General features: G+C 45.5%; 2 protein-coding genes and 1 long non-coding RNA gene across 3 annotated transcripts; 2 read left to right on the top strand and 1 right to left on the bottom strand.

The window, feature by feature from the left end:
• Positions 1-42,252: 42,252 nt before the first annotated feature.
• Positions 42,253-56,205, top strand: LOC149361379 (uncharacterized). The gene is made up of 6 exons (XM_089569504.1): positions 42,253-42,525; positions 43,410-43,488; positions 44,055-44,129; positions 48,816-48,946; positions 54,542-54,650; positions 55,921-56,205. The coding sequence occupies exons 1-6, from the start codon at positions 42,510-42,512 to the stop codon at positions 55,928-55,930; spliced, it is 420 nt and encodes a 139-aa protein (XP_089425630.1). The 5' UTR covers positions 42,253-42,509; the 3' UTR covers positions 55,931-56,205.
• Positions 56,206-61,293: 5,088 nt separating this feature from the next.
• Positions 61,294-65,294, top strand: LOC149361378 (uncharacterized). The gene is made up of 3 exons (XR_016288205.1): positions 61,294-61,327; positions 63,428-63,619; positions 65,224-65,294. It is a non-coding gene; the product is annotated as an uncharacterized LOC149361378 (long non-coding RNA).
• A 33-nt stretch (positions 65,295-65,327) lies between these two features.
• LOC149361377 (uncharacterized) lies at positions 65,328-70,145 on the bottom strand. Its single transcript, XM_089568055.1, has 4 exons — positions 69,546-70,145; positions 68,171-68,358; positions 67,120-67,489; positions 65,328-65,354 (listed from the first exon to the last, which is right to left on the bottom strand). The coding sequence occupies exons 1-4, from the start codon at positions 70,143-70,145 to the stop codon at positions 65,328-65,330; spliced, it is 1,185 nt and encodes a 394-aa protein (XP_089424181.1).
• Between the last annotated feature and the right edge of the window lie 1,631 nt (positions 70,146-71,776).

Here is a 71,776-nt window from a genome sequence, read left to right as displayed (position 1 = left end):
ATGCAGTGTAATCTTGACTGCTGCCCATTTGATTCTGAGAAGCTTGCTGGATAAAAAAGTTGTTAAAAGTATCAGCTAAGCCAGTGTCACAAATACGCTTTCCCTCATGCTGAAAGTTATCAGGAAGATCAGGGTTAGATGGCCGTAATAAGGAATTTAATTTCCTCCAGATAAGATCCGATCTTTGTTCAGTTGAGCTCCAAAATATATTTGTAAAATAAGCTTCTCGAGCGATCTTCAGTTTTGATGTAAGATTATTTCTGTACTTCTTGAATTGGCTAAACAAATTTGCATCTTTAGTTTTTACAAACTGTGCGTACAACCTATTTTTATGTTTTATCATTTGGAGCAACTCAGACGTTACCCAAGGTTTCCTAGCCCTAGATGGCGCGTTTACTTTTTTTAGTGGGAAGTGCGCGTCATATACAGTTTTAAATGATGTGATGAAATTGTAGTAAGCAGTATCGCTACTATCCGCCTCAAAAACATTATTCGAAGTCTGTTGGCTAATAGCATGACAAAAGGAATCAAGGTTTTTGTTAGTTATAGACAGTGTATAAATTATTCGCTTTTTCCTTTTATTAACACGCACGGGCTTGTTAACTAGCATAAAGATTCCAAGGTGATCACTAATATCTGTGTAAACAACGTCTGCGGTTATTAAGTTAGTGTCAATATTTGTAATGAAGACATCTAATAGAGACGTACTTTCTAAAGTCACTCGTGTGGGCTTTGTTATTAAGCTAAAGAATCCATTCACTGCAATTAAAGAATGGAGTTATTTTTGTGATTGTGAAGTTGAAAGCATATTTATGTTGATGTCACCACCTAAAACCATATCTATAGATTCGTATGATGCATAGCTAAAGATATTTCCGAGAAATGCTAAGAAATGACTCATGCCGCCAGACGGTGGCCTGTACATGACAAAAAAAGTTGGTTTGAGCTTCGCAGAGTGAGCACTTCGTAATCAGGAGTTGTTGCCGTGTATTTCTCGACCATTTCACACGATATTGTATCTTTAAGTAGAAGCGCGACGCCGCCTCCTCTTTTATCGTTTCGGTTTTGATAAAAGCACTGATATCCAGTACGGTGATACACATTCGATGCTGAAGTGTACCATGTTTCAGTCAACATTATTGCTGTGAGTGGAACTTCGAGAGTATCCAGTAGAATAGTTAATTCATCTTCTTTGTTTATTAAGGATCTAATGTTTAAGTGGAAAAAACACAAAGCAGTAGTTTGAGGTTTAACCAAATGCGTAACCTCATGTGGCTCATAACCCATGTCACGGAACTAGTACTTAGGTTGGATGCCAGCAGGTACAACTACGCAATTTTGCGCAGATCATCCTGGTGGGTGATCGCAATGACATTTGACGTGTCAGTTTTGTGCACATATATTTTGCCATTCCGAGCCCATCCATACTTCCACTTCAGTTCTTTCTTTTTAGCATTTGCTGCACCAAACAAACAGTTTTTTCATTGAAGGACTCAAGTGCTCATTGATGAAGATTTGTGTCTTCGGTTCAAGTTCAATGTCCTCTGACGTTATCCTCTGCTTTCGAGCTTTCTCAAGGAAGGCATCACGAACGGATCTGCGGGCAAATTGCAACACTATGTTTGGAGCATCTGCATTTCCCGCAGTTCGAACGCGGTGGCAAACCTCAATGTCTCCCCTTTCAAGTGGAAACTCAACCGCTCTAGCTATCCTATCGGCAATCTCTGTGATGTCTTCATTCTGCTTCATTGGTACACCCTTCAATTCAACGTTGTGACATCGCGTGTGTTGCTCGTTTTGTAAAAGTCTTACTTCATGAGCTTTCAGCTCCGCTCGTAAAGCGTCGGGTTCCTCCTGTAGTTCGTTTACGGATGCCTTCAGTTCCTCATTCTCTGTCTCAACGTGGTTCACAGACGTTTTCATTTCTTCGTAGTTGTCATTTATAAATGCTAGGCTAGCTTTTATCTCGCGTATCTCCTTTCTTAAGTCCCGTTCGAGACTTTCGCGTAGTTCACGGAACTCTTGTTTAAGTTCTCGTTTCAGCTCATCAAACAGTTTAATAAGTTCTTTCGACATTGCCACTTATGAAGAAGAAAGAAAAAAACATGCAGTTTGAAATCGCGCTACAGCAAGAACAGCCCCAGTGAAAACAAGCGCAATCAACAGATCACAGTGTGTAGCAGCAGCAGTCACAGCGAAGGTGAAATCAATGCCACTAGTAGTGAAACATTTCACTAACCTGTGAAAGTATACGTAGGCGCTTAGAAAAACAGTGCGATCGCCGTGACTGCTGCTGCCAAGTGAGGCAGCGATGGGGTCTCCTTGGGCTTTTAAGTTCTTCAGCCAGGAATCCACGCAGGCGCAGTGCTCGCTGCCGACGAATGCTGGCGAAGCACGCTGCTACAGGTGATGGTCGTCGTTTCCAGCGGCTGCCAAGATCACACCACTCGTTGATATGTGCTGCGTTGATATGTACGGACAGCAACCTGTGAAAGTATACGTAGGCGCTTAGAAAAACAGTGCGATCGCCGTGACTGCTGCTGCCAAGTGAGGCAGCGATCAAATTCAATCCTGATGACAATGCAAATTCAATCCTGATGACGGCAGCTGCTTTCCGTTGGGAGGCGACGCATAAGGCTCCCATGTGCTATGTGGCGTCATTCCACTTTAAATACCCCATGAGTCGAGAAGCCCTCCACTATGGCATCCCTCAGTGCTGATATCAGTTTGGGATGTTAAACCTCATAAACAACACTAACCCACCTGCCCATCCCATCGTGATACTGTCCCGACTCGAGCCCCAGGGAGCCTTGAAGGTACACATAGGCGAGAACCCCAGAATAAGGTCAGCTTCTAGCTACAATAACAGAGGCTAGCACCAGAGCGCCTCTCAAGCCAACAACCGCTTCGTCGTCGTCGTCCCGAGGCCTTATGCAAAATTACTGCCATCTATCGGATCTTCAGCGAACTGCGCTACTCGACGCCATGTTCAATGGTTGAGTGTGTAGACTGCGCTTACGGCTGTTGCCGTCGCGTTAGCTGCGTCCGCTTTGTGCTGTGATTTCCGTGTATTTGTTCACATTCCAAGCAAAAAGTCACGGAATAATAGACGATTGACTTGTCCACGCTGCCTACATTGCAATTGTACTTTGTGAAGCGATACTGCAGTGCCAAAACATCTTGGAGAACAGTGGTATCAGCGTAGCTCGTTGTTGCTCAGGGGCATTCCTTGATCATCATCATCATCAGCCTGACTATACCCACTGCAGGGCGAAGGCCTCTCGCATATTTCTCCAGTTTACTCGGTCCTGTGCTCGCTGCATCCACCTGACCCCTGCAAACCTCTTAACCTCATCTGCCCACCTAACTTCCTGCTGCCCCCTGCTACGCTTTCCTTCCATTCGAATCCAGTTTGTTACCTTAAGTGACCATCGGTTATCCTCTCTTCGCACTACATGTCCCGCCCATGCCCATTTCTTCTTCTTGATCTCCACTAGAATGTCAGTAACTTGAGTTCCCTATCAGAGAATCCAACAGGTTCTAGGTCTGTTGGCAATCAGTAAATTTGGAACCTGCTGGTGTGGGGCCTACTGGTGTTGGGCCTATTGGTGTTGGGTGTATTGCTGTCGGGCCTATTGATGTTGCACCTAATGGTGGTGACCTACTGGAATCAGCCAACTAGCATTGGCCTGTTGTTGTCGGCCTACTGGTATTGGCCTGTTTTTGTGCATGCCTGAAGGCCTGTTGGCCCGTGAGCATGAAGCTCACGCAGACACGTGACCATGGCAGCTTCACGTTGTTTGAACACACAATCCTGCTGGTATCTTTGGACAAGCTTAAAACGATTATCGGAAGACTTAAAAAGTAGAACTTGGACAAACTGGAATAAAAATTATTTCTGTATGCTGCAAATAAATGGTGCAATAACTTTTTAAACAAAATATGTGTCTCTAGATAACATTCACAAAAAATTTCACAGAACACCTTTATTATGTTGCACACTATTTGTGCTGTACGTCACCCAGCTTCTGAGCGAGGTGCTTGCGCACCGCTTTCAGGCGTTTTGATCACTCCTCTTGGCTTGTGTCCCCCATGTAGAGGCGGAACAAAGCTGCAGAAAGAATAAATATTAAGGGCAATGTATGTATTGATGGGCATTACAGAAAGATTTGCACAAGCAACTCTCAAAAGGAGAAGTAAAGCAAAGAAGCCCAATGCAGTCAAGGACTGCAGTTTCAAAAGCTGCATATAGTGCATTCTATATACCCAAATGAAGAAAGTGCTTTGTGACAAAGGGTCAACCCAGTCTGGAACACAATAGCCACTGGTGGTTTATACAAGTTCATTGTAGCACTTTGCCTTTGGCAACATACATTTTACACAATAAACTGACAAAATAGTGGCAGCATAAAAGCACCATCATGTTACTCTGCAAGGTAGAAACGTTTTTCTGAGATGATTCGATGTGGTCAAAAGCTGTTAGGTAGTTAGTGCAGACTGCGACATATTCATGAGAAGGACTACCTGTAGTTTGCTTAGTGGTTAGGCTCTCAGATACCGAGCCTGGGTATTCACGCTCGAACCCAGCCGCGGCCACCCAATTTCGATGAAGGCAAAATGCAAAAGGCGTCCATGTGCTGGACGATGTCAGTAAAGGTTTAACCCTTCTGGCGATGTAAAACTATTCTAGAACACTCTACTACAGCATTCCTCATAGGCTGAGTAACCTTGGGACGTTAAATTCCACACACCACAACAAATTTATGAGAAACCTTCTTAAAATATATGAACTCAATCCCAAACTGCTGAGGTACATCCAGCTAGGCCAACTTCAATTTCTCCTCCGTATCTCTGTAAGCTCAGCCACGGACAAACATTTAATGCTTCAATAATAACTATGGGCAGAATACAATGAATTCTTAGTTAAGAGCACAAGAACAAGTTTAAGTAATACAGCTTGCTGCAGAACCAGCTTCATTAACTGCTGTGGTATGGCGAAGTGTTCTGCATTGAAAAGAATGCACACATGGTAACTTTAAATGTGAGTGAGCTGCCATTAATTACAGAACACAGCTCTGGATCTGTGAACTATAAGCAGTGTTGTCCGGTGGTGAAAATTCCTTGAACAATTGGTCTGTTATGACTTCTTAAATTTGTTTAATTGCAATTTTATTAACATACTTTGCACGTACATGATGATGCAAATGATGATGCATTTAATGTGGCCAGTTCCAGCAAACAGCTTCCTACTTGTCTAGTGTTTGTAAATAACCTGTGGACAAGTTGTATCTTGAAGTGCAGTCATTGAAACATTTTTCCCTCTGTACCAAAACTCACAGCCGACAAGGTATGATGACAAGTTTAGGTTCCAAATTGTTGTTATGTGGCCATTTACTAACTGAGCAACGCTAGACACAAAGGAAAAGAGTCACCAAAGGGTCAACGCACCTTTCAGAGAAGTCAGCTTCTGCGGCGTCAATGCAGGCTTTGGCTCTGTTTTGCCCAGAGGCAGGCTTTTGTTTGAGAGAGTTCCAGTAACACTCCTGTTTTTTAAGTCTTCTCTACTCCAGTACACCTGAGCTGCCATCCGGCAGAACATTGAGTCGGATGGCGCCTGGAAGAGCCTAGTCCACACCTGTGGCTCCACCCAGGCACCGCTTCCAGCGTAGATCAGCAAAATATGTGCACACAACTGTTAATACTTTCCTACGGCCTATTTTTTGAGACCTCTTTCTGTGCTCTGAGGCTATAAATACCATGACAGAGGAGCTCTCAGTAGCACCATCAAGCATTACTTAGTACTCTAGCACATGATGGCGAGTTACGGTCACTTGACAATGACGCAAAACAAAAACTGTCATGCTATTTAGCACTTTTTGTTTAGTCCCCTCAAAGCCAAAATGAAAGGCTGGACAACTGTTTTCTCCTGAGTCTCAGGGTATGGAGCACAAAAATGCAGAAGTCATGAATATCACAATAGTATCTATATGAAAGCAGTTCAACCACACCTTATGAGTTTTTAGAGTGCTGCATTGTCACTTTTTTCAAGCGTCACATTAGTGCATTGCCCACATAAGACTTAAAACTCCAATAACTACACCAGCGCGTAATATGACAAAACATTGCTCCAAATTCCATACTCCACGAAAGCTTGAGCTGTCAATCAGAAAAAAGCTACTACGGGTTCTTTAGAAAAATAGTGTTCCAGTTTAGACATGAATGCAAAAGCGACTGCCTAAATCTGTCTTTGAGCAATATAGTTAAGGAGAATGTGGATTCTACATCTGGCCCCAAAATATTCAAAGCTAACACACCACTGATGATAACACGGGCTTATGCAACATGCTCAATACATTGGACATTGTTAGCAGTTTAAGCATGATCCATGCACCTGTGTTGTGAACAGGCTTACCAGCTGCACAAATAAAGTGCCTGGCAGCAGGTTAAAAATGCAGGAGAGGCTTTTGTAAATTTACTGCTCACATGAAACACCGGTTCAGTATGACAAATTAACTATACTTGCAAGCACTCAATTAGCAGCTTGAAGTCTTCTGCCACATCGAAAAGCAGCAATTAATATGCTTGTGCTACAGGTTATTCCCTTAGAGATGCTATCTTCCTGACCTATGCAATCTTAAAACTAAACAAGAAATTAAGCAGACTCAATATGTTATTGAGTAGGCTTAATTTAACACAGGGTCGGATATACGGCGCTCTCTTGGGGCAGCGGTCACATTTTAGCCATGTATTTTTTTGCCTTTTGTTAAAAAAATGGTGTTCTGCATGGCTTCTTTATGTGAAATTTACCAATGCCCCACCACCTCCCTTCATAAATGCTCCCCTGAGGCTCATTTAAAATGAATACTGTAGCTGTCTGCATACCTGTTCGCATCTATCTATAATAATTCAAAAAGCCCACTTTAGACCGTAAGAAATTTGTCGTCCCACTTACACAGACAAGATATTTTATATTTTAAAGCACAGTCCTTTCAGTAAAACTGGGAGCCATGGAAGACCATCTGCACCAGATGTTTACATGTTTGCTTGTAAAAAAGGAAGGTATTTACTTTTCCATCATCCCTTGTAGAGCCCACTTGTATGTCAGCTTCAGTGACAGGGCAGTCGCCATGGGCTTCCTCTCCTGCACCAAGAGAAAGATTGACTTTTTTGTTTGCACCATGCTATCCAAATCTCTGCTACAGTTGCAAGCAGTACCAGCGTGTCGTGAAGAGGAACTCCTGACGTTGGATACTGTTTGCAAACGAAATCTGCCTTGCCTACTCAGCGACACTGAGGCCGCAGGAAGGATAATTCCTTGGTTCGCAGGCTGCAGTACTAGTACACACTTTAGCAGAAAAGTTGCGATCTGAGTCAGCTGGTGCACTCTATTGAACAAACAACCCAGGCAAACGCTGAAGGACAGAGAAGGGACGAGGCGCACACTGCAACTGGAACTAACAACAGTGTTCTAATGAAGCACATCCATCTCCCAAGAAAACTAGCTGCACAGTTGTTAGTTTCAGTCGCAGTGTGCACCTTGTGTCTTCCCTGTCCTTCGTCCTGTGACTGAGTTATTTGTTCAATACAATGCTAACCTTCCTGCTTCAGTCTAGCAACTTCTATGACATACTCAGGCTTCCTGTTTATGATCAAAAGCCTAGCTATGCGCACGGAAAAATCAGACCTTCTTCACTGATTTCTAATCAGCTCAGTCCTGTGACAGCCGCAGCTAGCCTATTTTAGAACATTTCTTTTGGTGCCGGCCCTGCATGGTTTACTACTGCATGTGGGCACACTGCATCTTCCAAATAACCGCACTGTAGAATGCTTACACCTTGTTTATTCCACTGCACTGCAGCTATAATGCACGAACGAGGAACAATATTCAGCACTTATACATGTTAGTTTCATTTTTTTTGTAGTCTTCCTAAATTAGAAGCAAACAAATATCTATGAGGAATATGTTAAAGGGACGCACAGCAAAAATTTAAGTTCACCTGTATCAGTACGGTAGCGTGTTCAAAACAAACTGAAAACAAAGCTTTCATAAGCTAGAACCTAGAAACGAAATACAGGTGCAGCCATCACTGGGCGATCTCATAAATGAAGCATGTGCATCAGCATCAATTTTATTGAGCGCATCTCAGAGGATATGCTAGACCATCATTAACTTCAAAACGGTGGCAACCTGTCCTTTTCAACAAGGACTTCAAAAGTTTGAATCAGCCAGTGGAAAGATTTCCAATCTGATTTTACCAGTAATAATTATGTCCTTTGCTGCCAAATTAACATCAACATACGAGTGAAGAGGCTAAGATTCAATTTTCACTGAAAACAATGCAATTGTTCTCTATACCCACTGGAAACCTGGTACTCAGCACGAAGGGCTACATAAAACACTAGAGATCATTTCTTTAATGCAGCTCATCAGCTTATAATGGCCTAGATAGAAGCGAAACAAGCTCTTTCTTCTGAGCTCCCAACAAAAATACGGCAGATTACTGTTTCATAATGCACTAAGGTTTTACTTAGCCACTTAGCAATGCGTGTCCACCATCAAATAGCCTCCTTTCTAACTTTTGTTGACATAAGCAGTGCCGAACTGTGGGCTGGCATGTCATTAATGTGCGCTACCAAAGTCATGCATATGCCAGCCTGTTGTTTTAATGTGCAGTGAAAATGAGAGGTAAGAAAATAAGGAAGCTTCCGCTAGCCAAGATATTGAATGACTGAATAGGCAGAGCATGCGCTGATATATATTCTGAACGCGATGATCACATGCAGAAACAAAAATTTGCAATAAATGAAAAAAACCTGGGCCGCCTCAAAAAAAAAGATTTTAAATTCTTTTTTAAAGCTTAAAGATCTCCCATTGAGTTAAAAGGCACATGATACACCGAGGGTTCTTTGCAGGCCAGCTGCCTATCATCATCCTGTCTTTTTGCAAACTTATAGCCAGCGAGTTGACTGGAAATTTGAGGAAGCAATCACGACAGCAACAAGCATCCCTCCACACAGCTATGATGGATTTCAGAAGTTTAGAAACTTCTGAAATCCTATCCCCACCGTCTTCACAACACATTTACGAGTGTGTGTCTGTGTGGGGGAAACAAAAAATTTTTTCACACTACATATGATTATGTAGATGGATCTGAAAGTATGCTCTGCATCAAGACATAACAGCTCCAAAGAAGCCAACTTTTCAAGAGGATTTACCAGCATCGAAGAGCTTGGAAGTAAGGCTGCGCTGCAGTTCCATATTCAGACTACGGAGCTGTCCAACTTCGTCCTTAAGAGCTTCAAATTCAGCTGTAGCTGGCTGGTCACCCCTGGCTTGCTTCAATGGAGCAAGTTAAATCTCCAAGGCCTCTGTTTTGCGCTTCAGCTCGTTGTGCAATCCAACAGGAACCATGTCGACGGCTCCAATCACCACTGCCTCCTCAATCAACTGCAGCTCCTGTTGGCGCTGCACATCAAGCCGTAGCTTTTTTGCTGACTTTGTCACCTGCAACTGCATAGGCGCGATTAAAATTTTCTGCTGAACTGTTGAGCACACCAAAATATGCAATCTATCAGGATTAATTCTGACAGCAGCATGCCACAGCATAACGGGGAAAGCTGTGCAATGCACTAGTACAGGGGGGAGGATGAGGGGGGGCGGGGCAAACTGTAGGTCGCGAGCCACATGTGGCTCTTCACAGGTCCAAGTGCAGGTCGCAATTCTCCGATATCTGCAATTTGCAACTTCCGGCGCAAGAGCTCAACTTCAAAAATTCTTTTCTCACCTTGAACAAAAATTACCTCGATTAAAATGTAACAAATGAAAGGCAATAAATTGTTCTATGTAACCTGTCATTGTTTGTATTTTTACTTGGATCACCTCAGAGTGAAATTAAGCAGTGTTTTTGGCTCAAAATGTCCTTTTTTGCAACCTTAGTATTTTTCTTACTTCGATGTACGCAGTTTCATAACCTGTAACATTGGTTATAAGTTCTAGACATCTAGAGAAGCCAAACGGCTATTTCTGAATTTGCAGAGCAAGTTGGTATAAAAAACAGCAGAAATGGTGCATTTTCATATTTTCTATAATTAAAACAAACATTTGTGCCGTAAAAACCAGTACGCTCTGATTTATGTCGAGAGCCGGAATCTGCGCAAATGTCACTGAAAAAATTGTGGAGTGTTTTCTAAAAATTTGTTTTTCATTAACCTTTTCTCTTAATTGGTTTGTTCACAGAAGGTTGTGGCAAGTACTACACCAGAGTGGCCAAATCCTGCTCTGGTGAGGAAGTGCGTTGTCGGTTCTGGTCACCGAGATCAGGCCGCACTTCAGGCCTGGTTATGCAGTTCCATCGACAGGCAGAGTTTTTTTTTTGGGTGGGGGAAGGGGGGGGGGGAGAGATGGGAGAGGCCTTTGCCCGGCAGTGCGCGTAGACAGGCTGATGATGATGATTTAAATAATAAATGTTATTATTTTCCAAATGTTAATATTATAGTAGGATACAACTAAAAAAACAGCAGTTGCTAACACTGGACCGCAGTCTCCGCTTTCCAATCGGAACAGTAAACCAAATCAGCCTGACTTTTGTAAACGGAACAGTAAACGAAATAAGCTTCAATGTTTGACTTTATCAAACAATCCACATATCAAAATTCAAAAGCTCATAATTTTTTTCGTGTGATAAGCTTTTGTTTATTTACCCAGAAACGTTTAAGCAGCGGACTACTTTTTTGTCGTGGAGGAATTCTGTGCGCGGAGGCTAAATATATGCGCGGAGCTTCACTGCAGACTTAAGTTCTATCCGACTACCAGTGTTTTATTAAAGCCTTCTCTAAATGTTCAAACTGCACTGACCTCACAAATAAATTTTTTCAACGAAAATGTTTCAGGCTTTGATTAGGCACATTGACATAACTTTCCATGAATATTTTTGAACAAACTGGAGATGGCTGTGTGCAACGTCTGGGGTGTTTGGCATGGAATGACCCAGTAGAAGAGTCACTGTGTTCGGTCACTCAGAGTCAACCCCTAAGAAGGCTGCTAGCCTGGTGCACAAAGGTCAGCTGACCTTGCAAGCTGATCCAAGTTGAGCCAGGAACCACATGGAAGAGGGTGTGGGGAGAGGAGCATACTAAATGTCAGCACGGCATCCTATAGGCAGTGCATTTAACATGGAGCAGTCCCTGAATATAGATTAGCTGTCCGTTCATCTTCGTGTGTACACCTTCTTCCCATGTCCATATTTTTTAACACTGCTTTCAATAAATGTAACTCACCTGCCCGACAACCTACTTAGGATCAATTATTTTACAGCTTGAAATAGAAGTGGATATCTGGAGGCAATGATCTGTCTTCAAGGCCAGTCACAAGCCCCACCTTGTGAGCTGTTCATCAAGTAGACACACACTTTTACAGTGCAAAACTGCACATTTGAAAGTAATATTACCAGCCTTTAAAAGCTATAACTTTACCTTTCCTTTTGTCCTTTTCTTCCCTTCGGGTGGTATAAGAGGTCTTCGGTGTCGTTTTTCATTGTAGATGTCCGTTTCCTCCTTTGATTCTGCACAGCACATAGAAAGTTAGAATCACTACACATTGATAAAAGGTTAAGAACGTATCATGGAGCTGCACTGGATATTATTTTGAATTTTTCCACTGTGATATGCACACAACCTTTACAAAATGTTCAATTTTCTTTTATTGTAATGGAACAAACCTGCATCCGCGAATTCTGTGTACAAGTTCCTCTCCGTCTACTGCAAATATACTGTATGCAGCTCATCAGATGATGATGATTGTAGATCTTACTGGTTTAAAGGCAGCTTTGTCCAAAGTGCACCATGGCACAAGGAGTTTTCATCTACTCAAGGTGCAATTAGAGACATATTTTTCGAGCAGTTTACCGCACATATGCCAAACACCAGGCCAAGGGAAACCTTGTACACACTGCATCATCTCTGAGTACCTGGGGGCACATCTATGGGGATCGAACCCAAACCCGCTTGCACGCAAGGTGGATGCTCAAACCAAGAGGGCACAGCTGCGGTACTTCACGCTGCATTCATATGTCCTTTGTTGAGCAAAAATTACTTGAAGACACATTAATTAATGTCTCAAGCAGTAAAAGCCAGATTACAATTTCTAAGCCTATACACACTTCATTTTAGTGTTTGAGGTTGAGGACATATCCCCTCCTTTTCTCCTGCCTTGAGGGCAATAACTCTGCATGGTAATAAATTATAAAACACTAAAAACAGAGAAACACATGCTCTGCTGAGCCACTATAGCAACATGTACCCCTAGTGTTTTGAGTTGTTTTGCCTTAAGGAGGGCATCCCTGCTGAAAAAACTTATATGATGCAATAACCTCTTAGAGGCTTCATCATAGAATATCATGCAATCTGAATGATATATCATACAATTTGTATGATATTCTATGACATCTTTATGATGGCTGTATGATTTTATAGAAATGTATGACATTTCTATGATAATGTTCTATGATTTTTAGGATAGGTCTATGATATTTGCACGATAAACTGTATGAGTTTATTGCAACATAGAACTTTTTTCAGCAGGGATGGCAGTTAAAACTATTACCATTTGTTATAAAATATACCTTAATTTAACATATATATGTGTATACATACATACCACATAAAACTTTGTATGCTGATTTCACATTTCGATTTTACGCTCCGCTAGCTGCAACAGTTACTGAGTCATTAAAACTAATACCCTCATATAGTCCTCCCCGGGACATAAATAGTTAAGAAGGAACTGTACAAGTGTATAATCAGTAGAACACAAAGCCTTGTTGTGTGCAATAAAGCCATTTTTTTCTTATACATGAAGCCCAATACTCACTAAAATAAAATTAAAAACACGAGCAGAAAACCGCGGAATACACGAGGCACCGCGACCCGCGGAACCGGCGGCACCGGCACCGGGAGGCGCCGGCGGGGTATCAGAAGCGCAATTCGCTGACAATGTTAGAGAATTACGCATGAAAAAACAAGTCATTTTATGAACTTCGCAACCTTTCGTTATAATTATTCGCTAGAAGACAGGTGAAGATACGAGAATTACAAAAAAAAAAATGAGAAATCGAAACTTTAGAGCACATGTTTACCATTCGCCGCTTCCCGCGACCTCAACTTGCGCGCTTTGCGTGGTTTACTTGTCATGCCTCAAAATATTTTCACGAGCCCTTGACGAAGCGAGAAATATCTATAATATGGCCAATGGATCCCCGAAAGTGCTCCATTTTGAGCTCTCAAGACGGTTGTGTCGTTGCGTAGAGCAGCGTGCACAGATGTGGAAGTGATGCATACTTAGGGCACGCGCTTGTATATACACCTTCCTAACACCGCAAAAAGTTGTTCAGCCGCAGAAAAAAAATACAGTGGATGGCCTTTTGGCGACTTACCTGTCATGTGTATGATTTTGGCATCGTAGTAACCGCCAGCGGTGAAGTCATCGCCGCACCAGTAGACGCTGTAGTTTTTTCCAGGATCGAAATCCGCGACGTTCTTTGGTTCAAGTGACTGAACTTTAGTGTGTTCAACAACAGCAGTTGTATGATCACACACGTACTCACAGTAGACGAACATTTCGGGAACAATTAACATGAACCGCAAATGCGCACTAAGTTTGCAACGCGACGCGCATTTATTTGGCAATGGACGCATCTCAACTACGTGGCCAAAACTATAAGGCGTGCATAGGCTTTCATGCTTCATGCGCAGCAAAATATAGTGCCACCATACAAGTACTTTTCTCACGTAAAACGTGCTGTTACAATTTATAGCTGTACTCGTATATACATGCGTGCTTTTATGTACGAAAAGGCAAAATGTCCAAGCAACTATGCTCAAATAGTTTAGCATTTTTTATTTCGACTTAGAAATTCATACGAAGTACATGCAGAATTCAGAGTCGCCATTTTAGCGATTTTCCCGCTAAATTAAGTGACTTTTGTTGCCTCTTAGCGGGAAAGAAGTTCGTCTAGCGGCTAGCAGATTTTTTAGCGGATTTTGAAGCTTTATTTCGTAGGTCTTATTGTTTTAGCGGATTTCAGGTTGCGTACGTGAGGTGGATCTGAACGAAATGAGCAATTCTCTTCATGGGATTGAGTAAAAAAATAGCGGCCGGCGGGTTATGTACGAGGAAGGGAATTTATCAGTGGTGCCGGCCGCTGGCTCGTTTGTATGGCCAGTTGGCGTGGGCCGTTGTATGGCACACCTCGAAGAAGCCCACGGAGAGATTCGTAGCTTGCACCTCTCCGCACCTGGCTGCTGTAGGGTTTCAACTGATCCTATGCATGACACCATGCATCGACCCTGCGAGGCGCGGTGAAAGGCGCCTAGGCGCCTCGGTCACTTTTGCTACCCCAGTCAAAAAAAAACCTGTGGAACCAAATGGATTTCCAACTGGTTCCAAATGGTTCCAATTGGACTAGCTGAGCTTCCAACTGGTTCCAATTGGAATGGTGCTTTAATTGGATGGTCCAATTGGACTATCCAACTGGAACATGGTCCAATTAGACTATCCATTTGGACGATTTGGGTTTCCAATTGGTGGGCCCAATTGGTCTTATATACGCATTACATCCAATTGAACCGCCCAACTGCACCCAATTTATCCATGAATGTTTGCATTTTTGACGAACAAGGTAGAACCAATATGGTTCCTATAATAAGAGCTATCAGCAGCTTAACCTACTAAATTGTACTCATAATCTGCACCGCCACTGCAGCTGATATTAAATTAAATAACTGCGCTGAGTGGGCAAGCGCCACTGGCCCCAGCATGAGAGCCTCACAAATGGGGTATATAAGTTAGAGCAGAAGTATGTTCTCTGGATGTACATATTGAGCTAATATATGCTACTAGTGCCTGAATGTTGCTTGCGTGTGATGTATTTGTGCCTGTTGAATTTGATTTCCATAAAAACATGTTAATCTCAATTCTGTAGAACAATGTTGATTGGCAATAGGCACGACATCTCCCTACAGTCCTGGTAAATGAGTTTTCCTTTTGCATATTATAATATGTTCAGTTGTAGAAACATTTGTCCAAGATTTTAGAGCATATTATTCACAAACATTTAGCTACCTCTCTCAATAATCATAACATATTTTGTGAATATTTTCTGGGTGAAATAACTGCCTGGCCTAATGGGTCCAATTGGCTAGTCCAGTTGGGCCCAATTGGTGGGGTGTCCAAAAGCACCACTGGAACCAATTGGTTCCATTTGGGAAATCTAATTGGAATAAAGCAGTCTGCTTGGTATATGTCGGCATTCACTGTGGCGCTGCGGCAGGAAATAACCTATCCCAAACGGTGCGCACGAGCATGGGAGATATCATGGCAAAAACGCCGAAAGTGAAGTACGCTCAAACGTTTCGAGACGAATGGCTTAAAGACCCGGGTCTGAGCAGCTGGCTCCTCTGCAAAAAAACACCCAATGGATTGAAGGTTGCTGAATGTAAGTTTTGCAGGTGCCAATTCGGATCCGAGTACAACGAACTGAAGGCTCACAAAGATACAAAAAAGCACCAGAATGATATTAGCATATTCGACCCGTCAGCAGATTACATTCCCAAAAAGAACTGAAAGCAATGCCGTGAGCAGAGAGGAGGGCAGGGCCGCGTCGTTCATAGCTGAACAATGCAGCACTGCCGACCATCTGGCAGAATTCATCAAGAAATCATTCCCAGACAGTGCGGCTGCCAGAGACTCCCGAATGAAGAGCACAAAATGCGCTGCAGTGGTTAAAATGTTCTGTACCCGCACTTTAAAGACGACCTTTCATCAGACATTTGCAACAGCAAATACAGAATCATTGTTGACGAATCAACTGACATATCAGTAACAAAATATTTGTCAATGTATGTCATTGCACAGTGAAGCATTGTCGTCACTTGTAACAACATTCCAGTCCCTATTCGTGCAAGGAACATGCGATGCGCGAGGCAATGCAAAATTTTTTGAATGTGTTCGCTGAAGCGCCCGGTAATAAACCTATGAAGAATGGCCCTTGTGGAGTACATTTTATAGGGGTTATCGCGGACTGTGTATTTGAGGAGAACAGGATTACCTTACAGCCTACTTATGTTTGGTTTTCTTTACTCACGCCTTTAAACAAAATTGCTGGCAGGAACGATGCAGTACAAGCTGCCCTGGACGTTGCCAACTAATGTTGCTCAAAAAATAATTTGACTGAACGCTTGAAGAAAATGCTCTTTCCTCCTAGCCACAGTTGCGGGATAAAATATGCCACCTTTTCCTTGACCTCATGTTCATGGCTGGTTGTGATACGCGCACAAGCAGACGCCGCTTCAAACGGAGATGCGCATTCTGGTTTGGTTTAGTTTGGTTTATGGGGTTTAACGTCCCAAAGCGACTAGGCTATGAGAGACGCCGTAGTGAAGGGCTCCAGAAATTTGGACCACCAGGGAACCAGAGGTTCTCTAACGTACACTGATATCGCACAGTACGCGGGCTTCTATTATATCGCCTCCATCGAAATTCGTGCGGTTTCGTTTTTGCTTAAGGAATCCTTTTTTTTTTATCACAGTTCTAACTCTGCATCGCTACATTTGCTTGCATTTTCTAAGCCAAGGAAAGACGCAGTGCAAGTATTTTTACATCTTGCATCGCAGTACATATTAGCGGATATTTTGCTGTTTTCCAAAAATGTTTAGCGGATTATTAGCGGATTTTTTTAACACATTTTGGTGGAATGATCGGAAATAGAGGTGGCAACACTGCACATGGTGGCGGCATGGTGGCGGGAAGATCGCTTTTGCAGCAGAGGGAGCCAGGTAGTGACAGTACAGTATGTTAGAGGCGTGACGGGCGTAGCGGCTGCTGAAGATTCAACGAGCGGGAGCGGTTTTCGGCACCGGGCGTATTAGCAACCAACTTCGCGATGTCACAGAAGTGACGAATGCGCTACAGGCAATACTTGCAACCGGGTTCAAACGGAAAAATTTCCAAACAAACCCTCTGCAACATCCGGAACAGACGCAAAAGGTGTGCCGTTAAGGTATGTATAGATTATGTGCGCGCTCGTGCATGCGTGCGCGTGCGTGCGTGTGTGCGCGAGCATGAGTGTGTGTGCGTCTGCACGCCTGCGTGCGTGCGTGCGTGCGCGCTCGCGCGCGCGTGTGTAAGTGTGTGCGTGTGTATGCAGTGTAAGTTAGCGCCTGCAATTAAATAAGGCGCGCACAGACAGTTGAAATCGGGAACAGCGAGCATCTACTGGGTCACTGAATACTAGAGCGCGCAAAATTTTCCACACAAACTCTGCGACATGCAGAACAGATCGACTCAAAAAGTCTACCTAGCGTATGTGCGCATGCGTTTATCTCAGCGTTGAATTAATGATTGAGAAGACACTTTGAAAGGGAGCAGCAAAACGATAGAGTTAGCCTATTGAAGTTTCCTTAGAAATGTCGCGGAGACCGCTGTGCGGTAGCTAAAGGTATGTCTTATCTGTAGATCTCCAGCGGCGAATTCTTTTCTGTCCGCGTTTCATTTGATGGCTACTGTAAAAAGGTAGATGAAGAATCGCAGGGTAGCAGACATTCATTAACCCATGCCAACAGCTTATAGTATTGTTTTTTCCTTTCCTATATTTTAGGATGACGCACCACTCATCATGAATGATAATTCCAGGGCTTTGCAGAGTGGCATTTACTGCTCAGACCGGCAAGATGGGGACATTCAAGGAAGCAGTCTCAGTCACGATTCTCCACATGTTATGGGTTCGGTAAGAAATTCTTGCAAGCTAGTTTATTCATATGTAGGAAAGTTGTTTCTTCATAAACAGGACAAGGACCAGGCAGCAAAAAAGGAAAAGCAACACCACAAGGCACAAAGTTCAAACTGCTTTTTTTTTGTGGATCAAGTGAAATGACAGGTTATATAAGCAAGGAAACCCAAAATTCTACGATGTTTACCACTCTGTCATGCTCCAAGAGTCACTAGAGCACATTGAAGTCTCAAAACAAATAGAAAGAAAAAGAATCCCCAAAAACAGGAAACCAACTACAGCACAATGTAATTGCTAAGCACAATGTTTGTTTGCCTGTGGTTATCTGCTGTCTCACTACATAATATATTCAACTTAACAGACCACCAGTAAAGGAAAAAAAGACTGTGTACAAGACATGAGCCATGTGCTACTGATGATGTCATTTACGGCTGCTTTATTATTAGTGTATTACCACATCAGTGGCCTTGAAAAATTCTAGGGAGTCTCGGTCTCTCTCTGCTTAAAAATGTTAACCGGTAGCTGTTAGCTTCAGTGACGGAGCAAAAGGGAGGTAAGAGGTGGTGATTTTGGCCTGAAAGTTGTCGGCCCGCATCAAAAATTTGCTGAATACTTCCTTGAGATCCTGATAAAGAGGATGAATATTGATAATTTAGCCTTCGTTAGGCTCTTTCTGTGGTCAGTATGTGAAGCTATCGCCACTATGTTTGCTGTTTTATTTTTTTCCACATGCGCGAATGTGACAGGCATCATGCTTGTCCGAAATTTAACTTGCCACCTCTCTGTGAAGATTCTGGCACAGCTTGTGGTCACTGTTGTATATTATTTGAATGTTACTCACAGAAAATTGCCTTGCATAGGCGCCAGCGGTGTCCTAAAGGTTTGCAGTGCACTTTTGCTTGTCTTAGTCATTTTGGCAGCCTAGCTTTCTTTCGCATCAGTTAACAGAAGAATGGAAAGTTCTCTTGCACCCCCTTTGTTGTACGTTGGGACAGGCTTGCAAACCATAGGCAGTGGCTGGTTAGGACTCGCTGTCTATCCTAATTTCACCTTTGTATGGGCCCTGCACTGCTAGAAAGTCACAATTACCTGAGTAGCTTAGGTGGTAGGTTAAATAAAGCATGTGTTTACTGAGCTCAATAGATTGTAGTAGTTACATGGGCAGAATAAGGACTGTTCTTGAGCTAAACATGCCCTCACTTGTGATAATGAACATTTATATTTATTAATGCATTGACATTAAGGGCCCTGTTTAGCAAAAAATTTGTCGTTAGTGTTGTCGACATTGTGAGCGGAAAATCACGAGCATGCCTCTGGCCGGAGGCAATCAGATTGGTGACATGGCACGGCGCTGATTGGTAGGCAGTTTGCTTGATGTCTGCAGGCTACATGATATGTCGGTGTTGGAAGGAGCTGCCAACTCTGGAAGCTCTTGTCAGATGCGAGTTGAACCTGGGACCCTTAGATCCCAAGTCAGACATGTTACCCCTAGGCCAGGAAGCCGTGTTCGTACAGCTTGGTTAAGGCGGGGCTTTATAGCTATGCCGGGCCTTTTGCATGATATGGTATCCTTTTTTTTCTTTTCTTTACAAAAATTTCCCGTATGTAAAAATTGAACTGCTTCTTTTTCTTGAAATTGAAAAGATTTATTTGAGTAGTTGATGACTGTATGCTAATGAATATGTTTTAGATAATGGCAGCACAAATTAAGGGATTAGTGATAAAGCTAGCAGCAAAGTGCATGCACGTTAACACCGATCCGCAAGGGGTGCCGCAGACTTGAGGCATTAACGCTATCGCGTCATGCCCTTAAAGGTGGTGCTCAAGTGTCCCCCCAATTTTTTGGTTGTGTTGTCATAGTTGCTTTTTAAACACTTGTAATGGGCATCATTACCTGCAAGAATGCACGTGAGGTTGCCTGTAGTAACAGTTCGCATTCACTTTTCTTTTTTATCTTGCAAGCCAACTGTTGGTTGTGTTTGGCTTGTAATTTCTGCTTCTTTTATATTTTTAGGATGACGCTGCACTAAATGTGAGTGGTCCTCCCAGAGCTTTACAAAGTGCCGATTCATGCTCACACCTACAAAATGAGGATTTGCAAGGCAGAAGCCCCAGTCAGGATTCTCCAGATGCTGTGGGTTCATTGTAACCTAACAGCGGAGACGATGGAGCACATAACGCCGGCTGTGCTAATGAGAACATCGGTCCATGCTCTGAGAGGGAGACCAGCATACCCGAAACTGGTGCATGTTCACAACCAGAGCCCCCCAAATCTGGAGGCAGTGAAGAAGACGTACCTCCTGCCGCGAACAGGAGTGAGGACAATAATGAAGAAAGTGAAGTTGATGATCCTGATGCGGAGAGATTAACCTATGACTTCCAGGAACAGTTTGAAAGATTGTCTGCTGAGACTCTGCCGCACCAAACAACAACGAAAGCAGAAGCATTCTTGTTGGTTTTAGCTTATGTTGTATATGCAGGTCTAACATGGGCACAAGTAAAAGGTCTGCTAATTTTAATTAATGCTTTGTTTGGGTCAGAAGTTGTACCAGGCACCACTTATTTCTTCAGGAAGCTGTGGGAAAATCAAAAGGAAGCACTGAAGCTACACTTTTTTTGTTCGGCATGCTATGATTACCTTGGGACTTTGTTGAGCCTTGGAAAAAAACAGCTGTTAAATGTAAGTCATGTGGCTTCGAAAAGATAGTGCAGACTTTAATCAACACTTGAAGCTTTTTTTTGATGTTTGACTTGAAACAGCAAATCCTTGACTTAGTGAAGCAAACAAGTAGGCCTCTTTTTGGAAAAGGCCGCCGCGGTGGCTCAGTTGTTATGGTGCTCGGCTGCTGACCCGAAAGACGCGGGTTCGATCCCGGCCGCGGCGGCTGGAATTTCTTTGGAGGAGAAATTCTAGAGGCCCGTGTACTGTGCGATGTCAGTGCACGTTAAGGAACCCCAGGTGGTCCAAATTTCCGGAGCCCTCCACTACGGCGTCTCTCATAGGCTTAGTTGCTTTGGGACGTTAAAACCCCATAAGCCCATAAACCCATCTTTTTGGAAATCTCCAGCAAATAGCGACAAGATGACACAAACCAGGAACTTATGCCGACATCACGGATGGTGACCTGTACAGGAGCACAAGAAACCACTTGAACATGACTTGGTCTGATCTCACGCTCACTTTCAACACGGATGGGGCACCAGTGTTTGAATCTAGCAAGCCCTCAATATGGCCAATCCATTTTGTAATTAACGAACTTCCATTTCAACTGAAATGGCAGAATGTGACCATTTCAGCATTATGGTTTTCAAAAACTCACCCCCCAATGCACCTTTTTATGAAGAGATTTGTTGAAGAGGTTTGCAGTATTGGGAAGCTGACATGGTACCATGCTGGGACAGCTGTAAAGTCTGCAGTTCATGCTGTCATCTGTTGTGTGGACTCCCCAGCCAGAGCGGTCCTATTAAACATGAAACAATTCCACGGGTATTTTTGCTGCAGTTGGTGCTGGGAAAAAGGCACAGCTATTGGCGGTGAATGTGGTCGTATTTTTTTTAATCAAAAACATTTCTTTTGTAATAAATATAATTTTTAAATGTGCCTGGGCAGCTCAAGTGGCTAAGCAGTGTTCAAGGCTGAACACTCAGTTCATACTAATGCCTGCTGCTTTATAGGGGGAGAGGCGTGTTGTGGTGTTGGGCTAGCCTTTGCTTTCTATCTGATCTTGTCAACATAACTTGCTTGAAATATGCTTGGGAAGCGTGCCCATGTGTACCTGTTTCTAATTCTTTCTTCAACTGTTTTTGTTATCAAAAATTTCCACTTTGGGCCCTATTGTTCGCTTCAGATCGGTTTGAGCCTGTCAGTGCCAAGCAGGTGCCGGATATCGCTCGTTCTACTTCATTTTCTTATTTTGTGTTGGCTGGAGCCACTATTATAGGGACGAGTCACTGCAGGAACCCAGTGGGAAGAAATATGAAAAATTCAATCAAGTAAAAATAACTTGCAATCTGTCGTAATTTGCAATAGAAGCAGTGTTAAAATATCCTGGGCTTGCTGAAGCACTGCATTCTTTTGTTTGGCAAATGCCAGAAGTAGTCTTGAGAGGTAACAATACACCAACATTGAAGCACAGTTAACTGTTACTCAACTAACTGTTACTCAACTAGTAATTTCCATTCACGAAGTGGCATCCTCACTTGATAGGGGCGAGCAAATTGACATGGTATTTCTTGACTTCAGTAAAGTGTTTGACCGCGTCTCACACAGCAAACTAATCTTAAAGGTCCAGAACACTGGTCTTCCTCTACCGATTGTGAAATGGATTCAAGCCTACCTTAATAACCGAAAACAGTTCGTCCACGTCAATGGCTGCTCATCTGGAATTCTACCGGTTGGCTCTGGGGTCCCCCAGGGAAGTGTCCTTGGCCCTATTTTATTCCTCATATACATTAATGACATCGTTGCCTCAGTTGACACCGCATCCGTTAGTATAAGGCTGTTTTCAGATAACTGTGTCCTATTCAAAACTATCCGTTGAACCAATGACCAAATAATTTTGAACAATAACCTTAATGCTGTGAACCAGTGGTGTAATCTTTGGTCTATGGAATTAAACAGAGAAAAATCTGTCCTTCTTCGGGTAAGTAACAAGAAATTTCCGGCTCAGTTTTTGTACAAAATCAACGAATATCCATTAGTTCAGGTCAACGAGTGTAAATACTTTGGTGTTACGATAACTAACAACTTGAACTAGACCAGCCACATTAATAAAATCTGTACATCAGCCCTTAGGAAACTAGGGTTTCTTCGTTTCAAATCAAGGCCGGCCCCTTCCAATGTTAAGCTGCTTGCATACAATACCCTTATCAGACCTCAGCTGGAATATGGCTGTACAGTATGGGCCCTCACTTGAAAAAAGACGTAAATAAACTAGGAATGGTACAGAGAAAGGCAGTTCGTTTCATATTCAATTCATACCGCAGATTAGATTCACCATCGTCTCTAATGAGTGCTAACAACATTTTGACCTTAGAAAGCAGAAGAAAGATTTCCAGGCTGCGGTTTCTGTATCGGCTCTGCAATCACCAACTTGGTATCAACGCGTGACTGTTCATTCATCCACGTGAGGGTCGTCAAACTCGGCACACCCATCTTTACAGCCTGGAACCAATCTTTGCGCGTACTAACAGGTTTAAGAACTCTTTTTTTCCACCACTGTCTCACAATGGAATGCACTCCCAATAGAAGTTTTTTCCGCGCATGATGTAAATGTTTTCGAAGAACAAGTACGAAAAGCTCTGGGTTGATGTTACTCTTCGCTTTTGCTGATTCATTTTTTCTTTCTTTTTCTGTGTTTGCACTGCATGCTGCGCGTTTGATTGCTTTGACTGCTTTGACCTTTTGATTGCTTATGATTGCTTGTGTTGCTTTTTTGTGATTGCTTGCTAATGGTGGCGCTCAATTGCGTTTACTTATGACCTGTATTGCCCTCCTGCTTGGTCTTCAATGTCTGGGGTATGTTTTAAATAAGTAATAAATAACAAGAACCTGCAAAAGATAGGAGTCATTTATGTCAATGATGGCGTGGTGTGGATTCTTGGACTCGGTCAAATTTCTAACACATACCAGGTCGGACTAAGTGAAACTAGAGTTGTCCATAGGGCACTGCACATTATACTGCATGGTTTGGTTGCTAGCCTATTAGCTGCTCAGGTAACTGCTTCATGGATTGGGAATTTCCCTAAACAATCGTGATGGCAAATGGTTTTGTAGACCTGCTCAGCTTGCCTCGAACAAGTGTGGATACGCAGCTGGATGGCAGGTGTAGAGCATCCTTTTGGCCAAAATGGCGTCATTCGAGTAGGAACTTAATCATTGCTAAGTTTGTGCCAATAGCATGCATGATATGATACTGTTGATTGGAAATAAAATACAGTGTAGGCTTTTCATCTTGATGCGATGACTAGAAATGTAATATAATGGCATTCTGTTCTTAAAGTACTCTTTAATTCGCTATTTGTTACCAATTAATGCTGCCCAATGTTGCTACGGTAGTTGCCAGAAAAACCATGATATCTCAAGTACAATGAGCAGAGTGAAATAGATTGATAGCAACCTGCTCATGTAGAATCTGTGCCTGGACAGAGCTAAAGCTCTGGCTGGATAAGTGAAGCATGGTGCCTCTTGCAAATTTTACAGGTGAAGTGCAAGCAAACGTTTATATCTGGTGAATGTAGATGCAACCTGCCCTGGGAAATATGTGTGCTCAGAAAAAAAGAATAGATAGCAAGCCGAATGAAAAATCGAACATGAAGGACAGCGTTGTATTTATTGCGACTTTCAATGGGAATTATCCGTGGATTTTTTGTTATTGAAAATTGCTTTTTGTGAAGCAACCACATTAAACACTGCATACTATTCTATGTGCAGCAAGAAAAAGGAGTTAATTCCCATCCAATTTTTCACTACAATTTTTAAAGAGCCTGTTAACAGGTGTTTTAGAGAGAAGAATTTTTAACCAATGTTGAGCAGCAAGCAGCTGTCCGATATTTATAATCCGTTGCAGTAGTAACAACTTACCAGGCTTCAGAAGAGAACAGTGTGACTCATTACATGGTGGATTATCGCCATCATGTATAGCTGCTTCCCATAACAGCAGGTTGATTGGGAAGGCAGGATCCCCAGTTTTTTTTTATTGAAGTGTCTAAAGATACATCCAAGGTACCCGGCCGATTCTCATTGAAGGTACGGCGGACATCACTGCAAGTGCATACCTAAGTCACGTCTAACGCATGTCCGCATTCTGGTTGCTATCCTCACAAGTAGCTCAGCCACTAAGCTTTCACAACTTTCGAGGAGGTGCAAAGAGAAGTTCACTCATGCTGACATCATGGCATTCCCATAGTCATTCAGATCGCCGTCTTCACTCCTGATTGTGCAAAGCAAGCACCGCTGTCATTCGCACATATTGCATGCAAGTGACTGTGGCAGCCAACGAGACGTCAGCAGAGATACACATATTGCCTCGCTGCTTTTTAGTAAACAAAAGAACAATGCACACAAGGGGGCAGTTTCAATTATTTATTATGCCGTAAACTGATGTAGTGAAAGAAAAATGTATTCCAAGCTGCCTAAGCAGCCACCGTAATGACAAATATGAATATGTTTTTGTCCAGGAACAGTGAAGTTTCCCTGTCAAGGTCAGGTGGCTGCTGAGAGGACGCATGCAGGTGTGCTTAATCCGATGCTTCGGTCACCGCTGGAGAAGACTGCAATCTTTGGCATGAAAGGCCCATCTTGTCTTATGAAGCTCAAGGGTCTGGACCTTGTCTAGGGACTACCACCAGACTACATGCATTGTGTGCTGGAGGGTGTGACCAAGCAGCTGACTGAGCTGTGGCTTTCAGCCACGGGATCAGCCTTCTATATTGGCAGGCACATTAACATCTTGGATTCGAGGCTACGGTACATAAAACCTCCAATAACATTTGCAAGGATGCCACGGCCACTTTCAGAACGTGCATTCTGGAAGGCTACAGAGTGGCGGTACTGGCTACTATTTTATAGCTTGCCATGTCTTTCAGGGTTTCTTGTGCATACATATGTGTCTCATTTTGCCCTTCTCGTGAAAGCAGTTTTCTTGCTATTGAAGGATGTGGTCAATGAAAGCGATATTAGTGATGCAGAAAAGCTACTCTTCCAATTTGCTACACAAGTCACAAAACTCTATGGAGAGGCAGCAGCAACGTTTAACGTTCATCAGCTGCTTCACTTACCAATGTGAAGAAGAAGATGGACCCCTTCGCTGGACGCCGATAAAGAAGAAGCGGTTGTGTGATTGCCATCGCGCAGATCGTGTTGGTCTTGGTCGCCCCGCTCCGACGCCGACCTCGACGCCGTCCCCGAAGTCCTTCTTCTACATTTGGTGGAGGTGCTGCCTGGTCTCCTTGCCTCACGTATGCCAAGACGAGCTCGTATGGCTGAAGACGGACACCCCCCAGCCGCCCCGATGACCCAGCCGGTTGTCTGCTCTGGCTCCTTGCGCCAGCGCGACCCTGCGCTCTTTAGCGGCACCGACGACACCGACTGCGACGACTGGCTCGCGTCTTACGAGCGAGTGAGTTCCTACAATAAGTGGGATGACGTCACTAAGTTAACAAATGTCATCTTTTATTTGACCGGAGTTGCCAACTTGTGGTATCGAAACCACGAAGCAGATATCACGACGTGGGATACATTCAAGGCTAACCTTACCACCGTGTTTGGTCGTCCTGTTGTACGCAAGTTCCGCGCCGAACAACGCCTGCACGATCGATCACAGCGGTTCGGCGAAACATTCACAAGTTACATTGAAGATGTGGTCCATCTCTGCCGTCGCGTCAACGCACAGATGTCCGAAAAAGACAAGATCAAGCACATCCTGAAGGGCATCGAACATGACGCCTTTCAAATGTTAACGTCCCGGGATTTGACTACTGTTGCCCAAGTTCTCAACCTTTGCCAGAGCTACGATGAGTTGCGCAAGCAGCGCCTCATCACTCCACCACCTTCCGGGCCTGTGGAACCACTTTCTGGTCTCTCCTCTACATCTGGGAGCTCCACGCTGCTGCAGCAGCTCAAAGACTTCATCCGGGAGGAAGTTGCTCGCCAGATATCTTTACTTCCGGCGAACTGCGAGCTGTCCCAAAATTTGGCGCCCCTTCAAAAGGTCATTGCCGACCGCGTGGCAGAGGCCCTTCCCTCTGTCGCTCCACCAGCTCCCATGCCTCCGCACGCACCAGCCGTTGAGCCCCTCGCATACGCCGACGTCCCTGCCGCTTCACCAATGACGCCCGCTCCTGTCGCACCGCTGACGTACGCTGCCGTCGCTGCCAGACCACGGCCAGCTAGCTACCCTTTGGTCTACGCTACGTCTCCAGGACCTGTACAGGAATTTCTTCCGGCGCCACAGCCTTTTATTCCACCTCCTCCGCAGCGCCGCAATCCATGGCGAACAAGTGACAACCGTCCCATCTGTTATTCCTGTGGGTTTGCTGGCCATGTTTCTCGGTACTGCAGAAATCGCACTCACGACGATTTTGTACCGCGCCGAATGTCCGCTTCCTGGCAGCCGCCCCGAAATCAGTACGCGGCCGCCGATCCGTCTGCAAGTTCCGTCGCGAATGACCGTGGCTCCTTTTCTCCTCGCCGCTCAACCTCGCCGCGTCGCCGCTCCCTATCTCCGCTGCGACGGCGTCCCAATCTTGCACAAGAGGCAAACTGATTGCCGCAGTTCCTGAGGCGAGAACTGCGCAACGAGCGAACTGTCAAAGGCCTCACGTATCTCCCTCGAATCTGCTTGAAGTTTCTGTTGAAGGCGTTATAGTACTGGCTCTGGTCGATACCGGCGCTGCTGTTTCTGCCATGGCTGCAAGTCTTTGCCGTTCATTGCGCTAAGAAACGACAACTATTTCAGGATTCTCACTTTGCACGGCAAGTGCCCAGCCTGTCAACCCTATAGCGGTGTGCACAGCACGAGTCGTCATTCAGGAAGTTGTGTACGCCATAGAGTTCGTCGTTTTGCGTTCCTGCTCTCATGATCTTATCTTGTGCTGGGATTTTCTGTCGCGCAATAATGAGGTGATCAACTGTGCTCGTGCCGAACTGGAGTTTTTTGCGCTTGACGTACCGTTGCCGAACGTTCCTCCTCCGAAAGTCGTCGTTGCCGAAGATATTGACCTCCCTGCGTGCTCTTTCTTCCTTGTGCCCACCGCTTGTGCTTTTCCCCGCAGTACCGATGTCCTTTTCACACCCTCGCCCATCTTTCTAAACCGCAAAAGTCTTCCCCTGCCTTATGCCGTACTTTCTATATCAGCTGGCCTCACTGCGCTCTGGATTTCTAATCCGTTCTCCTTTCCCGTCTCCCTGCGTCGTGGCGAATGTCTCGGCACCGTACAGCTCATTGATTCCATTCTCACCGCTGACGCAACCACCGCTTCGCAGCCTGGTGACTTGGCTGCACTCACACCACCTGTTCTTGCACCGGACCAGTCGTCTCCTGACGTTTTCCTCCGCTCGATCGACGCCGATCTTCCTGGCCCTCAACGCACTGAACTCCTCGCACTTCTTCATCAATTCCGTTCTTCATTCGACTTTCACCAGCCTGCTTTGAGCCGCACATCAACTGTCGCCCACCACATTGACACCGCGTCTCATGCTCCTCTGCGCCAGCGCCCCTATCGTGTCTCTGCCACCGAGCGCCGAGTTATTGAAGCCCAAGTTGACACTATGCTTCAGAATGGCGTGATCGAGCCTTCTAACAGTCCGTGGGCCTCTCCTGTAGTCCTCGTGATGAAGAAAGACGGTTCTATTCGCTTCTGCGTTGACTACCGTCGCCTAAATAAAATCACGCGGAAAGATGTGTACCCTCTACCGCGTATCGATGATGCAATGGACTGTTTACAAGGCGCTGAACTCTTTTCTTCGCTCGATTTACGCTCCGGTTACTGGCAGGTACCCATGGCTGCGGAAGATCGCCCTAAAACCGCATTCGTCACCCCCGATGGCCTCTTTGAATTTACCGTCATGCCTTTCGGTCTGTGTAATGCTCCTGCTACATTCGAGCGTATGATGGACACTATTCTGCGTGGCCTGAAGTGGAAGACGTGCCGGTGTTACCTTGACGACATCGTGGTGTTCTCGCCGGACTTTGCGACCCACCTCTCTCGCCTGAAGCAGGTCTTGACATGTCTTGCGAATGCCGGTCTGCAGCTCAACTTGAAGAAGTGTCGTTTCGCTGCTCGTGAGCTGACTATTTTAGGCCACGTTGTGTCCAAGGAGGGTATCCGCCCTGATCCCGCCAAACTTCGAGCTATGACTGCCTTCCCGAAACCTACTACCATTAAGCAACTCAGAAGCTTCTTCGGCTTGTGCTCATACTTTCGGCGTTTTATACGGAACTTTGCATCCATTGTCGCCCCGCTGACTCAGCTCCTTGGCCACAACTCAGACTTTTCCCTGTGGTCGCCAGCATGCGACGCCGCCTACAATACCTTGCGCCGCCTCCTCACAGCTCCGCCCATCCTGCGCCATTTTGACCACCAGGCGCCCACGAAGTGCACACAGACGCCAGTGGTGTCGGCCTCGGCGCTGTGCTTGCTCAGCGCCCCTCTGGATTCGGCGAATACGTGGTCGCTTGTGCCAGCCGTACTCTCACGAAAGCCGAAACTAACTACTCAGTAACGGAAAAGGAGTGCTTGGCCGTTGTCTGGGCACTCACTAAGTTTCGACCTTACCTTTACGGCTGTCCTTTTGATGTAGTCACTGACCATCATGCCCTCTGCTGGCTTTCATCGCTCAAAGATCCCTCCGGCCGGTTGGCACGATGGGCTCTTCGTCTCCAGGAATATAATATCCGTGTCGTTTACCGATGTGGTCGCAAGCATACAGACGCCGACGCTTTGTCTCGCTCGCCGCTTCCAGTCGACCTTGCCAGCCTCTCTGCCTTGGACCCCGTGCCGTTTACGCTCGACGTCAGTGACATGCCCGCCGAACAACGAAAGGACCCATGGATAGCCTCTCTTATTGACTACCTCTCCAACCGTTCGCAAGTTACCCCTTCACGCGCCGTTTGCCGCCAAGCTTCCCACTACGAGATTCGGGATCACCTCCTTTACCGGCGCAACTACAATTCAACTGGACGGAAATGGCTCCTCGTGATCCCGCGCCATCTACGGACCGAAGTATGTACAGCTTTCCACGCCGATCCGCAGTGCGGTCACGCCGGAGTTTTCAAGACGTACACTCGAATCCGTCTTCGCTACTATTGGCGCGGTATGTACAACTCGGTTCTTCGGTACGTCCGATCGTGCCTGGCTTGCCAACGCCGCAAACCTGCCTCTCACCGTTCGGCTGGTGAGTTACAGCCTCTCTCATGTCCGCTTAGACCCTTCGACCGCATTGGCATTGACTTCTACGGCCCTCTTCCGTACACAGCTGCCGGCAATCGCTGGGTGATTGTCGCGGTCGACCATCTGACGAGATATGCCGAAACCGCCGCGCTCCCATCTGCCACAGCCCGTGATGTGGCCGGATTCTTATTGACGCACTTCATTCTCCGTCACGGTGCTCCTCGCGAATTGCTCAGCGACAGAGGCCGTGCTTTCTTATCTGACGTCGTTCAAGCCCTGCTCGCTCAGTGCACAGTCATTCACCGCACTTGCACCGCCTACCATCCGCAAATGGTCTGACTGAACGATTTAATCGCACCCTCGGTGACATGTTCGCGAAGTACGTTGGATCCGATCACACCGACTGGGATATTGTGCTGCCGTATATCACCTACGCATACAACACTGCTACGCAATCCAGCACGGGTTTCTCTCCGTTCTTTTTCTTTTACGGTCGGCATCCATCTGCTCCCCTTGATACAGTGCTCCCCTACAAACCTGATGCCTCTGAATGTACCACCGTTACCGAAGCTGCACGGCACGCCGAAGAATGCCGCCAGATTGCCCGATCGTTCACGACCAACTCTCAATGGCGCCAAAAACATCACCATGACACCACTCAGAAGAATGCACTACACTTCGAGCCCGGCTCGCTCGTGTGGCTATGGGTTCCATCCAGCAGTCCCGGCCTCTCAACAAAACTGCTCTCCAAGTACCATGGGCCCTACCGTGTCGTCGAGCACACTTCGCCAGTCAATTACAGTGTTGAGCCTCTTACACCACCTTCTGATCTTCGGCGCCGTGGCCGTGAAACTGTACATGTGCAGCGCCTTAAGCCGTTCTACGACCCCATCGTATCTTCGTCCCCTTAAGTCGCCCGGATGGCTCCTTTTTCTCTGGGGGGCATTGTGAAGAAGAAGATGGACCCCTTCGCTGGACGCCGATAAAGAAGAAGCGGTTGTGTGATTGCCATCGCGCAGATCGTGTTGGTCTTGGTCGCACCGCTCCGACGCCGACCTCGACGCCGTCCCCGAAGTCCTTCTTCTACACCAAAGGCAACACGGATGTTCGGGCCACTTCGGGGCATTTCAACATTCCCCTTTGAGGATTCTAATGGCCGAGCCTTGAAGCTTGTTTCGGCTGCAAAATCTGTGCCAATGCAGGTGGCAGAAACGTGCATCATGCTTCAAACATATGGATTTTTAAGTAGAGAGTTACAAATTTCAGCCTGCCTTGCAGCTGCTAAATGTGAACTATAATCCAAAAGCAAAAGGTGGTTTCAAACGTGTGTTCTTGGAGCTGCTCAGCCAATTCGAGAATTGTCGCAGAGTCTTGAAAAACTCTTCACGGAGAGATTTGCTTGCATACCTAGCATTTCCAAGTATTTTCGTGCACTCGTGGCAGCATCATCATTTATGCCGCAGACTATGTTGTACCTAAGAAGAGCTGTACATGTTATGTAAAGATGAAGGACGGCACCTACTCATATATACTTGGTATTTATGTGGCTCAGAATTGCATTTATTTTCACTGCGAACAAAGGCTCATCGTGCCAATTGTGTCCCATTATGTGCCCCATATTGTGTCTTATGTGCATCCACCGCTGTCAGAAAACCACCCTTTGTTTTCTACTGACGATGTTCTTGCACAGTGTGTGTTTATAAACATAGATAACGATTCATATTTGTGTGAGGTCGGAAATGAGCAAGAACGATGTTAGATGCTTTCATGGCAAATTTAGCTGTGTGCCAGTGAGTCATAAAAATTTTGTTTCCTTTATTTGATCCTCAGACAGTGTCTAATAGGAGGCCATTGCTAAATGATAAACATCGGACAAGGCCTTGGTCCTTTGTACAAATTTGCACATCAGTGAACAACTCGGCCATTTTATTCACATTTTGAGAATTGAATTTTTTTTTATTTTTGGTTGTACAGTCCAGTGGAGTTTAATTGACGAATGAAAGAGATGTTGCTTTTTGCACTGTGAAATTAGGCTTATTGTGATAAGAAACTATACTGGCCAAAGGCGCGAAAGCCCATCTATTTTTATTGCTCGGTACTTTCATTCTTGATTCAGAAGAAAGCTACCTCCATGTCAGCTGTCGTCACACCGTGATGTGAAAATTTAATGAGCTAGTTTGCAACTTTCAGCCTGCAGTTAGGTCCATTTTTAAAGTTCTGAGGCTGCCATTTGTTTCTTATTTTATCCAAGATACAAATTTAGATTATTTATGAGGAAAGCAGTGGTACTTTTGTTAACAAATAGTATTTAAACATAACGATTGAAACATGAACAGCGAAATGAGAAGATCTTAGCAAGGGAAATCTCAGTACTAGCACATCTGAATTTCACTTAGAAAGTGCAAAGATTGTGTTTCAGAAGTGGTAATCAACTTTGTCTGTACATTGTCTCCCAGAGCTGATACGTTTGCATTCTTGTCTCTGCATTTCAGTGTTGTTCACGTTTGAATACTTACTGATTGTACACTATCCTACACTAAACTTCTGAACTGTGTCATAAGAGAAAGGGTGAAGCAGGGAGTGAAACAAGGAAGAAAGAAATGGACACCATAGTGGAGGGCTTTTGAATAATTTGCTCATTTAGGGTTCTTTAACGTGCACTGACAATGCGCAGCACACGTGTTTTCACATTTGAGTGGCAGTGAGATGTGACCAGAGCAACTAGGTTTTGATACTGCAACCTTGTACTCTACAACTGTATGCCACAGCAACTCAGCCACTGTGGGAGGTATCTTTGCCTGACTTTCGCCTCACCAAGCCATAAAACGTGACTCCTTTCATTTCAGTCAGTCAGGCAACCCGTGTTATGTCAACAGAGTTCAGTTTGTTTACCATCCTGTGATTTTCAGTCTTGTGTACCTTTTTAGCAAATCGTTGACCAAACGCTATCATATGGTGCCTTGTTTTATGTAAGCCTTTGGAGATTTCGCATTATTTGTGTGCTGAATAAACAAGCTTTCTACTATGTTATGTCGTACGTCACATTTTCATTGCAGGAAAACCATAGTTTGTAATGATTTGGTTGAAATTGTAAGTCCTTAATATGCTTGAGTATACAGTTCTCATTTGATTTTCCTGCTTTTGTGTTGCCCACAGAAAAGTGTTCATTTTTTTATTTGCTGTGCATCCTTTTTTTTCTTGGGTATCTGAATGATGAACAATTCCAGATTTCATTTTTCAAGCAAAAGAGGGGCTTAGCAATCTGGCATCTTTTTGATACATATAAGCCTTCTGCAGCAAAATGCATTTTGCAGCACTCGTCTTGTGTGCAAGCAAGTTAAGGCATCTTACAAAATGAAAATTATCATCAAACTTCCAATCCTGAAGGGAACAGTGCATAGTTGTGACAAAGTTGTGTTGTTTTCTTGTTTTGGGGACCAAATCAGTACAGGGAAGTTCCTTGTCGGCTGTTTTGCGCTGCGCCGTGTGGGTCGTTAAGCATCCCTGGGCTTCCAAATCTCTTGTTGCTAAGAGGAACTTCCTCCCCTTCCAAAAGTTGGGACATCCATGTATGCTACAAGAGCCCCATGGTTTTGAAGCAAACCTCTCTGGGTTCCAAAATGTGACAAACGCTGTTTGTATATACCACACATATCTCTCATGAGATGCATCATTGCTAATTTTCCCCTAAGGGCCCCTATAGTAGGATTCAAGTCAAAAACGCAACTTTTTCCTCATGAAAGGACCCCCTTTCAGGCAATGCTGTCTGCAGCCTCTCATGGCCCTGCTAGCATGACAATGCAGGGAGTGGGACATGGAAGGGGATTATTCCCCCCTTCCAAGGTCAAGGGTAGTCACCTCTCCGCATAGTCGCCCTGCTCCCTTCATTGTCACTCTAGCAGGGTCATGAAAATCGGAGAAAGCCAACGGCTGGAAGGGGGTCCTTTGATGGAGAAAATTTGCTGTGTTCTTGAGCTGATAATGCAATCCAGTGTTTCGCCAATGACACTCTCTTGCTAAGTCACTCAGGAGATGAGCTGCAAAGCATGATCAATGAGTTATACAAGCAGATCGGTAGGCCTGAACATGCAGAAAACCAAAGTAATGTAGAGCAGTCTCGCAAGGGAAGAAGAGCAGTTCACAATTGCTAGTGAGGCGCTGGAACTGGTAAGGAAATGCGTCTACTTAGGGCAGGTAGTGGCTGCTGATCCGGATCATGAGAGGGAAATAACTAGAAGAATAAGAATGAGGTGGAGCACATCTCGCAGGTTCTCTCAGATCATGAATGGCAGTTTACCAGTATCCCTCAAGAGCAAAGTATGCAAATGCTGTATCTTACCAGTACCCACTTACGGGGCAGAAGCGTGGAGGCTAACGAAAAGGGTTCAGCTTAAGAACAATGTAGCGAGCTATGGAAAGAAATATAACAGGTGTAACGTTAACAGACCGGAAGCAGGCAAAATGGGTGAGAGATTAAGCGGGTGTTAATGATGTCCTAGGCGAAATCAAGAAGAAATGGGCTTGAGTTGGGCATATAATGCGAAGGCAAGATAACCGGTGGTCCTTAAGGCTAACGGAGTGGATGCCAAGAGAAGGCAAGCATAGCAGGGGTGGCAGAAAGGTGGGCGAATGAGATCAAGAAATTTGCAGGGATATGGTGGCCGCAACTGGCAAAAGACAGGGTTAATTAGAGAAACATGGAAGAGGCCTTTGCCTTGCAGTGGGTGTAGTCAGGTTGATGGTACTGATGATGATAACTGAGCCCGATGTGCTCCTGTGCACGGAACCTGTCACTTCAGATGACATTCTTGCGCAGGCAATGAAAATGGCAGTATTTTTTAGTTGAATTTCATAGCTAGTTTTGCATTGCACGGGGGGCATAATCTGGCGTTGCTAGCCATTATAAGGCTAAATTTTTCTTAAAACAATATATCTTTGGTGGCACTTACATTTAATCAGATTAAATAATCAATCACAAATTATATCGCTCATTTTCTAACTCATAGAATAAGCAATGCAATAAATTTACTATTATGCGGGAAATGGTAGTATGCTGTTCAAGAAGCAGTAAAGAATAATCTTCTTTTTTTTACTTTATTGCAGGAAAAACAAACTGCTGATTGGAAGTTTAATTTGTCACAATGTACTGAGCTAGTCCGAGTAATGTGTACTTGGAGTTATGGACACTACTTGAAATGTAGAAGAAGACAGTGTGTCCTGTTTTGTCTCATTCACATTGAATCAATCAACAACAATATTTATTCTAAATAATGTGCACATGTATGAAATACATCTTGAGGTGAGGGTACAAATATGCTTCCTTTCCTTTTTTCTTTATTAGTAAGAAAAAAGCGTGCAGATTCATGCTTATATGCATTCTTTAAATTAAGGAACTATGAGTGGTACTTTACTTTTGGCTTTGGCAGTGCGCTGCTAGTTGCAGGCACGAGAATTAGCTGCACTGATGTGCGAAGAAGACGGACGGTTCTTAAATGTTCTGTTCTCAGACTTGTACAACTGTACACACATATACTTCACGGCACGGGCGGGCACATTATAATATTTTATTTTCTTATCCCGCCAGATGGTACTGGTCCGCAAAACCGGAAAATCAAACGAGCCGGCAACTGCGCGTAACGTGCGCGTAGACGTGAGCTGTACGTTCCTCTATGTATGTAGCCAGCGTACGCTACGCTTCAAACTAGTCCAGACATGTAATTTAGTTGTCGCATATGCGAAATGACCTCGTTGGCACGAATTACGCGGTCTGGATGCGCTGTACGAAAGGATCGCGTCGATGAAGAAAAGCATATCGCATACAGGGCAAATGCATAGCTTTAATGCGAATTCTTATGATTGCTGAGCACTTGTCAGTCTGCCGCGAACTGAAACTTGGCGTCAGATATAATCTTGCCAATATTTGTTAAAGAATTGCAATCGCGGGATAGGTTTTGATTCTTCGATGCCGCCATCCGGCTGGGTCACGGTCGCTGTTTGTTACGCGTTCATATGCAATGCACATTTCACAAATGTTGATACGTAGGAAGGAACGCATATAGCTGCACGGCGAGCCTTAACAGCACATTGTCGGCTTGCATATTCATCGAACCACTGCAAGGAAGCATGGCGATATGCGTTAGATCTGCGCGCTACGATAACATCCAGTGTTATTCGTACTCTTCAAAAACACATCCAGCAGCCGTCGAATGAATTGCGTAAACGTGAAAGCAAAGAAGCGTGACTGAGCTAGACGATGCATAGAGCTAATCGGCGATGTATGCATTGATCAGTGTGGTATCTACTTTGACGAACTGATTCGAGCTTGACTGCCCATTTTAACGAACACACCGCACATGAATGGAGACCGGATCGCGTGTATGTTGAAAATCGAGCCGCGAATTTTTTCTATTAATGCACAGAAAATTACCTATGACACGGAAGGAGACCATCCGGAGCAAAGCATGCTGGCTGAATAACCATACGGGTTATCTGCATGGCATACAGTGTTTAGAATATTTTGCTGCGCATACAAATTTAGCTGATTGCACGTTGCTATTGGCTACATATGGCGTGTTCACTCAACAGTACAAGTAAGATTCCTGCTTGTGATTCAAGCCACTTATTGGTGTTGGCTTACTGGCGTCTTTGACCAACAGCTGTACCAGTCAGGATTTTCTTTCCAATTCAAGCCGCTCTGTTGGTGTTGACATAATTTCGCGTTTCGCCAACACGGCCCAATAAGGAATTTTTTCGTGTTGGCTTACTGGCTTGTTTGACAAACAGAGTGCCAATAGCAATTCCTGTTTGCCATTCAAGGGCCAACAAGGAGAGACTGTTGGATTTTTTGATACTGTTATTCCTGAATTCTTCTGGCCTCCCCCACACTGCTAGTTCGTTGATAGACTTCTTTCTTACTAATCTGTTTTGTTTCTTCTTTAGATTTAGACTAATTAGGTCCTTACCATCCTGTGGTCACTGCTACTTACTTTCTCGATTACCTCTTCATCTTGTATAATGGCGGGGGTTGAACACACTATGAAGTCAAGTTCATTTTTAGTCTCCCCGTTAGTACTTTTCCATGTCCATTTCCGGTTCTTCCGTTTGCTGAAGAAGGTGTTCATGATCCTTAAGTTATTGCGCTCTGCAAACTCCACTAGTAACTCCCCCCTGCTATTCCAAGAGCCAATGCCATAGTCACCCACTGCCTGGTCTCCTGCCTGCTTTTTCCCTACCTTGGCATTGAAGTCACCCATTAGTACAGTGTACTGCGTCTTTACTTTCTGCATTGCCGATTCCACATCTTCGTAGAAGCTTTCAACTACCTGGTCATCAGGACCACATGTAGGGGCGTAGCCTGTACAACATTCAGTTTATACCATTTATTCAGCCTGATTACGATGCCAGCCACCCTATCATTAATACTATAGAATTCATCTATATATACAGCCGCCGCGGTGGCTCAGTGGCTATGGTGCTCGGCTGCTGGTCCGAAAGACGCGGGTTCGATCCCGGCTGCGGCGGTTGAATTTCTTTGGAGGAGAAATTCGAGGCCCGTGTACTGTGCGATGTCAGTGCACGTTAAAGAACCCCAGGTGGTCAAAATTTCCGGAGCCCTCCACTACGACATCCCTCATAGCCTTAGTCGCTTTGGGACGTTAAACCCCATAAACCAACCAACCATCATCTATATACATATACCCGCTATATAGTTATTGACAAGGTAACCTACTCCTAGTTCCCTCCTCTCCGGTAAGCCTCGATAACACAGTGCATGCCCATCCTTCAGTACAGTATATGCCTCCTTCAGCCTCCTAACCTCACTAAGCCCTATATCATCCCATTTCATACCCTCTAGTTCCTCTAACAGCACTGCTAAACTAGCTTCTATAGCTAGGGTTCTAGCATTAAACGTTGCCAGGGTCAGTTTCCAATGGCAGCCTGTCCAGCGGAGCCAGGAATTATTAGCACCCCCTGCTGCGTCACAGGTCTGACCCCCGCCGTGGTCAGTTGTTCCGCAGCCGCTGGGGACTGAGGGCTGGGGTTTTAGAGGACAAATGATGGGAGGTTGTGGCCAATTAATGCACCAGGGTGGCCAACTGCTGTTCTGGTGAGGGAGTGCGTTGCCGAAGGTGTTCACCGGCATCAGGTCGCACCCCAAACCTGTTTATGCAATTCCATCGACGTGCGGAATTTTTTTATTATTATTATTATCCGGTGGAGAATTGCGCGGCATCAGTATTCGAACCCCGGTCCTCTTGCATGCGAGGCGGATGTTCTACCGCTACGCCACCGCTGCAACCTTGATACACTACTCAAATGCACGTCCATGAAAGCGAATAATATATTGATATTGCTTCCGGGTGTAGGACATGTCTGCGATGTACGCGTACACGAAGGAGCCCCGATCAAAACGCACGACAGAATTTTCTGTCGCGTATCTGTCGCGCGACAAAATTTTGTGTCGCGCGACAAGCTCTCTTGTAGTGCATTGTGTCGTGCGACAGGGGCTCGTGTCCTGGGTTCTTTCTCGCGACAAAAGTATTTGTAGTGGGTTCTGTCGCACGACAGACATCATTCCTGTATTTTGTAGTGTGCAGAAGGTGCCTGTCGCAGGATTTGTCGCGCGACAGGTTTCTGTCGCAGGTGCTTTCGTGCGACAGAGAGAGTCGTGCCACGCGACAGGGCCTGCGTGCCTCGACAGAGTTGCCTGTCGCGGGTTCAGTCGCGCGACACTACAGCCTGTCGAGGTATCTGTCTTGCGACAGATACCTGTCGTGGGTCTGTCTTGCGACAGATACCTGTCGTGGGTTCTGTCTTGGGACAAATATCTGTCGAGGCAAGTGTCGTGTTACAGATTGCAGTCGATGGTAATTGTGGTTTTCTACAGAAATCTCGAATTTCTGTAGCGCCATCGTGGGATAGTGATCGGCGGACATTCACCAATTTCGTTTTAAATCGCTTGCACTTTGGCGAGCCACGAAGACGATGCGAGTTGCTTTGATCGATTGGCGACGATCATCAAGGGAATTAAATGAAGTGTTAATTCACAAACGCGACTCAAGTTTGCAACTCGCTTCCCTAGACCTAGCTACCGGCCGCACGAAAATTGCCGGGGATGAGAGGCGCCGCTCGCAATCAATCTTCCCTTCAGTTCGCACATGACAGTGTGAGCGAAAGACGACCATGCTCAAGAGAAAGTATATGCACCAGCGAGAATGCTAGCGGTGCCTGTGAATGAGGCAGTGCTTGCGGTAGTGGCATGCTGCGAGCCACGCGAGCGTCTTCATTCCATCCGGCGCGAGCATGACGAATGGCGCTACCGAAGGTCAGTGTACTCGTGGCTGCTGTGACCTGTGCGTCTCGCAACATACTGTACCCACTACCACATGCGGAGAAAAGGCTAAGGTCACATATACGCGTCGCTTAACGACACGTAATGAGAGTAACCTGATGGCGAAAAAGCTGGAAGATTGCTCGCAGTAATCGTCCTGCTATCACAAAGGCAGCATGCATGTTACGCACGCATGACCTGTTGCCTGTATAAATAATCAAGGCGACTCCCCTATCAAGTTTCCACGTTTCAGGTTTTAGCCGCGCATGCTGCAAGATGATCGTAAAATATGAAATATATATATATATATATATTCTTACGACTTCGTTCATTGCTTCCATTGAAAATTTCATGACAGTGACACAACCATCTCGCTAAATATAGAGAACAGCGTACGAAGCCTAAGGCCCAGTACAGCCTTGAGCGTGTTTGAACACGGACGCCTAGAAACGGCGCGCGCGTAGATCGTTGCGTCGCGCCTTCGCTGTAATTTCCCGGAGGAGCAAGAACCCGAATATCGACGTGGCGTTACCCCGCGACGCCATGGATTGGGTGGCGAGTTCTGCGACATGAAGTCGCGCCGCAAGAATTCGGTCAGTGAGTGACTTCCCCATGAGGATGTATTTGTTCGGGGCTCCCCCTCCGTGACCAAGGGGCTTAATTAACTCGCGCGAACTCTGTGACTCCCTACTATAAACATGCGTTTAATGTCCATTCACACTCGCAATAGCAAAGGCCATGCGGCCAGCAGTCGCTTGCGATCGGGCAGCAGCTCCACGACCCTTCCTCACACCTACAAGAGTGACCTGCAGCTCGCCTGCTCGTTTGATTCTCACGTGAAATGAGAAGTGTTCGGACTGACGTCAGTCGATCGCGCGCTTTGGCTCAGTCTCCTGCGCCCTCGCGCCCCGTCCTCTAGAGTGTTCTGGTTCCTCACGCCCGGTCCACTAAAGTGTTCTGGTCCCTCGCTATTAACAGTGTGCTCCGACAACCTGAGCGAAGAGTAGAATGTCGGGGCGGTTTTGACGTGCGCCACTGCCATGCAAGCGTAAGGGCGCTCTTCTCGGGACCGGCCTGCCAGCCTGGAAGCCGGCGTCAGAAAAATTCACTGGTATTGTTTGTTCACGTCCATTTACTAAGCTCTAGGATAGGGTATCGTTAGCCTAAACGCCGTAAGGCAGCAGATATTCGATGCTTATATGTGTGCTAAATTTGTTCACCTATGCTGCAAACGTGAGAATAAAGTCTCGCTCAGTCGCACGACAGACGCTCGCTGCTCGATTTTCCAGCCTTGCCTGCTCAGTTCGCGAGCTACTGAGCCAATCATTCAGCGAGCCGAGCTTTCGGCAACGACGCCGCCCGCGGGCGCGTCGGCCGACGAACTGCGCGCTGCTCTCTAGCTACCCTTCTCGTCGCTAAGCTTAGCCGATTGCACATCGACGCCTAAGCTGAGTGCGATTCGGAACTGGCTAGCACTGAGGTGCTACCCTCGCCACCGTTTTACTGTGAGCCCCGCGTCATAGGGAAATAAGCTCAGTAGCTCAGTAATGATTGGCTCAGTAGCTCGCGAACTGAGCAGGCAAGGCTTCTACCAACTCGATATTGCAATATCGAGTTGTTGGTAGAAGCGATAACAGCAAAACAAATTTTCTCCCACAGCCGCTTCTGCTGCCCATTGCAGCTCGCCTGCAGCTTCTGCTAGCTCTGCTCCTGAAGGGGTCGCGGAAACCGAGCTTATTTCACTATGACGCGGGGCTCACAGTAAAACGGTGGCGAGGGTAGCACCTCAGTGCTAGCCAGTTCCGAATCGCACTCAGCTTAGGCGTCGATGTGCAATCGGCTAAGCTTAGCGACGACAAGGGTAGCTAGAGAGCAGCGCGCAGTTCGTCGGCCGACGCGCCCGCGGGCGGCGTCGTTGCCGAAAGCTCGGCTCGCTCAATGATTGGCTCAGTAGCTCGCGAAATGAGCAGGCAAGGCTGGAAAATCTAGCAGCGAGCGTCTGTCCTGCGACTGAGCGAGACTTTATTCTCACGTTTGCAGCATAGGTGACAAATTTAGCACACATATATGCATCGAATATCTGCTGCTTTACGGTGTTTATTAAGCTCGTCCTCGACGTCACCGTTAGCGCGGAAACCGCGCATATCTTTATTTCACTACGACACATGGTTCACAGTACAACGTACAGTGAAGAGAGTAGCACCTCAGCGCTAGCCAGTTCGAAAGCACTCTCAGCTCTGGCATCGATATGAAACCTGCCAGGCTTAGCGACGAATACGACATCCAGGGAGCAGTGCAAACTTGTCGCTCGGCGCGCTCGCGGGCAGTGTCATTTCTGAAAGCTCGGCTCCCTCAATGCTCAGCATTGCTAGCGACTTGGGCTCGCAAGGCTGGAGAACTGAGCAGCTAGCGGCTGGACTGCGACTGAGCCCACGTTTGCAGCACATGTAAACAAATTTTAGCGCACATATACGCTTGGGATACCGGCTTCGTTGCGGCCACCTTAAGGTGATTCTTACGCTCGTCATCGAAGCCATCGTCACCGCTCGTGACGCACTGGCTGAGAACTACAATTCGAGTGCGTTCTAAAACAAGCTGCTCGTATTTCGCGGAACAATCTGAACGCGAAAACACAGTTGCTTCTATCGGCTTCCATGTGGGCTCTTGCTCAATGGTGAAAGTACACGCGAACAAGATGCGGCGAGTGCGAGCCGCTGTTGCATATCAGCTAAAGTGTGACGCAACTATCGGCGTATTTTCGCAAAGCAGTTGATATCAAAGTTATCCGCTTGTACGGGTCACAGTTAAGCTCTCCGTTTCATGTAAATCTCCGTCGAGCATGCCCGCGTCAGTCAAAGTAATTCATCGCAGCTGCTCTCAGTCCTACCGCTCACGTCCAACATATCCTTGATATGCACCAGCTTGAGGTACGGTGCATTTCTTTGCCTGTTTTGTCGCAATTAAAAGATTTTAGCTGGCAGCAAACGAAATTTCATTCCGTCAACAGCGTCGTCTGCGCCGTCGTCTGCTCCGTCGTCTGCTAGGACATCCGGGGCACCCTGGGTGATGGGATCACAGGATCGCAGCTTCTACAGAAGTATTTAAAAACGCTGTAGTGTTCGCACTCAATAAAAAAATGAATTAAAAAAAAATTGAGATATTTTTCTTCGGAACATAATTTAAATATTAGTAGTAAAAAAGCGCATTTGAGTTGCAGTTTTTCAACGACGCAAAAACAAGGGCAAAGCCGCTGTCGCCGGCGCCATGTCAGTGCGCGCGTTGCTTCTCGTTTTGTGTTATTTGGCTTTTCATGGCATTGTTTGAGTGCTTGTGCGGCGGACATGTGTGAAGAACAGAAGTGTGTTTTGGAAGCCAACGACGAGTATTACGCTCAGTCAACATCGGTGAGTTTGGATGGGCAAAGCCATGAAGAAAGGCAGCGCTACGACGTCTTGCCATCTGGAAAGGCAATGAAGACGACGGCGCGGTTTTACTAAGCCTGGATGAGCTGCATGATTGGTGAGTCCCGTCACCGCTTCTGTATTCACCCGCGTTATTAGTGTGCGGCTATATAGTGATGGCAGTGGAGGCAGTCTGCGTGCGGTTGCCTCAGCTATAATGCCTTGCCAGAAAAGAACGGGCGTATAGCCTGCGTGACAAGTGTTGTTTCATAGTCTATGTCTGCGTTTAGTACTCAGGTGCCGTGGTAAATAAAAATGCCACCAGAGATCACAACAGAGTTATGCGGTCGCTTGCTAGTGCTGCGAAAAGCTACAGACAATGTTTACTACATTCAACTGGCATGGATTTGTACTGCGTAGAAGACGATCAGTGCCGCAGGTGAGAGCGCTTTTGCTTGGACAGCTGAGAACAGGCAAGGGAACTGACAACGGATGATTTTGCTCGCGGCTGGTACCCATCGGATGGATTTGTGCTATTTAGAAGATTATTATGAGCGGCAGTGCTGCGCGATGAAGCACTCGCGCTAGGCGAACTGCGAACAGACGACGGATGATTTTGCTCGGTGTTGGTGCTCATCGGATCAGTGCTTCTTAATATTCGTCATGCAAATTTTTTTGAAGACAGTGATCACATGTGGAAGGCTGGCGCACATTTACTAGTCATTTGTAAACTTTTTATCTGTGCTTCCCCATTGGAACAGAATTTGGCAATATTATGTCAGTTAGGTCGTTTTGTGTCTTCCCTGAACTGTAGGCGTCCATGCTTCCTCTCCTTCAGGGCACTGAACTGTTGGGGATGCAACTGCACACTTATTTGGGATTTCAAGCTTTTTCCTGTATGCCTCGCTTATGCGGCCCGCTTTCAGGTCGTTCGCAATTGGTGATGGTTTGTTATTCATTTTCACTTTCTCTTATTTATTCTTGGTTGACTGCCGGCAGCAGTTCTCCGCGCTCGGAACTGTTCCCAGGCACGGAACCCTACCCACAGACCTCCCTGCACCTCACTCACCAGTGTTCTTCGGTATTTTTTTTATCTCTTGCCCCTACTTGCATTACCACTCGACAAATTTTTTGCTGTTTTTATTTGTGTGCAGATTTGTTAAATGCACTACTAAGTTTCGTATCATGCTCAGTTGTGACGTGAGATATCGGGCTCCTTGCTATTGAATGCATGCCTTTTCCATTCTCTCTTCTCATTTATGCAAGTTAAACTGGTCGACTGGTTGCTACGTTCAATTTAAGAATACATTAGACGCTGGTGCAAGGCACCCTAACAGTAATTAACTAAAGCCTGCGCATGCTATATTCGAATAGTTGGGCTCTTTTCATCATGCATAAAAATAAAGCGGTATTCCAGCCAGCTCATCTTTAAATGTGGTTATGACAGTCATGTAAATGTACTCAAAGAATGTGTATGGGTGTTTCACATACAGTCTCCCCATTTATTTTGTCATGGGCCACCTCATTGCTTTTGTGTTCCTATATTAATACCTTATTTTAGTTTCTGAAGCAGTCGACAGTTTTGGCGTCATTCATGACATTGTCACTGGCACTGACAGCTGTTGGTCGGGACGTATTTATCTGCAGTTGCCAGCTGCCAGCATCTGCTGGGCCATGCGTGCTTCCTGCCTTCAGCTGTGCCATCCCTCCAAGCCATTCATGGTAATTATCTTTTTCAGTTACGCATACCTTATCTGCCTGTTTTGAAAAATATTTTTTCAACGTAGGCTCACTGCTGTGTTTAAAAATGCATGCAGAACTCTACATGCACTTTACAGCAGTACCTCAGCTTATAATTACATGAATGAAAATTTGTGCGAAATTTAGCTGCTCATGTAGCTCTTGACACTGCGCTGCTATTATAGAGTTGAGCCTGCTTCAGGTGCAGTGACTATTCCACACCTGTTGCCTGTTATGCATGTGTGTCCTCTAAAAGGGCCGAAATGTTCGTTTATCTTTTTAAAAACATTGTGCTGTACAATAATACTTTAATGGTATTTCTTGATTGTACATTGAAATGTCAGTCAGTAAAGTAACATTGTATGATGACACCAAATCTTGCGTGGCATAGCATCCTTGCAGCGTAATTGGCAAGCTCCTGTCAGCGCAGATGTATTGCCGGTTTATTGCTGTGGCATGTGGTTATACTGCACAGTTTGTACCTCTACGTTCTTGAAACTATCCTTGAAAAATTTAAAATTGGTTTTTGAGGCAAGGAAGTGACAGAGTAACTGTCTCACATCTTGATAGGCACCTGAACCATGATGTAAGAGAAGGGATAAAGGAGGAAGTTAAAGAAGAAAAGAGGTGCCGTAGCAGAGGGCTGCAGAATAATTTCGGCCACCTGGGGATCTTTAACCTGCACCGACATCAAACAGCACGCAGTTTAGCCTGTGTTCACTTGGGCCCGCATAAAAAAAACGAGCAAACCTTCTTAGAACTAACATTTCATTGCACCAGCTACTTTGTAGTTTTGACTGCAGTGACCAGAAATCAACGGTTGTTTACTTTGCACAGCCCACATACCCTGAACAAGATGTGATCATGCTAGACGAGGTGACCCTCACTGCATAGTAGCGGGTTGGTTCAGGAAATGCGAAGACTCATGGAGAACCTCTCAGTTATATTCGATTTCATGTTATTGTAGTATTAGTGGTGAGTTGTAGTATAAGTGATGAATTCTTGTAAATGATTGAGGACATCAATACTCAGTGTGGAAATGAGAGCTAAATCAACACTTAATAATCAGGAAAGAGGCCTTTTTAAGAAATGCAGTAAGGTACTGGAAGTCTTAACAGAATACACCTCGGCCAGGTCATGCGCAGATATAAAGCATTTGAAAGAAATGGTTGGGAGAATAAGAAAGGGGTTTATTGCCTTAGGCATGCACTCAGAAGTTACGAGCAGCGCCTTGCAGTATGCTCAAAAAGAAATTTTAAACTGCTTTACCTTTGCTAAACTGTCGGGCAAAGTGGGGTACACAATAAAAGGCTTAAAATTGAGAACAGTGCGGTGAACCACTCAGGAAAATAATAGGCTTAATGGTGAGAGATTGGGAGAGAACTGAGTTGGTTGGAAATAAATGCGAAATGGACATAGTCAGGACATACATTTTTTAAAGAAGCTGACTATTCTTTTGGATAGTGGAGTGGTTACTTACAGCAGGAAATTGTGCTCTTCTTGCCTTCATTTTGTGGACATATGCTTCGCGTCTTACGTCTCTTGGCCTGCCATAGGCAGCATATGCTCACAATAAATTTTTACCTGTCTAATTATGTGGCATAGGGAGAATTGAGGTATATAACCTCATCAATGCACACCCTCTCTGAAGTGAACTTTATCAACCCCGTCAGTGACCAAATTGATGCATGTCACCCCAAATGGGAGCCGTCAAGGTGGCTGAGTGGTTATTGTGCTTGGCTGCTGACCCGGAAGGGGCAGGTTCGATTCCAGCCAGTTTCGATTCCAGCTGTACTAGTCTCAGTTCAATGGAGACGAAATGCTAGAGGCCCAGGCACCGTGTGATGTCAGCACACCTATATAATTTTCCAGTCCTCTACAATAGCGCCCTGTATAGACTGCGCCGCTTTGTGGCATTAAACCCTTTAAAACCAAGTAAAGTAATGGATACATCATTTCCAAAAATTGTTTAAATTTATTATTTTCTGAACGTTAACAATTTTCTGCACGTTTTCCTTCGTCTTTCCCTCTTATTTCCTTCCTCATGCTGAGTAACAGGTCAGTGATTTTAAGTGCCAGCTAAATATTTTGTTCATTTCATTAGCAAACTTCCCCTGTCTCTCTCTATTGCTTTGCTATTTGTACCTGCAGTATAGTATTATGCAGAAATATGTCAAGCTTAGATCCAAGAGATATGACCTGGATTTTAAGTTCTATAGTCAACCACACTAACATTACTTATTACGCTATCGAGGTTTTTTTTGGCATGTGCCACCTGGTACAGAACTGATGTGGCCTACAGCGGTAACTATCGTTTGAATGTGCATAAATTGAATAGGAAGGCAAATTTCCCATTTGCCTATGTAAATAGATTGGGCAATCATCATGTGCTCACAAAGCTCATAAACTTGTCCGTTTCCAAAACTTTCTGTAAAAGGCACTGACTCACAGAAATATACTGCAGTTACTTTTGCCTAATCCTGATATTATTTACTGAAGATTGGTTTGAGGGAAAGTCCACTGAGCTCAAATGAGTGCACGGCAGCTTGTCTTTGTCCAAAGTATTTGGAGAATAATGAATTTTGTTACCTGGCAGAGATAAAGCAAGGATGGCAGTGTTTTGTAATGTCCACAGGGCATTCTTCCAAAACCCAGTATGCATGTAATTCCTTTCTTTTTGTGCAACATAAAACGTCTTCCCCATGGTTGAAACAAAATGCTGATACTTCACCACTCAAAAAATGAAGGCCATTGTGCTGCTGTACAAAATATCAGGCTGCAGCGGTTGTTGCGAGACAAATTCACTAGGTTGTCATCATCATCAGCCTAACGCCCACTGCAGGGCAGAGGCTTCTCCCATGTCTCTGCAATAGACCCTGTCCTTTGCCAGTTGCGGCCACTGTATCCCCACAAACTTCTTAATCTGATCCGCCCACCTAACTTTCTGCTGCCCCCTGCTGCGTTTGCCTTCTCTTGGAATCCACTCCATTACTCTTAAGGACCACTGGTTATCTTGCCTTTGCATTACATCTCTTGCCCAAGCCCATTTCTTCCTCTTGATTTCGGCTGCGATATCAGTAACCCACGTTTTTTTCACACCTATTTGTCAGGCTCCGCGTTTTTTTCTCACCTGTTCATCAAGCTGCAAGCCACTTGCATGCTATACAAACCTATTTAAAGTACAATATCCAGCAGTTTTTCCATGAAGTGTGTAGTGCTAAAACAACAAATAATACAAGGAATAGCTGATGATCTGCTAGAGCAACAGAATTCCAAGAGTTTGAGAAGGGCAGTGGGAGAACTAGCAAGGCGGGATAGCGAAATTCGACAAGCAGCGGACAGGGATCCTGCAACTTGTAGAGGACAGGCAAATTGGAGACTTATGGAAGGGGCTGTAGTCTTAAGTGCACCTATCTGGGCTTGTGATGCAGTGTATAGGGCCCTTTGTTTTAGAGCGCAGCTCTTTGGCGTCCGTTCCTGGGTTTCGCGTCGTCGTCGGCGTTGTCGTCGGCCTCGTAACCAGCTCCGCCCCCCTTTCATCCCCCCAGCGCTAGCAGCGACCGACTGATACCGGTGGATGCCGCTGACGCCGCTAGAGAGTCAAGATAACGTGACTGCATAGAACACCGTCGCCGCCATGCAGAAAGAGGAGGAAAGGGTCCCCCCCCTGTTCTTGTGTGGCGGATAGGGTGCTCTTCAGTTGCCGACGCGCCGGTTGCCGACGCGCAGTTGTCGACGCGCCGACGATTACGTTACTTTACGTTCTGTGATAGCGCATACATGTGTTGCTCGATTTCTTTGCCTCAATCTATCGAAAAGGTGAAACAGCTTATTTGCTGCGCTCAAATTTCGCATTAGGAAGTAACGTAATCGTCGGTATTTTTTTTGAGTAAAACTGGTTTCTCCTGATTGTTGCATTCCAGAAAGATTCATCAAGATTGGGTCAAACCCAATTTTCGCGTGCAAATGTGCCTGTAAGAAAGCGTAGATTGATAATGTATGAGCTAAAGAACCACTGGAGAGTAGTGGATATGCCTCGTATTTCTTCTTAGCTATATTGTTTAAACAGTGCTGGCTATTTTAATTCCTTTTTAATGCTTATTGCTCGTCGAGTTGCATAAAATTTTAGGATAAATTGAAAACTGCAGGTAGATTTAATTACAATAATTCTACCCGTATTTATGAAGCTCTGTTCGAAGAGAGGTCCACATTTTTGTGCATGCTTTGAATTTGATTATTTGCACACTGCAAAATGGAGGACAGGTCTGCTGTGCGAGTTTTTTTGCAATGAAGCGAGAGCAAGTGGTGCGGAATGCTTGTTACTGTGTCACCCTGCCAATATTTCTTGAACCCCTGGGACCACTGAGCTTGTGAGTATCTATGACTCAAAAGCTCGGAGCTGATTGCCCGTTTCGAGGTTGTCTGTATTAACCAGTGCAAGGCCAAGGGCTCATAGCTAACAAGCATTTGACACCATAGAACTAGATGCAGTCAGGCTGGGACTGTGCAGTATGTCAGTGTTAACGAGGTCGTGATAAACGAGGTTTACTCTGCGAAGCTAGTGTGAAATAATAATTGTTCTTATGGAAAATATCGTTTTTTCTTTGTCATTGCAGCAATGCAAGCATGTCAAATCTGATATCTCTCACTCATCCCTCTATGTTTCAGTTTCAAGGGACCAAGAGTTTCGTGGAAGTCGTGCAAGCCACAAAGTTGCGTGCTGCTTGAGCCAGCAACCAGGAGCAGGCTGGGAGTTTGCAAATTGCCAGTGGTATTCGCTCAGTCAAGCAGGCTTTACTGTAAGTACAGTGTTTTCGGCATAGTATTTCTTAGGGAAGTATGCATTGATCTTGAATAGGACAAGCTGTCGGTCTTGTTGGTGCTGATCCTTTGTGGTTGACAGTGCTTAGAAACAGACTGGGGTCAGAAAGAAAAAATATGACGGCACAGGTGCTGACTACAGATTTATTCCAGAATCACCGAAACACTGTATATATAACCAAAACACAGGCGCCAACAGGTGGCAATTTTATGCACTCGTGGCAACAATAAGTGATATGACCAATAGTGGGAAAACAACACAAACTAGAAACAGAAACCAAGACTTTAGAGCAGGGAAGGATGAAACCATAACAAGGTTAAAGGAATAGTTTTAAGCAAGTCATTTTTAAGACCACCAGCACGTGAATTAGTGGAACGGTTTGACCAAAATTTTTAAGTACTGGTCTGATAACACGGAACTAAAACACTACATGCAAACACAGATCAAGGGCAGTGAAATAAAAGTAAAGTGGCAAGAAAAAACATGCGGTGAAAAGAAAATGGTGATTGGGCAAGCAAACAAGAATTGGTCTACAAAGGTGAAGTGAGCTAAAAAACTGAAAGAATAAAAGGCGAATAAATGCACATGAGCAACAAAGGTGAAGCCAAGAATTAACATGGCTAAAGGAGGAAGATGAGCTACTGTAAAAACGAGAGAGATAAAATATCAAAAGATGAAATTCAATGAGTATTAAAGATAAAAGCAAACAAAAACGCGAAAATAGACCAGTTGGCAGAAAAGTCAAGGCATGCAAGATGTTTATAAAACCAGGGCTAGGCCAAACAGAACCTGAAGAAAGACAATCTTTTTTTTCCGAGGGTGTTTTTGCCCATTAATCCTCGAGCCTCAAAATCCCGGCGGCTCCCACCAGTTCGTCATGTCACTTTATTCTGGTGCTTTCTTAACACAATGGCACTTTTTCGAACATGGGTGGCATGGCTTTTTTCGGTCACAGTTTTGGCAATGGACTTGCAGATTTAGAAGGACGTGCTTGTAGGCCAGTTGGTTGGAAATCGTTAGAAAAACCGCAAAACAGGATGGGACAAAGGCAGGCGAAACACAAGGCGGTACGACAACTGAACATTTATTGAAGAAATGAGTGCTCATATGGATCAGTTGCGCATGTAATCTGCAAACATTCATTGCAAAAACAACCTAGGGAGGGAAACAAATTCTAATTCTTTCTGTAAAATGGACACAGAAGGCATGCTAACCCACCTATCTGGCTTCGACCTCAGGATGGCAACAGCCTTGAGAATTTCTTTCCAACTGGCCCTTTATTCATCCATTAATAATGTGCAGTTCAGTTTAGGTTAACAGTCTTTACAACTGGGACAGTGGACAGGCAGGCAAGGTCGTCCGGGCCTACCCAAGGAGTGCTAATACTCTTGCAAGGGAGTGTTTCACCATCTACCAATTTGGCCGGTATAAAATCGACCACAGCTGAGAGGAATCGTGTACACCACCCCCGTTGCACATGGCATGAGGCATTCAAAAAGTACCGCCAACGGGCATGTTGTACGAGATTCCCGTCAGCTGTGGCCAGTTTTATATTGTCCAAATTGGTAGATGTTTACACATTTGTTTGCAAGAGTATGCGTGTTCCTTGAGTAGACCCGGAGGCGTTTGCCGTCCCACTCACTGTCTCATTGTAGACTGCTATCCCAAACTGAACTGCACACAGATTATTGGATCAAGAAAGGAGCAGTTGGAAAGAGAAATTGTCCAGGCTGTTGCCATCTTGAGGTCGGAGCCAGATAAGTGTGTCAGCACGCCTACTGTGTTCATTTTTCAGGAAAATTAGCAGTTCTGTCTGTGTTTCCCCGGTTGTTTTTGTTTCGTTTTTGAGCAGGTGATTGTCATATTTACTCAGCTCTATGGTTGCCATTGAATTTTTTTGCCTCTTTACGATTGTTTGCAGATTACACACGTGACTTGTCTATATAAGCACTGCTGTTCTTCAATAAATTTTCAGTTGTCAGTACGGCCTTGTGTTGTCACCTGCCTCTGTGCGATAGTTTTGCGGTTTTGCTCTTTCCGACTGGCAGATTCCCGAGAGATGTACCCGATAAATCAATCTTATGCTCCCTTATCCTTTCTTTGATGCCAATGTATACCTTGCCGCAAGACAAAGGGATTGATTAAACGCCCTCCGCGCATGGCGCTAAGGGTTTTCTGTGCTGCGTGGTGCAGCGTCTTTTTTTTCATTTAGGATTCCGCAACTGCAATAGGTGCTCGGGGGTCAGAAAAGGCAATGTCTACTCCTGCTTTCTCTCAGATTTTCTTAAGGTTCTGTGAAATTTACCTTTAGAAAATTCGAGAGATAGAGTGGATGCTTTTTTTGCTCTGCCCTCCCCCCCCCCCCCATCACCTATCACACCTCTCTAGGAACGTCAATGAAAAAGAAAAAAGAAACAGGCTGCACCGCATTGCACAGAAACCCTTAGTGTCATGCACAAGAAGTGCTTTCTCAATCCCTTTTTCTTGCTGCAAGGTATACATTGGCATCAATGGAAGGCTAAGAGAGCATTACACTGATTTATCGGGTACATCTCTTAGGTACCTGCAAGTCCACTGCTGATAATGGGATGCAAAAAAGCCATGCTGCCCAAAGTTTGAGAAAACCACTGTGTTAATAGAGCCTCGTAATAAGCTGACGCAATGCAATGGTGGAAGCCGCAGAGATTTTCAGGCTCCGGGGTGAATGTAAAGAACACGCTTGGTTTCACTCGGAGGATTGCCTTTCTTTGTGGACGTACTTGATCTAGCCCTGGTTCTACATTTGTGTTACATGCCTTGCCTCTTACGCCAACTTCCCTCTTTTGGTGTTTTTCCTTGATTTTTGCCTTCATACTGGTTATTGAATTTCACTTTTTTATATTTTATCTCGGCTTCACTGTACGTCATCTTCCACTTTTAACCATCTGAACTGTTGGCTTCACCTTTGTGGCTCATGCGCGTTTTTATTCCCTTTTTATCCTTTTAATTTTCAGCACACTTCACCTTCGCTTGTTGCTCAATTCTCGTTTGCTTACCCAATCACCATTTTGCTTCTATTGCGTGTTTTTTCTTGCCATTTCTCCTTCATTTTTTTTTCACTGCGCTTGGTCTGTGTTTGTGCATAAGGTTTTTTAGTTCCATTTTATCAGACCAGTTCTTAAATATTCTTTTGGTCAAAATTATCCACTGTTGGCAGTCTTTTAAAAATGACTTGCTTATAAATTTTTCTCTCACCTTGTTCTGGTTTTATCCTGTGCGGTGTCCTCTGGTTTTTGCTTCTAGCTTTTGTTTTTCCACTACTTCTCATACCACTTCTTGTTACCACGAGTGCATAAATCGCTGCGTATTGGTGCCTGTGGTGTGGGTATTTATGCAGTATGTAGGCAGTTCTGTAAAAAGTTTAGGTTCAGTGCCTGTGTCATCGTCTTTTTTGTTTCTGTCCCTCGTCTGTATGTCTGAGTGCTGTCAACCACAATTGGTGCATTGAGCTGACTGTTCTGCAGCTACCCATGTGTATGCAATGCAGTGGCTTCAAGAATAATGAAGTACACAAAAAAATTGATTGCTTAAAATTTCTGGTATGTTTTTTAGGAAAACATTTGGCATTTAAAGGGCTAAGAGTGCTCTGACAACCTAAAAAGATTATGTGCTTCTTGGGGCCTTTCCTCAAATTTCGCATCACCTTTTAGCGTGATGCAAGACATTCAAGTTGTTACCCACAGTTTACTTTTTTGTTGCCCACTTATTGGCTGCCACCTTCTTTGGGAGGCAGTGTCATGGGGTTTGGGAGACAATCTTATTCCTGTGTGTTGGCTTGAAGTGCAAGCTTTTGGATGTGGGGAGCAGGTTCACGGTGCCAACTTTTGGCTGTAACTACAGTTTGGGCATGACTGTGTCCTTTTCTGTGATGCAGTGTCATTTATGTAATGCATAATTTGGTGATGAAGCAGTCTCAGGGGTTGCGGTGCTCAGCTGTTGACTTCAAAGACACAGGATCGATCCTGGCCGCGGCAGTCGCATTCTGATGGAGACAAAATGCTGGAAGCCTGTGTACTGTGCGATGTCAGTGCACGTGAAAGAACCCCATGTGGATGAAATTATCAGAGCCCTTCACTATGGCATCCCTCATAGCCTGAGTCACTTGGGACCTTAAACCCCATAAATCCAAACCCATTTTGGTACTTCTCAGCTTCGCCGCTGGCCTCTGCAGTCCAGCGAAACCTCCCACGAGTTGACGAACGGCAGTTTTTACACCATTCGTAAATGCCTACATAGACGCTACATCATTGGTGGCAAAGGTTGCCAGATGTGCAAGCGTTTCCGGTAGTTTTTCTCTTGCTTTCGTCAGGCAGCTTGCAAAAGATGTTTTACTAGGCTAATAAACGGTGAGGTTCTTTGTGTTCTTAAGGTGGTGCAGCGTGATAAAACACACTTAATAGCAATGCCATGCTTTTTTGTAGCCAAAAGCAATTTTTTGCCTTATTCTCATCTTCATTTGCCATTCATGCTTCCTCGAGGGACGGCAGTTGGAAGAAGGTCTCTAGACCAGCTCCTTGTCTGAAGAAATGCCGAGTGGCATTCTTCAATCCTAACTGCCCATCAAATGGAAGAGCAGTTGTTTTCTCCACTCCACAGAGTGGAGACGGAGTATCGAGTTGAGGCGCACTTCTGAATTCGGCAGTTAGCCTTTCATAGGCAGCAGAGATGTGCAATAAACTTTATTTGCTGTTAATCTTCCAGATAAACACTAAATCCTCCTCATTCCTCATCAGTGCACACACTGTGTAAGGAACTTTGTCACTCCATTTGTCACCACTTTGATGTATGCCATCCCTAATTCAGGGGCTGTATAATTTTTGAAATTTTGTTGAAATTGCTTGAAAACCTTTGCAATTTCCTGCACCTCTCTTTTTCCCCCAAGTCCCAAACCTACGCATAGTGCAAGTGGGTTTTTAAACTCCAGCTAAATTTTGTTATTCATCAAAGGGCTTTTCTCTCTACTGCTTTGCTAGGTGTATCTGAAGTATAATATTATGCACCAGTGTGTGAAGCTTTGGTCCCAGAGCTATTAGCCCGAGGTAGTAATTTTAGAGCATTGCGTTGCGTTCTCAGCCTGGTTGCGTTTTGAGCCTGAGTTGTGATGATTTCACGGATAGAACCCAAGATGGCAGCCTCCAATGCAGCAGTGTATCCCAGTAGTTGCCATGGGAGCCGAGATGGTTAGATAATGGAATAAAATAATAGCAGGTGGCAGTGTGATGCTCGAGCACCACAGCTCGAAACTAAACTATATCGATCAGTATATGTATATCTGTCTGGCAGGCATTAGTCTGGCTGCTTAGTCACGACATTCCTGTAAAATTTGTGGGTGAACCGTTTGGCATGAATGTACCAGATGGTGTCATACGATTCAGCCTGTTGTGCAGCATAAACTTACTAGTTAAGTTAGACCCTTTCTTGTAGCACGGATTCGAACTGACAACCTATGTTAGGTGTACTAATGCTCGTTATTCGATCTCCTCATTTTTTATATTCAACCACACTAACATTACTTATTACCCCATCTGTACAGATTCCTTCTGGCACTATTTGAAGCTGAAGGGTTGCTCGGCTGAGGATCTCCAAAAGCGCCACAAGAAGGTGACGCGCTACCTGGCACAGAAGTGCTGTGACCTGCGGCGGTAAATATCTGTTCAAGCCAATAGTCTCTTGTTATATGCATGAATAGATTGGGTAAGCTCATGTGCTTACAAAACTCGTAACTTGACTGTGTTTCCTAACTGTCTGTATGGTACACTTAGGCACTGGAGTAACCTGCAAATCTCAATGCAATTTGCCTACTATAGTGAGATACTGCTTTACCCAAGTTCTGTTTAAGGATAGTCGACTACTCAGATGACGCACAGAAGATTATATTTATGAACCATACTGTTAACAGCACTTATGGACCACATTAGCAGACGTTTCTGAGACCGCACGCAGCCAGGCTTTTCAGCGTGGAAGAGGCGGCTTTAGACAAGGCAGGCGAGCGCTATGTTCCTGCACGTTAAGTAGATGTCGGATGAATCTCGAAAAAATATGAACGACGCGCCAGGAATATGACTACTCCGACCCTTCGGAGATGTGCAGCGCACAGTATACGGCCATGCCAGCGACATGTCTTTCTGTTCAAACTTTCTCTAAAACCGCTGTCACTACGCAGAAGCTGGTAGCAGTATCTGTACTAAGAATTAGTATCTTAAAGGAAAAAAGAAAGCGCAATGTCCACCTTTGGCACGATTTCTGCAGTGATGTGCGTTCTGCCGGCTGACAGTACACCGCTTGCTTGGTGTTGTAGGCCTAATCTGTGCTATACTCAAGGTGTAGCGAGAAGCGCTTTTGAACTAGCGACCAGCGATCACAGAAATGTCTACTCTTTTTACCGCCTCTACAATAACTTTATGATGGTATGAACGTGCAGTTTATTCCCTCAACGTCTTCGTAAGTGAAGCGCGCGGAAAAACGGGCCAGGCGGACCGCCTCGCACTGATAGATGCGGGTTGCATGCACGGACTCATTCTGAGCCGTTGGCAGAACAGTCATTACAGGCCATGATGCACTTGGTCACACGTTCCATGCACGTCTGCATCTTGATTTATATCTGGAAACAGCTTGGTTGACGTCACTTCTGTCAATAAAGTGCTCTGCATGCCAATGTCTCTCCCATTCCGGACGGTTCCCGCCAGCCAATGTATGAAGGGGCGTGTGCATATTCTTCAGTTGTATAATTGAGGCTTTAATGCATAATTCCTATGGGTTTACGTCGGGCCCGTGCCAATTTGATGTTAAATGTGGATCGTTGCATGAAAGGAGAAGGCATAATCAAGATTCCACTGTATAACTTTTGTAACATTTGCATGCATTTGTTGTGTATGCATACTATATATATCACTGTTCTTTTTCTTCACCTAGGACAGTCTGAACAAGAGAGACCTGCTGAAGAAAAATTCTGTATATATGTAAAGAAATAGTCCATTTGCTCCAAGTGAGGTGTTTTTATGCCTGGCTGTACTGCAGGAATGCATCGAATGTTCAGAGTCAGACTGCTGCTCTGTAGCTGCATATTAATTGACAAATAAAGCGTACTTGGTAATGACTACAGGAATACAACACACTACACAAATGCACTACAGAAGGCAGACTACAGAGATACGACACTACAGAATTACGTCACTACAGAAGACAGACTACAGAAATACTACACTACAGAAAGACTACACCAATACTACACTACAGAAGATAGACTACAGAAATACTACACTACAGAAGACAGACTACAGAAATACGACACTACAGACTACAGAAGACAGACTACAAAAATACTACATGCCCAAAATACGACCGACTACAGAAGTTTTCTGTCGTAAATTCCTGTAGTGCGTTTTGACTGGCTTAATGTTGTTTCTTGTTTTTTTTTTTTCCTAATAAATACTGCGCGCTGATGGACCTTCCAGTTCCCAGTGCAGCGTGCGCACTACTGTTCCCATCCTCTGTCTGAACGCTTAGCAGCTGATGTATCTCGTTAGCGTGTAATCAACCATATAGCAGACCCCATACATGTTACTGGCTAAAACCCTCAACAACGTGAATTTGTTGGCGAAACACGACAGGTCAACGACATGGTACCGTGTGCGCTGATCCTCCTCATATATGCAGCTCCTGCTGCCCTCACAACGTGGTTCTATTTCGCGAAAATCAATATATAGCAGATAGTGCTGCCTGCGAAGTCACATAGCAGAGGTCTGCCTTATACCCATACGCAATGTCAAGCTCCTTCGTGGACGCTTATTCGAGCAGTGCTTTGTGCAATGCGCAGTTTTTGCAGAAAAGTCTTTCTCCTCTCCAATGCCGCATTTTCTCTTTTTCTTTCCGTAATTCTTGACGGAATTGAAGCATTTCTATTGTTTTTTCGTTTTCCATGTCAGGGATGAGCTCAGTAGTGAGTAGGCGCACCAACTGTCAGAGTTGCCAGTTTCTAGCATTTGTGAAATGCTTTTTTTTTAAATTCCTGTGGGGCGGGGGGGGGGGACGAGGTTTAATGGCTTTCTTTGCTTATGAAGATATTGAATGGAAAACTAATAGCGCTGCGTTCTCATGAAATATTCGACACTAGAGACATTCTTCACGAAATCGTTTTGCGAAAAAGTAGCGAACACATACGGGCTGCCTAATGTTAAATGGCAGTTTTCTTTCTCTACCTACCGAACATATTTTGCAAAGTCCGAAGTTATGGGGAGTGCAGTCAGGTGACATCTGAAACAACACAAATGTCTTCAGTGTGGAGCTATGATGCATGGGACTTTTTTGCCATATATTGCAAAACAACAAACAACAACAAACAAAGCAGCAAGTCAGGGAAGTATTAGAATGTGCCGAATAATGGGCATATAGAAAATGTGATGCATACATGTATAGGGCTGGGTGCTTTCAGACAAAATAAAGTTGGAAGGCATGTGTGTGCTCATTCTTGTTTCAGTTGCGATAGCCGCAGTAGCAAACCTCACTGCTAAGCGCGGTAAAGCTCGCTACAAACAATATTGCTCCGTGGATAGTGTCAAATGGTTGACAGTTTCAATCCCTGCCTCATTACACTCATGGCACGGCATGAATGTTAAATAAAGAAACTGCGTTATTCAGTGATATGGATGGGAGAAAAGAAAACTGGCGTGGTCCAAATTAAGGCGTAACGCTTTTTCGATGCACCTCACATAACTCGCAGAAAAAAAAAGTCGCACTAATAAAAAAAGAAAACAGCGCGGTGACCACCATCACTGTAGCAACAACAATCACGCAAACTCGCTGTAGATGAGAGCAGCTAAACCGTAGAGGCAGTTGCTGCCGCGTATATATACTCCGAGTCATTTCTTTTACAAGTCGTGTTCTGGAGACTCATCTCAGCAACTGAAGCCTGGACGTAGTCGACTATATTAAATTCATCGATGACCCCGCCGGGGTGGCGATATGGTTACGGCGCTAGACTGCTGTTCCCAAGGAGGCGGGATCGAATCCCGGCCTCCGCGGCCGCTTTTCTATAGAGGCGAAAAGCAAGGTGCCTGCTGTGCTGTGCGATGTCAGTGCACGTTAAAGAACCCCAGGTGATCGAAATTTCTGGAGTCCTCCACTAGGGCGTCTCTCATAGCCTGAGTCGCTTTGGGACGTTAAGCCCCACAAACCAAACCAATCAATTCATCGATGAATCGAATGCATAAAGACGTTAAAATATCGCACTGGAATTTAAGAGAGCAGTCTGGCGCCTTTGAAGTGCCGAAACATGTTAAATCTGGATACCTGGACGTACACATAGGGGCGAGATCTGTTGACAGCTTGTATGCATGAAACCTTAAAAGCTGAGATAAATTGGTGCAATAAGGAAATGAACAACACTTTTGCACATCTTTTACGCGAAAATGCGATGCATAATCCGTATACAGGCAAATTTAACACACCGTGGGCGATATATTTTGTCTGCCTTAGCACCAAGTATGGATTTTCAATCTTCCAATGGACGCTAAATAAGATATTTTACAACTCAGGCGCACCGTTGAACGAAAGTGCGCCTAGCGCGACAACCAAGCGAGAGCAGATTAACACAAGCCTCAAGAAAAAAAAAGCTCAAGGGATACAACTTGCTGCTTGTTTTCTTCTACACTCTTATTTTAATTTTGCGTACAACAAAGGACACAAGAGTATGTCGATATTATCGGCAACAACGAGCATTAACGCAGCCGGCTGCGCAACCCCCTGTCACTTGCCGCTCCTCAATGCAGCTACCCTTGAACATGGTGGAAACGCACGCGGCGGCCGATAGATGGCAGCAATTTTGCATAAGATCTATACGACCAGTCCCATGAAGTCCGAAAACAGACAGCCGTTAAAAGAAGTCCATTATGCGTGCCTACAATCAGCATTTCTAAAAACGTTGCTCGTGGTCCACAAAACAAATCAAACCAGCTGTGCTATTTTGCAGAAACCTGCTGCTTGCGCATCTCATTTTCACTGGCCCGCAAGGGCATGTGACATGTCTCAAGTTTGCGTGACACAAGTAGTGGTCTGCTGCAGCGCTGCTTGGTTTTGTATTTGGTGAGAGCGCCAGCTCCGTGGCCGTCACTGCATCAGCTTGTGATAATTTTCGGTGATGACATTTATACCTCCATCCATCAATAAAGATTTGGAGATGTTTTCAATTTGGTCACAAAATATGTCAAGGGTTGCATATAAATGAACAGTGCCAGTTGGGAGCTGCTCGGCTCTGCAGAAAATCTGAACAATGTGAGATTTTGAGATAAGCGATTTTGAGTTAAAGCTTTACTGAACTACTCTCAGTGCTCGTTTGGCATAGGTTTTTTTTCTAAAATGGCTTGTATTAACCGCGTAGGCAAAATAAAGTGGAATAGGAAGCTTCTAGAGATGTGCAATACCATTTCTACCACTGAAACACAAAAAAAACTCGATGCAACAACGTCTGCGCTTTAACGAAGTTTTTCACCAATGTACGCCTTCATTATATTGAGGTTCAACTGTACTGCATTACACTGTGAGGGTTGAGATTTGCTCACAGGCCTTGCAGGGCTCCGAAAGGAGCTAATCGCGGTTAAGATTGTGCTCAGAGGTAATATTGCATTTGGGTATTTGTTTCAGTTCCAGATTTACTGCTTCGCATGTGAGGGTTGAGATTTGCTCACAGGCCTTGCAGGGCTCCGAAAGGAGCTAATCGCGGTTAAGATTGTGCTCAGAGGTAATATTGCATTTGGGTTTTTGTTTCAGTTCCAGATTTACTGCTTCGCATGTGAGGGTTGAGATTTGCTCACAGGCCTTGCAGGGCTCCGAAAGGAGCTAATCGCTGTTAAGATTGTGCTCAGAGGAAATATTGCATTTGGGTATTTGTTTCAGTTCCACAATTTACTGCTTCGCATGTGAGGGTTGAGATTTGCTCACAGGCCTTGCAGGGCTCCGAAAGGAGCTAATCGCTGTTAAGATTGTGCTCAGAGGAAATATTGCATTTGGGTATTTGTTTCAGTTCCACAATTTACTGCTTCGCATGTGAGGGTTGAGATTTGCTCACAGGCCTTGCAGGGCTCCGAAAGGAGCTAATCGCGGTTAAGATTGTGCTCAGAGGTAATATTGCATTTGGGTATTTGTTTCAGTTCCAGATTTACTGCTTCGCATGTGAGGGTTGAGATTTGCTCACAGGCCTTGCAGGGCTCCGAAAGGAGCTAATCGCGGTTAAGATTGTGCTCAGAGGTAATATTGCATTTGGGTATTTGTTTCAGTTCCAGATTTACTGCTTCGCATGTGAGGGTTGAGATTTGCTCACAGGCCTTGCAGGGCTCCGAAAGGAGCTAATCGCGGTTAAGATTGTGCTCAGAGGTAATATTGCATTTGGGTATTTGTTTCAGTTCCAGATTTACTGCTTCGCATGTGAGGGTTGAGATTTGCTCACAGGCCTTGCAGGGCTCCGAAAGGAGCTAATCGCTGTTAAGATTGTGCTCAGAGGAAATATTGCATTTGGGTATTTGTTTCAGTTCCACAATTTACTGCTTCGCATGTGAGGGTTGAGATTTGCTCACAGGCCTTGCAGGGCTCCGAAAGGAGCTAATCGCGGTTAAGATTGTGCTCAGAGGTAATATTGCATTTGGGTATTTGTTTCAGTTCCAGATTTACTGCTTCGCATGTGAGGGTTGAGATTTGCTCACAGGCCTTGCAGGGCTCCGAAAGGAGCTAATCGCGGTTAAGATTGTGCTCAGAGGTAATATTGCATTTGGGTTTTTGTTTCAGTTCCAGATTTACTGCTTCGCATGTGAGGGTTGAGATTTGCTCACAGGCCTTGCAGGGCTCCGAAAGGAGCTAATCGCTGTTAAGATTGTGCTCAGAGGAAATATTGCATTTGGGTATTTGTTTCAGTTCCACAATTTACTGCTTCGCATGTGAGGGTTGAGATTTGCTCACAGGCCTTGCAGGGCTCCGAAAGGAGCTAATCGCTGTTAAGATTGTGCTCAGAGGAAATATTGCATTTGGGTATTTGTTTCAGTTCCAGATTTACTGCTTCGCATGTGAGGGTTGAGATTTGCTCACAGGCCTTGCAGGGCTCCGAAAGGAGCTAATCGCTGTTAAGATTGTGCTCAGAGGAAATATTGCGTTTGGGTATTTGTTTCAGTTCCAGATTTACTGCTTCGCATGTGAGGGTTGAGATTTGCTCACAGGCCTTGCAGGGCTCCGAAAGGAGCTAATCGCTGTTAAGATTGTGCTCAGAGGAAATATTGCATTTGGGTATTTGTTTCAGTTCCAGATTTACTGCTTCGCATGCCTCGGGTTGAGGACGGTAAGTGCATCTCTCTTTCTTTTATATGGTGAAGTACAATATTAATATGTAACTCCTGGAATTTTATGAAGATCACATTTTTTGGCGTCTCTTTACATTTGCAGAAGTGTTTTTCACTATACAAAGTGGGACTCTTTTAAAGCTACAAAAATAGCAAACTAAAATTCACTCTGTGGCCAGGCACAATGCGTTTCATACACTGATAACATCACAAACATATGAAAACACTAACATGCCCTGAATGGCTCAAAGAAAGGTTCTAAATGATGTGCTAATTCAAGAGACACTAAAGAGTCTATCTAGTTCAAAATTCTGCTGATAGATGGAAATGAACCCATATGTAATGAATGAAAATATTTTTTGTCAATTACATTTGTAGGACCATTGAAATGAATGATTACGAATATATTTTCACTCTGCCCCATTTACACGTAATGTGCGGTGGCAGCAGAGGGCAGCAAACACCAGTTGTATGAATTCAGCACTGTGGTCTCTTGTTTCTGCACCTCTGGCAGTCACACTCACTCCTGTGCATCTGCCATTCAACTGAGCCTCCTATAGGCTTCAACAGTTTCCACTTTTCTTGGCTTGGTCAACAAGCTTACTAAAAGCAGTGTGAATCTGAATAATGTGGGGGGCTTACGCCTGTGGTCTGCGCAACCTTGTGCTGTACTATTTACTCGCCAATGAATAAGCTAGTAACATAGTCATTTGTGGCTTTGAAAGAGCGTATTTTTATCTTCTCACTGTTTTGCAGCGCATATAAATTCCATTGCAGAGCTTGCAGATAATGTGCCAGTTGCGGTGTTCTTGAAGTATGCTGTACGGGTGGCAGGGGCTCTTCACTTTCTCAAGGGCCACTTTAGCAGCATGTTCTTCCATGAGAAAGGCTTTTCCAGCGGCACACTGGAGCGAACTTCTAATGTCATGGCTGTAATGCCCAATTGCATGGAGCAGCCGCCACTGCTCTGTGGGCAGGGCTGTGGGCACACATTTTTCAAGAGTTAAAGGAGCTTGAAACAGCTAGTTTATGCTGTTTCACTGTACAATTATCTTCCAGGAAATTTTTTTTCGAAGTTGTTTGCAATCAAAGCTTGAAATTCAGTCGTGGCATTCCTCCTTTTGATGTTTTTGGCATGCGCAATGACTGGAGCTCTTCCTTGGGTCCCGTGCCCACCTTTGGTGGTTTTGTGCGTTTGCTTTTTTAGTTGTCTCTGCAAACAGGAGCTTGTGTTCTAGCGTGGCCAGGCATGGTGGTCATCTGCTTCATGCATGCCGTTCTTGTCTGCGGCTCTTATTCCTGTGCCAATCATTCCAGGCATTAACCTTATCTATGATTTCGTGTTAGAAATGCAAAAGTGGCGAAGGCCACTTGAGCCACCAGCGCGGGAGCGGAAGTGCAAAACAGAAATCTTTAAAAAACATTCTCATGTTTTAAACATCCATAATTATCTTTTGTGCTAACTGAAAATTAGTATTACTACTTCTCATGTGCAATAGATATGTGATGCATGCTTGCAGCTGACAAGTAGCCATTAAAAGCCGTTGACACAAAGTAGTGTTGCACAGAGAGAAAGAGTGAATGCAAAAGTCAAAGGAGAGAGCGTTTCAAACTTTGAATGCGATTGTGGGCTGTGTTCTGCGGGTAGGAGTGTATTATTTTGCTCTAGTGTTCATTACAACACAATTGAGCAAGTAAGGGATATTATAACCCAAGCACAGGTGATTTAGAGCCCGTTTAATGATATTGCATATAGTTTTGGCCGATTTGTACCGTCTTTGCCAAAAGTAACTAGGCTGCGTGCTTGGCTTCTGAGTTGGGCGGTACAGACTTCGTACCACTTATGAAGCATTAAATCTATGGAGTGTAAAGGCGAGATCCTGTCCTCATTTCTAAACAAGTTGTTACCTTCTGGGAATCCATGTTGGCTTTAGAATACAAGCGAGAAGCAAAACATGCAGCCTGGTTACTTTTGGCAAAGACAGTACATGATATTCATGTTCTGACATCATTTTTTTTAAAAAGCTCTTTAGCACCCTAGCACTGTGCCTTTTGTACTGGTGCAACCATTTCTTGCTTTTTACTACCATTCTTTGCAGACCTAACAGAGTATGCACACGAGAGTTGTGCAGAGGTCATTTCAGCTGGTGGCCCCAGGGACCGGGCTTCACCCATGCCTACGACAAGCATCACCAGTAGTGAAGTCCGTCATGAGGTTGTCCGGGATGAAGTGCGGACTATGGATGTCCCCAGCGCACACAGTCTGCACGGCGAAAGTGATGACCTGTTGGGTTTGTGGATGTTGATGTCATTTAATTGTACATTTGTCAGCATTGAGAACTGTCACGGGTGCTGAATAACTTATCATTTGAGTTATATATAATCTCATGTCATAATATCCCCTTCCAATGAATATTTGAATGTAGCTCTCAAATCTGGCATGCTTTTTAATCTTCCTAGCTCTGCTAATGTGTATGGGCGCTGTGCAGGAGCAACTCGCGCCGCATTGCGTGCACCCCTCGAGGCGGGAAGGGAGGTCTGTTCGGGAAGGGTGTGCCCAGCCGCACTGTGGAGATGCTGCGGCTCTGCTGTGCGTGGTTCATATTCACCGTTCGTTCATTGTATTCGTGGCATTATAAGATCACAAATGAATTCCTGGGTTGCAGTTTTTTTGGTCGTTTGGTTTCATACATTCTCACTTGCCTGATAAAATGCTTTTGACGCCCCAAATAAGATTTATGAAGCAAAGTGACGCGAAGCTTGGATAGCTGCCATCCAACGAGCAGTGAGCTGGCAATCATGGCCGGATCTGCTGCTTCCAGATTTTCCACACGGCGTCCCTCCCAATAGAGGGCACACTCCCTTTTCCTGCGTTCGCAGTCTTTCTCACATAAAAAAAAACGAAACGGAGCAAGAAATCTGGCAACTCGTAGGCATCTGCAATATATGGAGCCAATTGCCATGCCCAACAAAAGGAATGCGCAGGTACTAGGACCACCATGTGCACCCTGTGGGCCGCGCTCGTGGACACAGTTGATCATTGCACAATCTTTATTTAATCTGTCCTGTGGTCTATATTTTCTTGCCTACTGTAGCTTGCATGAGGACCGGTGCAATGCAGAGAGAACCAATGGAAACGTGGTGCTTTTACTGCATATTTACTGTTTGCGTTTCTTGCGCTTAGTTTTGCGAATTCGTCTTGGTTACTTTATTGCTTTCAATATTTTTTCTTCATTCTAGCTCACACCTTTTTTCCTTCCATGCGCTGCTGCCACTTTCCTTCTCCTTCTGGGCAGTTTTCTTTTTCCTTACTTATTCGTGGGTGCTCTGAATAAATCAGCATTCTTTACACGCCATCCTACTCCAAATAAGTGGTCGAGTGGCTGGCTGCCAGCTGTTCTTCAGTCTTCAGGCTTTGCGCATTGCGATCTTGTTTATTTATTCTTTTTTCACGCCTTTTTCTCCTCTTTGGCTCCCACTTCATTCATTCCTATTCTCTTCCCACACTTTTTCCATCCTTCTCCGGCGCTAAATCCCCCGCAGTGTTCCTTTATTTTTATTTTTTCCTTAGCCAGTCCCACATGAAGAATTTGAGGCTGGCTTTCTGTGAAACTGCACCGCACGTGGAAGGAGGAGGGTTCACAATTTTTTTAATTTCTTACCTTTTTATCATGTTTTTATCCCCTCCTCTTTGTTAGTTTGCTTGGCCTTTCAAACTGCACGTGCTTTCCCTTCTGTCGTCTTCAATTTTCATGTTTTCAGCCTAGAAATAAATTCCCAGCAGGCAGGCAGGGCTTGTCAGTGTCTCTCAGTCTTGTGCCTTGTGGTACCTGCATTGTTCATGCTTCGCTACGTCACTCCAGCTAGCCCAAACTGTCACTGTTTCGCTGTGCAGACCCCGATTACTTTCCTACAGCCGCCTTTTTCAAGCGCGCTACCTGCCCAGGTGGCCACGTCTATCCTTGAAAAACGCCGGTGCCCATTCGTGGCGCTGCCTGTTCACCGCGAGTGCTGCCCCGTGTGCTTCTGCATGGGGCCCACAGCTTCATTTACTGGAGATTCATTCACACTATACATTCAGATAGATTGAACAAATTGGAAGGCCGACAAGCTCTTTTCACTTAATTACAGTGCATTTTTGGCAGGGAAGAGTGCCTAATATTAAATATTTCTTGGTATACCTTGCACAGCAGCAGCAACGATGGCCAGTGCCGTTTTATTACCATATACAGTAAACGCTAACTAATTTGATATCGGAGCATATATTTATTCTGTAAAAGACTGAGCAGTGGTTGCTTTTTGATGACAAGCGTGGAACAGTGATCATTGTTTCCTATTTTCAACCCCTGCGTCCTTAATGGTGTGACATATTAGTGGTGGTGTCCTCTCACAAGTGCCGGTATCGGATGTTGTTGTATCGTAGTAATGATAATTAGCAGTAAAACAGTACACGTAGCATACGGTCGAGCCGATCTGTATTCTGCTACTTCGTCGTCGTCTCTACTCCCGTGCGCGCGAGTGCGTGCAGCGCACTTGCCACACTTCATCTTTATCACATTTCCGCCGCACTTAAAAAAAATAATGTCTAGCGGATGTGATAGTCTTTGAACCATGCGGGCCGCTTCTTTTTGCGAGTACTTCGGCGAGGCGGCGCAGGAAGTGAAGCCGCAGTTGCCGCTGTGGATGTACTACACGAGGGGGCTGCCGATTCCGGAGCTGGCGAAACCAGGTGCGATGAAGGGCCCGGGCAGCTAACTTGAGCGGCTGGCATCAGATGAATTGAAGGCGCGTCCGAAGAAGAACCCTGGACCACGGTTCCGGACTGTGGACTGGGCGGCGACATTCTGTTGCCGTCGATCGGCGGCGAAATATCAGCGAAAAGCGCCGCTGGAGCTGGGGAGGACCGTTGCTGCTGAACTACTTCTGGGCGAACCGCAGAAAACTTGGACGAGTGCCACACTCGCCCATCATCCAGCAGATAAGATGCAGGTCCACGCTGCTCCACAACCTTCCGAGGCTCCGAAAATCGAGCTGACAGTTTGCCTCGCACAGTTGGTTTGCGAACACGCACGTACTGACCAATCTGAAAATCACGACACTTGGCGCCACTTCGCTGGTCCGCATAAAGCTTGTACTGCGCTTGCTTCTCCTGAAGCCTCTGCCGCAAAAGCTTAAGAGCTTTTGTCGGATCCGCTGAGAAGCACTGATCCGGCAGTCCTACGACGTTCAGTCTTGTGCGGGGCAACCGGCCATGAAGTAAGATGGCTGGTGCAATTCCTGTCGTGGCATGGGGCGTACAGCGGTAGACACCGAGGTAGTCCACAATAGCTGTACGTAGGTCGCGTCGCTCGCACAGAGCCAGCTGAATAGAGGACTTAAGCACTCGATTGAATCGTTCCACGAGTCCATTAGCTTGGGGATGGTACACTGAAGAGTAGCAATGGCGTATCCCCCGTTCGCGGAGGAAAGTTTGCATGTCCATCGATGAGAATTGAGGTCCGTGGTCAGAAACAATCTCTTCAGGGTAACCCTCACGAGCAAAGAGGCCAAGCAGGAATTCTTGAACGGTTTGAGTTGTGATGGCATCAGCGAAGAAAACCTCTGACCACTTACTATAATAATCCATTAGAGTAATCGCGAAGCGGCAGCCACTGGGAGCTTGATCGAAAAGCCCCACAATATCAATGGCAACCTTATCCCAAGGTTTTTCTGGGAAGGCGACAGGTTGCAGAGGAGCTGCCACCGGACGAGCCGATTTGTCACAGGACTGGCAAACGACGCAAGTCCGTACCATTTCTTCGACGTGCTCGTCCATTCGCGGCCACCAGTAGAGCTCTCGCAGTCGACTTTTCGTGCGGCTTATTCCGGGGTGTGACTCGTGCGCGATGTCCATGAGGCGTCGTCGCAAACTTTCGGGAACGACGAGCCTGTCACCTCGGTACAAGACGCCCTGCACGACGGACAGCTCCGAGCGCAGGAGATAGTATGGCTTGAGGTTCTCCGGTAGGGATTTCTTGTCCGGCCATGTCGCAGATGTAAACTGAATGGCTTGAGCAACTGCCGCGTCACTGATGGTTGCCTCTTGTAGCTCGTGTAGAGTCACGGCTGGCGATAGCAGGCAGACGAAATCGTCGTCACTGGAGTCGAACTCACTGGGCTCACTGCATGATGAGGTCGGTAAGGGAAGGCGAGACAGAGCGTCCGCAACAGAGTTGTCATTGCCTTTGCGGTACTCTACAGTGTAGTTGTAGCACAACAGGCGAGCCGGCCAACGTGAAATTCGCAACGGCCGATGACCCGTTCCTTTCGTCGACAGCAAAGTGACAAGTGCACTGTGGTCGGTGCGTAGAACAAAAGGCCGGCCCCACAAATACACGTGCCACCGTTCGCACGCCCAAACGCAAGCTAGGGCCTCACGTTCACCAACAGAGTACTTTCTTTCGTGGGGTGTCAAGGTACGGGAGGCAAACGCAACAGTTTGCAGGGAATGGCCGTTGTCTTGCTGAAGCACTGCCCCAAGGCCATATCCGGAAGCGTCAGTCGTTACGACCACGGGAAGGGCAGGATCAAAAAAATGCAGCACGTCACATGACGTCAACATGGACTTCAGTAGTTTGAAGCTTGAATCTGCCGCAGCGGTCCAAGTGAAGGCTGAGTCGCTTCTACGAAGTAGGGCGCGCATAGGCTCAACGACGTCGGAGTAATGCGGGATGAACTTGGAGTAGAAGCCCGCAAGTCCAAGGAGGGAGCGAAGCTCACCGATGTTAGATGGAGTCGGAGCCTTCGTAATCGCCTCGATGGCAGAAGAAAGCGGAAACAGTCCTTCACCACTGACAACGTGCCCCAAGAAAGTGAGCTTGGGAACATCGAAGACACATTTGTGGTTGAGCTTGAGTCCGGCTTGGGACAGGCGTTCGAGAACAGCACGAAGGTTGGTCAGGTGCTCCTGTCGGGTGGTGCCATGGACTATGATATCGTCGATGTAGAAGAGGACACCTTTGCACCCTTTTAAAATTAAGTGCATCATCTTCTGAAAAGCCGAAGGCGCCGAAGCAAGGCCGAAACACACTCGTTTGAAGCGGAAGAGGCCATCATGGGTAATGAATGTGGTCAATTCCCGACTCTCAGGGCTAAGTGGTACTTGATGGTAAGCCGAGGCAAGGTCCAACTTCGAAAAACGCTGTGACCCGGCCAAGCTATGTAGAAGTTCTTCCGTTTGAGGCAAAGGAAAACTGTCGACCACAATAGCCTTGTTCGGCTCACGCAAATCGACGCACATGCGGATGGAGCCATCCTTTTTCCGAGCAACGACTATCGGTGAAATCCACTTGGAAGCGTCGACCCGTTCAATGATGTCTTGAGCTTCAAGCTTCTGGAGTTCCTCGGACACTTGTTGTCGAATGGCAAACGGCAGCCGTCGGAGCTTGCAAGCAACAGGAGAAACGGAATCCTGCACTCTGACTTTGTGCACGTAGCCACGAGCAACTCCGAGTTCCTTGGAGAAGAGATGTTCGAAGTGTGGACGTAGCTCAGGAGGTAACAGACGCGTATCAGGCGTCATGGAAAGACATTCCAACGATGCACTTTTATCTTCATTTGTAGGGCTGCAATGGAATCCAGACCCAGCAGCGTTGTGCCTCCCGAGACAACGTACAGCAGGATGCAGGCGGTACGGTCGTGAAACTTGGCTGTGGCAACAAAACAGCCTTGGACTATAATCCGAGACTTTGAATAGTCCAATAGTTGAACTGCAGTTGGTTTAAGCGGGAAAATTGCAGCGAAGAATTGGTGGTATAGGTCTTCAGAAATAATCGACACAGATGAGCCGGTGTCAATCAGGAAGCGGATGGACTTGCCTTCAATCAGGACCGAGGCGAAAATTCCGTTTTTTTGACTTTCAACATTGAGAATAGATGCACTGCTGGAGCCATCCGGCATCGACGATGTGTCAGCAGTATCTGCAACTTGCTGAACTTGAACAGGACGGTCGGACGACTTGCAGAGAGAGTCGAAATGGCCCATCTTGCCGCACCGACGACACTTGCGGTTGCGGGCTCGGCATGCAGGGTTGTTCGCCAGGTGGGCCGTAGAACCGCAACGGTAGCACATGCGCTCTGGTATTGCAGCAGCAGGTTGCGATGGTTGACTTTGGCACTTGCAGCAATGGGCCGGAGGTGGTGTCTGCCTCGATCCGCGCTCGCATCCCACACGACGTACTGGAGCGTCCTCCTCAGCCAATTCCCTGGTCGCTTGCTCGCACTGTCGAGCAAGGAGCACGGCGCGCGACAGAGTCAAGGAGGAGCCTTCCATGAGTAGGCGCTCACGCAGATGGCAACTCGAGGTCTTCTCCACCAGCTGGTCTCTGATCATATCATCCGCCATGGTCCCAAAGCCACAGTCGCCGACAAGGCTGCGAAGGACAGCGACGTACTCATCGGTTGTCTCTCCTGGAGCCTGAACTCGACGGCGAAAGCGATGACGTGCGGCGATTACATTCACGGACGACTTGTAATGCTCCGACAGGATGGATATCGCCGCATCAAATTCGTCAAGGCGGGGCGCCTCGTCACCGGAGCGCGATGCAGCTGCTGTAGGCGCTGGAGTGGACGACGGCGGCGCCAAGGTATAAAAAATGCGCTGACCTTCCAGTCCAATGCAGTTCAGTAGGATGGCCTTCCGCCTGTCCGCGCCCAGAGTAGAGGCACCAGAGGCCAGCATGTAATTCCGGAACGCCAGCTCCCATTGCTCCCATGGAAGGGCAGGACGACCAGGAGTCGGCAGGAAAGGCGGTGGTGGCTGAAGCCCAGAAAAGCTCATGACGGAAGGTGAGCAGGCCACGTGAAGGTCCCGAATCAAAACAGCCTCCTCGTCGCCAAAATATGTTGAATCGTAGTAATGATAATTAGCAGTAAAACAGTACACGTAGCATACGGTCGAGCCGATCTGTATTCTGCTACTTCGTCGTCGTCTCTACTCCCGTGCGCGCGAGTGCGTGCAGCGCACTTGCCACACTTCATCTTTATCACAGATGTCAGGAGGCTGCACTGAACAATGCTGAAATAGCACTTGACGAACGCATACTTTTGGCACGATAAAATAACTGCAGATGGAGGTGAAGGTGGTGAAGGCATGGTGAACCTTCCTTCATCTGCCACACCCTGCATTGTCTCTCTATCAGGTCTAAGGTGATTATACTTTAGAATCTCTCAATGCCATTGGCTGCAGAATGGTTCTTTAGGGAGTAAAATCCACCATTTTTTTCGAGCTGTAGCCGACTATAATAGTACTATGTAAACGCCGCTGAAGCCTGTAACATTCAACTAGGCCAGTGAAACTGTTGGAAGGGCAACATAGAAAACCTCTGATCTGTGCTTCAACTATAATATTTTAAACTTCCTTGATACCTCATTTACTCTTCTACTGAAAACCTGAACTAAAGTTGGCAGCTCTCTGAAATATCACTTGATACTTTTAAAAGAGTTTGGTTCAATTTTGCAGGTGGACACTATGAAGACCCACGGTGTGTCGCAAACCAACGCAAGTACTCTTATATCCTTTTACAATGGTTTAATCAGGACTCATTTGCATCCTTGAAATACTTGAAATTTAGCTAAAAAACTGTTGTTGAGTGCCTTGATAATCTTGGAATTTCTGAATCCTTGAAAACCGTTTAGTTTATGATTTGAAAAGGAGTTTGTGCGTGTTTTTGTAAATACCACACTGTCACTACGTGACAGTGTGGTATGACAGTACCGTAGTGACAGCACCATACTTTCACGATTCTAAGCACCCCCTCCCAACTTGGCAAAAGAAAATTTGGACAAAAAGTTTGCATGTGAATCTAAGCACCCTCTTTTTGAGAGGGAAAGAACGCAGACAAGGCTTCTAGCATGCTTGCTCACTCAATCGAACTGGAGTCGGAGACCCGAGTTCGTGCAGTGTCCACGGCGCGGTCTCCACTTGTGCTGCAGCGCTCCGACACTACATGAGAGCTAGTGGCGCAGGACGGCAAAAGCCGACTGAAAATGACCCCTAATGCTCTTTCAGCGTGTTGCCACATGGACCTCGTAATGTCAGCCATTTGGCTATGTCAGCAGGCTTTGCAGGCGCCGTGGGCCCACATTTGCCTCGTTTAAAGTCAGCTGTTCGGCATCCATAACGAAAGTCAGTTAAGTTTGAAGAGGGCTGTCATAGCTTGACATTCAAGCGCAGTGCAATTGCGTTTTATGAAGATGTTTGCTAAATTTTTTGGCCAAATGAATTGTTACTGCTTGCAGCCATCTTGGCAAGATATTGATGCAAAAAGGGGGGGGGGGGTAGATTTTCTTATCTCCTCCCTCACTTTAACCACTGCTGTCGAGAAAAAAAGAGGTTACTTAGAGTCGAGTAAATACAGTACTGTCAAATCCCAACATAACGAATCCTGTGGGACTACAAAAAAAAATATT

Source organism: Amblyomma mixtum, chromosome 2 (assembly GCF_055824585.1).
Source record: "Amblyomma mixtum isolate Tamu chromosome 2, ASM5582458v1, whole genome shotgun sequence".
NCBI lineage: Eukaryota > Metazoa > Arthropoda > Arachnida > Ixodida > Ixodidae > Amblyomma > Amblyomma mixtum.
The sequence above is the reverse complement of the archived record's forward strand: the minus strand, read 5'-3'. Positions and strand labels throughout refer to the sequence as shown.

Coding starts and splice junctions, on each gene's coding strand:
- LOC149361377 (XM_089568055.1), bottom strand. CDS start 70,145: ATGAGCTTTTCTGGGCTTCAGCCACCACCGCCTTTCCTGCCGACTCCT. Junction 67,490..68,170: donor CCCAAGCTCACTTTCTTGGG/GCACGTTGTCAG, acceptor CTCATCATGCAG/TGAGCCCAGTGAGTTCGACT. Junction 65,355..67,119: donor ACGAGCACGTCGAAGAAATG/GTACGGACTTGC, acceptor GGCCCCATGCAG/AAGCACACGGGGCAGCACTC.
- LOC149361379 (XM_089569504.1), top strand. Junction 44,130..48,815: donor ATCCCTCCAAGCCATTCATG/GTAATTATCTTT, acceptor TCTATGTTTCAG/TTTCAAGGGACCAAGAGTTT. Junction 48,947..54,541: donor TCAGTCAAGCAGGCTTTACT/GTAAGTACAGTG, acceptor CCATCTGTACAG/ATTCCTTCTGGCACTATTTG.